The 72,089-nt window shown below is 35.9% G+C and overlaps 1 non-coding gene across 1 annotated transcript; it reads right to left on the bottom strand.

Annotated features, from left to right (window-relative positions):
* Positions 1 to 47,468: 47,468 nt before the first annotated feature.
* On the bottom strand, positions 47,469 to 47,575 carry LOC141709278 (small nucleolar RNA R71). The gene has a single exon (XR_012569864.1). It is a non-coding gene; the product is annotated as a small nucleolar RNA R71 (small nucleolar RNA).
* Between the last annotated feature and the right edge of the window lie 24,514 nt (positions 47,576 to 72,089).

The raw sequence follows: 72,089 nt of genomic DNA, 5'->3' as shown, positions 1-72,089 counted from the left end.
TTTACGAAGTTATAGAACTTCCTCATGTATAGATACAGTCACTTTAAAGTTCTTTAAAATTCATTGATAATGAATATAAATGTATGATTTTCAGATCGGGAAGCAACTTTTTCTGCATTGGTGATGTTCTGTTAGGATTAGTCCATGACTTTTCCCCCTTCGCTAAGATATACCAGGGACTGCGCTTGTAGCTATAGCAATAAAGATAACATTAGGATACAGATTTGCTATATGACACTTGTGTTTAGTTCTAAAAAGAAGGATAATTTTACCCTATTCAAAAGACTATGATGCTAGAGAAAAGTGAAACTTCACAACTAACTTGTAGTCTTGTACTATACAGTATCAAGTTTTAATGAAAAATGGTCTTTAAAGGATGACAGATTGATTTGAATACGTTTGATAAGATTGGTATTGGAAACAGAAACACGATTCTATGAAGAATGTTCACTGACGTCAATCTATTCAGGCAACTATTTATTTGAAAAGATAGACCAGTACAACCAACAAGGGGATATATCCATACTACAATTTCCCACATCCATGAACCAAGACTTACTTAGGGACGACATAGAAGCTCTTGCGGGAGACTGCAGCTGCAGAAGAGGCAAGACAGTAGCAGGTAGACCACCTAGTTCCTGTAGAATCCAACCAAATCTTTGAAACATAATTTCAGGGGGGGTAAAGGTTTAATGAAGAATGAACTTTGATGTAAACACGAAGAAATGTGTGCAATCTTTCTTCTTTTGGCAAGTCAAATTGCTCTTCTTAGGAAGAGATTAAAAGAAATATGTAAAAATTATCAGGACTCAGCACAGATTCTACTGCAGAGTGGAGTAAAGACATCAGTTAGGAACAAGAGCAAGTAGACACTTGCTATCTGTTATATCAGGGGTTCGAAGATTGGAACCTCTAATGAAAAACAAGGGTAATCTGTGTATGCACTCTGCAGTGAGAACATATCAAAGTAATAAAGAAGAACAATACAGGCGAGCTTCACATACCTCAAACACTTAAAAAGATCTTCTCATCCTCATTGTCCAACTGCATCAATTTAGGCAACTCCTCAACAACATAGCATATCAGGTCCAACAATCAACGATGCTCATCTCCTGCAACAAATTTCTCCGCTCTACTTTTAACATTAATTAAACTATTGCCAGCCTCTACCTTAACTTGGCACTCATTCACCAACAATCTCACTGCATATGCACTGCGAATTCTTTAGTTTTATTTTAAGTGCTTGAAAACAGCTTGAATATTAGACAATATAAATCCTTCCTTGTTACGTAGACAATCAAGTACATGCTCTCATCCTCCAACTATTATTTTGAGCAATGATAACTCTGTTTTTCCCGATCTTCTCCTCTCTCGCTCGAGCTTGAGCCCAGTCCACATGGCATAACAAAACCGGAGGGAGGTTGTGTCCCCGCGGCAACTCTGGTGTGAGAATAAGAATGGGGTTTCTTGAAGAAGAAGAAGAGGGAAGAATGAACTATTCAAAAATATATGTAATGGTGTGTATATCTGTGTGTATAGCAGACAATATTTTCTACACCTAAAACCCTAATCTTGTGGCCTTTTATAGACCCCCAAATTTAGGATTTTAGGGGTTTGTACCTCTTCATCCTAACCCTTGATGATTTTGATTGGTGAGTGATTGGATGGTTCAGATGGCAAGTGGGGTCCGACTGTCCTTTTGTAACTAGGGTGACCTGAGATTTATCCACATGGACGGTTGGGATGTAGTTGTTCTATTTCTGGTAATATGAGACAGTTGACATTTTTGTCAATTGTCACGTGTCCCGGGGACCACCCCGTTTAGGCCTGGGGTGTCCCTTACTTGGGCTTTGTAACATTTCCTTTGGGCCTGATTACTTGTGGCCTATCATTTTCCTCCCAATCCCTTATGTGGGTTTACCCGGATGGGGAGAAGTGCTATTTTCCGGAGTTGTGCTTTGATTTATGGCTCTTGACCCCGGGGTGTTGTTGGGTGCAAGTCCTCGGGGTTGTGTTTGGGAAGGCCCTTTGATTTTTGTAACTTGGAAAAAAATTTACATTTTTTTCTTTGATTTCGGGGTGTTGTTGGGTACAAGTCCAAGGGGTTGTGTTTGGGTAGGCCCTTTAATTTTTGTAACTTGGATTTTTTTCATTTTTTCTTTGATTTATGGCCCCTAACCCCGGGGTGTTGTTGGGTACAAGTCCCCGGGATTGTGTTTGGGTAGGTGATAGGGAATAAAATAAGGCCTGAGTATGTAATTAATGTCGCATTAATTACATCAGAATTGGGCTGAAAGTTTGGCCCATTTGAGAGGGCCCAAAACCCTAAATATTAATTAATTTCGTAATTAATAAGGGATAAGTCAGCTGATAAGATGAGTCTTAGTGGGGAAATAAATCATTGTAGATTGGCCTCCAAGGAACCTCGTGGGATAATGAATCAATTTCCTACCTCTTAGGAATCCAAAGTTCATTCTAATTCTGATACTTGCCCACCAAGTCTCCTAACCCAAGTCCAATTCAAGGACTCCCAACATCTATATAGGGATCTCACCCCCACCAATCAGAACTACATTTTTGACTTGATCCTTGGCAATCAGCAAGGTACGTAGGCATCTTGTTAAGGCAGATCGAGTCACGAAACACAAGAGCAGTCAAATCGAGCCTCGAAGCTCATGTTCCTTAGTAATAAATACAACAATTATTATACCTCAGTTTTGATCCATAATATTTGGCGCCGTCTGTGGGAAAGCAACAACAACCATGGCGAGAACACGGAGAGGAAGCAGCGCCCTTGAAGGAGGAACACCAGCGGGGATGACCCAAATAATTTCGTCAACAGTGGAGGTACCTCCGTATTCAACCTATGCCGCCACCCAAGGAGGAGCCCATGTAGGGGCAACTGAACATCAACCTTAAGGGATGATTCCCCCGGCTCCTCAAGGGACGAATCCCCAACTTCAACAGCTACATACACCTGTGAATTCTCGACCCGTTGGGTATGTATTCAACTATTGTGATCACTAACCCTCCTTATGGGATGCCCCTTCAACCCGAGGTTGGAGGAAGTGGACATGCTGGACGGAGTGAAGCACGGGGGAAAACACCCCCTACATACAAGGTTTGGCTCCTATCCCGGAGGATCAGGAATTTTCTGGTCCTTATACTGAGAGAGACTCCGAATCTTCGGATGATGAAGTGGCCCCAAGGAGGAGGTATGCTGGCAAAGAGCCGATGCCTGATGGTAACCAACGTCCCAGGAGCACCCGATGGACGAATTCCCAAGGCCCACTACCACCTAGGGGGAGAAATCCTCCTTCAAGCATAAACCTGGATGGTCCGTCACAAAGAAGGACTGTAGTCCCAAGAGCTGATCCAAGCAATCTTCTTCCCCTTGGAGATCCCGATGATCCTACTCCACCATTCACTGAAGAGATAATGAGTGCCCATATCTCAAGGAAGTTCAAGATGCCCACTATCAAAGCTTATGATGATACTGGAGATCCCGCTAATCATGTCAGGACATTCTCTAATACACTGTTGTTGCAGCCCGTGAATGACGTTATTAAGTGTCGGGCCTTTCCTCAAACCCTGTCGGGAATGGCTCAAAGATGGTATAGTCGTTTCCCCCCGAACTCTATTGGGTCCTTCAGAGAATTAAGTCAGACTTTTATTAAGCAATTCATCAGCGGGAGAGTGCATAAGAAAAGTTCAGCATCCCTCATGAGCATTGTGCAGGGAGCGAAGGAATCCTTGAGATACTACCTGAATCGAATCACAAAGGAAGCTTTAAAAGTCCCGGACCTTGATGACAAGGTAGCTATGATAGTACTGCAACAGGGAACTAGGGACGAGTTCTTCAAGATGTCCTTGGCCAAGCACCCCCCCTGAAAGTATGTTGCAGCTCCAAGATAGGGCCGGAAAGTACATCAAAGTGGAGGAGAGCATGAGGAAGACAGTAATAAGTAACGAGCCCGTTGGAGGCAAGAAGCGGAAAACTGATTTGGAATATATTGCTAAGGACAAGTATCCTATAACTGAGCAAAATCCTGATTCAACCCCGAAGAAGGGAGGACCTGGGCAAAAGTTCACTGAATATGCTAAGCTGAATGCTCCTAGAAGCCAGATTTTGATGGAAATCGAGAAAGATCGAGATATTCGTTGGCCTAAACCCTTGAAGGTTGATCCTACCAAGCTAGATAGAGCAAATATTGCAGATTTCACAAGGATGTTGGTCATGATACCGATGAGTGTAGGCAATTGAAAGATGAAATAGAGTTCCTCATTCGAAAAGGAAGGTTGAGCAAGTACACTGGAGACGGAGGAGATAGGAATAACAATGGGAGAAAGAACTTTGAAGATCGTAGGAGGGACCAAGATGATCAGGGGCGGAATCCCCAACCTAGGGGACCGGTGATAAATACAATCTTTGGAGGGCCGCGACCCCGAGGGCCTGTGATAAACACAATGTTTGGAGGACCAACTGCTGCTGGATTATCCAGGAACTCCAGTAAAGCATATACTATAGAGGTTATGCATATTATTGGGGAAGCCCCGAAGAGGGCCAGGAAAAGGGTGACAATGACATTCGATGATTCTGACTTGGAGGGTATGAAATTTCCTCATGATGACCCGCTGGTCATAACACCTATAATAGGGAATAACCCGATGAAGAGGGTCCTTGTAGATAATTGTGCTTTAGTGGATATCTTGCCTCATGATACCTTTTTAAGAATGGGTTATAATGATTCTCAATTGACCTCAACCGATATGCCGATATATGGATTTGCAGGAGTGGAATGCCCCGTGGAAGGGATAATTAAGTTGCCAACGACCATAGGTCAAGAACCAAGGCAAGCAACATAAATGTTGGACTTTGTGGTGGTTAAGGCTAATTCAACTTATAACGAGATCATCAGAAGAACAGGGATACATACCTTCAAGGCAGTCCCTTCTTCCTACCATTCAGTTATGAAATTTCCCACCCGGAATGGGATTGGAGAAGAGAGAGGAGATCGAAAAATGGCAAGAAGTTGTTATATGGCCTCTCTTAGGGCAGATGGAGTTGGGGGCAAGTTCTCCCTATTGAAGATCTGGATATCCGAGAGAATGATGAGAAAAGAGGGAAGCTAGCAGAAGACTTGGTTTCGATTCCTTTGGCTCCCGAGGATCCTGAGAAAGTGACTTTCGTTGGAGCCACACTAGAGGAGCCCCTTAAAGGGAAGTTGGTGAAATTTTTGCAAGAAAATAGTGATGTGTTTGCATGGTCAGCAGCTAATATGCCAGGCATAGACCTGGAACTGATTACTCACAAACTGAATATGGATCCGAATCGAAAGACAGTGAAGCAAAAGAAAAGAAGTTTTGATCCGGAGAGGCAAGAAGATATAAAACAGGAAGTAGAGAAGGTCTTAGAGACTGGTTTCATCTAGGAAATACAATTTCCAGAATGGTTAGCAAACCTGTGATGGTAAAGAAGGCTAATAAAAAATGGAGGATGTGTGTGGATTTTACCGATTTGAATGACGCATGCCCCAAGGACTGTTTTCCATTACCAAGGATAAATACATTAATAGATGCTACTGCTGAACATGAGATGCTGAGCTTCATGGATGGATTCGGTGGATACAATCAAATCAAGTTGCACAAGGACGACATCTCAAAGATATCATTCATCACTGACTTTGGTGTTTATTGTTATCTTGTTATGGCATTTGGTTTTGTTAGGTCCCAATTTGTTTGTAGAAGGGGGGGTTGAATGCAAACAATACCATTTCGTCGAATAAAATGCGGAATAAAATTGTGAAACAAAATTCAAGTTAAATAAAAATATTATTAAACTTGAAAGGTGTTACAACTACGGTATCGATTACAAGGGGTTTAATCTCAAATCAATTATTACAAATTTAGAATAAATTCGACATGAACTTTTTCTATTTTTGTAATTAAAAGATCAAATGCTAAAAGCGATTTGAGATTAAGTTCTAGGGATTTTAATCCGCTAGATTGATATACAAGAACAAGATAAGTAATTCTAGTGGTTTGGATTTAACATTAACAAGCTAGAATATTTGATCTTGAATAAGCAGATGGAAGATGAAATATTTTGTCTTTGTTCTCTGCTTTTTCTGTTCTGTGTTTTTGGCTGCTCTGTTTTTGCTGTGTTCTTTTGAGATGATGTCTTCTGCTTCTATTTATCAAAAACAGTCGAAGTTGTTGAACTGCAGTGACAATCTTTTTAAGCTTGAATGACTTCGGTGAGACAATCTTATTAGAGCTAGGAAGGACAATTAAAATGAACTAGCAAGACTTTCGGTATGACTATTGATTGTCCATACCGATTGTCATATTAGTTCAAACGAAATTGTTTTTCTGAATACTTAATTGATTTTATTCTAATTGAAAATTCTATCAATTCAATTAACTGAATTAGCAAGACATTCGGTATGACTATCAATTGTCATACCGATTGTCATGCTAGTTCAATCAGTTGTCTTTTTAGAATTATCACAGATTTTAATCAATTAATATTCTGAAAATCCTTAATATTAATTCTAAATTAATTAATCATTTAATTCAATTAATCAATAAATTAATCCTTGCAGATAGAATTTATTTTCTTAATTAAATTATATGACTTAATTAAATTAATAGAGAATTAATACTATCTCTGAGCAGCATCCATTCTTCAGACAATCTTCGAGACTTATGAATCAATTCCGTCACTTCAATGCTGACACTCGATGTACTGTCTGGTTCATGAGTGACTAACTTTCGTGACGTTTCTTCATGTCTTGACTTGTTGTTCTGATTGAATCCTTGTAATAAATGATACCTTGACGAGATCTCTGTCACTTGATTAATTCCACGATCTTGATTTATATCACTGAGGCATGATCAACTTCTTGAACTTCTTCCAGTGAATCTTCAAGACTGCAGATGAACAATGTTTCTTTATTCTTTGACAGATGTTACTTTGTGAGATCTCTCTGATGCTTGATCCACTATTTACTTATTACATTCTTATTTGAGTTGAGTTAAATACTCGAATAAACGAGTAGGCTATGACATATGCCTTTCAATCTCCCCCTATTTGCTTGTTAGACAATAACAACAAATACCTAGAGGATAACTCAACTAACAAATAAGAAAAAGATATGAACAGTAATGTAAAGTAAATAGCAGAAAAGTTCTGGATTATATTTAACATTTTCCAGATTCCAAATGAAATTTACAAGTGAATACAAGATAGATGTTCCTCTAGCCTGAACATATAACTACATTAGACTATCTTGATTCATAACGCTCTAATCATATTACATTGAGTTTTGAGCTAATTGACTTTAGTTGTCTTCTCTTCTGACTTCACCTTCTTCTAAATCTTGAAGCAATTCCTTGTCAAAAACACGATCCTTTTCTGAAGTGAAGCTTGCAGGTCTAACTGGTTGAACTCCAACTGTCTTCAACTTATTCTTGAGTTGATTGTACCTTTTAACATTCTTCTCACAATAAGCTTGAATCAAGTCAGCAGCTTGAGTCTTCAACATGGATGAATATCCAGCTGTTCTCAAATGATGTTCCATCCAGACCAGATGCTTAGCTGAGTAGTCTTTAAGAGATTGTACATCTAGCTGACAGATTTGAAGACAATCAGACTTAAAGAATCTCACTTGATGAGGATTGTTGACCACTTGAGGACTAGCCCTGCTGGCAAACTCTTTAAGTCTTTCCCGAAGAACTTCATTCAACTCTGAGCTTCTTTTCACTTTGTTTAAAAGAACCCAAATCTCTGACAACGAACGATTCTCGAATAGATGAAGTGACACCTTGAATGATCCTTCACTCTGACAATATACAAAAATGCTCATCTCATTTAGGGATCTATCAAAAGCAGCTGTGATCCTTGAGACTTCAGTCTTGATAGCATTCATGTACATGTCATTGTTAGGATTTGAGATTTCCAGCTTGTCCAGAAGATGTAAGAACTGCCTATCATTGTTAGTGCATAGCTGAGGCATATCGAGTACTCTCCTAGCTTCATCCCACTTTTCACCAATCTTCAGTTTGACATCTCTTCTCCTTTCTTGAGCTTTAATGTCATGAAGACGTTGCTTTTGAAGAGTTTCTGTTCTTTGAATGTCTTTTCTCCTGTCAATGATCTGTGAGACCTTCTTAAGTTCAGCTTCTTTTCTTGCATCTCTGACTTTTCTTTCTGAAATTCTTTCTCAAACCTAGGATCCACTGTATCTTCTTCTTCCCAATCTTCAAAATCACTTTCTTCTTCAGCTTCAAATAACCCATCTTTATCTTCCTGAGCTGGTTCAGTGGGAATGTCAAAAATATCGAAGTCATCCTGTTCTCCACTGTAGTAGGCATCATCAGCCTTTCCTTTATCTCCAGCAGAAGTATCTTTTTCTTTCCCTTTGGAACTCCCTCCTTTCTTCTCCCCCTTAGTTGAGGGATCCTCTACAGACTTTCCTTTGAAACCTCCACCACTTCCAGAGCCTGATCCTCCACCAGACGGTCCTTCAAAATAAGCTCTTTGTTCTTCATTAGGGCAATGAGAATTCTTGATCATGTAATATAAGTGCTTCATGCCTTCATTCAGATGTTCCATGCCCGTCTCGATCTTTAGAAATCTTGAGTTGTCTAGTGAATGATTCATCTCAACGAGGTCTTCAAGAGAAGTCATTCTTGTATGTAGGGAGCAGAAGTTGGATATGTCATCAGCTGATAAGTTTGGAGTGTCCTGAATAGAATTGAGCTTTGGTATTACAGCAGTCTTTAAATCTGAGATGTCATTCTTTATGATCGCAAGCTGATTGTCGACAGAGGTGGAAGAAGAAGACCGTTCAACCACTTGTGCTTTGAATGCTTGAGCTTCAGCTTGACTTTTGGCAAGTTCTTCTTTCAGGGCAGCAATCTGAGCTAACAGGTTGACAGTATCAGTGTCTGTGTGTGCTCTCACCTGAATTTCACTCATATTTGGTTCACTCATCTCACGTGCATGTGTTTCTCTCAATATGATTGCTCGTGAGGAGTCTTCCAATTGCTGTTCTTGTGTACCTGCATAAAAATCACCCTAGCCTCTTCAAGAGAGGTCAGTGGTGGTGCAATGGGAATTCGCGAGTCCCGATCCTCAGTCAATGCTATCAAATCTTTTGGAATAGATGTCTGAATTGCTTCAGGGATAGATTGACCGAGTTGCCCTCCACTTTCTCCAGATAAATCTGCGAGTGGAGAATCCCATAAGGGAGCCAGAGGTGTTTGATCTGGGAGGGGAGAAAATGACTCTATTAAAGATGGCGGAGAGTCAGATTTTCCCTCTGAAGCATGTGAATGCTCTTCTGCCGTAACTATGGCAGGCACTGTAACCGACTCGACGTGCACTCCTCGCTGGGTGTCCTGAGTATTATCTGGGGAAGTGTATGGTTCCATTGTGAGTAATGGAATTGTGCTTGACTCAGTACAGGATGCCATGGCCCGATGGCGAATTTCAATAGATGCATCCTGTTGAGAGGATGCCTCTAGTAACTGTTCATTGGCCATTTCAAAGTCCATGTCCTGTTGGGAGGACAAGGATGGGCTTTCAGATGCCTCAGAATAGGTTTTTCTTTTCTTAGGAGGAGGCAGAGCTGAGGGTTCACTCAAATTTGACATTTTACTACTTCCTAATAATCTTCTGGGTAACATTTTTGACAGTGGGGGAGAGGGTGAGATAGAATGAGACTCTGTGTTTGGCTCTATGACCTGGGATTGAAGCTGTGGTTCTACAACTTCATGGTCAGCCCTATCAACCACTGAGGGTCTGTTAACAGAAGTAGGAAGAGAGTGAGAGAGAGGAATTACTACCTGTAATGGAAGAGTCTGGGTGGCTTGTACCACTGGAGGTTGAGGTTGCTGTTCATGGCCGGGTAGATTAAAAATAGGTAATGGAATATAATTGGCCATGAAAGCAGATACAAGTACTGGTACTTGCATAAATTTGAAGGTTGTGTCTTGGCGAGTGTAAATCTTTTTGCTAACTGGTGGGGGTTCAGTTACAGCAGAGTTAGCAAAAAGTGATTTGTGTTCAGGGGTGAGTAGATGATCTGCTATGAGCATAAGAAAACGAGCATAGTAACATGATACCCTACGATTTGTAGAATGATCACGTAAAGCAGAAGTTAGACGTCTCAGGAGAATGGGAAAAAGTAGTTTGCCAAAATTGATCCTTTGATTGAAAACAACCGCAAGACCAATATACTGCAGGGTGGAAGTAATGTTATGAAAATTAGATTTTGTGCAGTTGGCAAACACTTTGGAAAGTGTATCGAAGAAAATATCCCATTCAGACACCAAATTTGATTTAGAAAGTTTGGTTAAATTGATCACCCCCTGATAGTGAATGGCATTGAAAAAATTTGTGATATCATTTTCAGAGGGTAAATTACAGAAATTGTCTAGTGGAAAATTTAAAGCACGATTGACGACTGTTTCATCAACTACATACTGTGTGTTTGCGATGGTGAATGAAAAAGATTTTGAATCATCGGCCACAGTAGAAGTTGTGCAAATCAGTCTAAGAAGATCGACGTTTAAAATCACATTTGATTTAATAGCAGAGCTAACAATCGAATGATCATTTAAAAATCTAATCCACGGCTTAAATTTTTCAACATCACATTTTTCCGGATTAAAATAACCAACTTGATTATGCGCGACAATTTGGAAATTGAGAGCCATTTTTTTAAAAGAAAAATAATAAGACACAAGCTTTTCAGAATTTTAAGAATAATATTAAGAAAATTCGAATTAATTAAATTAATTTAATAATTCGAATTAAATTAATTATAATCGAAAAATTTAGACCGAAATGTATCTCGTTAAAATTCTTAACTCACAAGCACAATTTTGATACACCAAAAGACACAAGTAAGAAATTAAAATTAAAATGGAATTTGAAGGGGCAACTTGATTTTAATTTGATTTTTGCGTTTTTTTTTTTTTTTTTTTTTATAATAATTTTTATTTTTTTAAGAAAATTTCAGCAGCACTTCTTTATGTATATACTTGTATGTATATATCACAAAGTGATGATTAAGTGTGCTGAGTAAAAACTCGAGCAAAGAAATGAATCAGATTTTTTTTGATTTGGTTTGTCTTGTTCGAGGAGAGAGAAGAGAGTAAAAGAGGAGAGAAAACTGTTAGAATTTTTAAGAAATGAACTGCTAGGTTGAAAGTGATTCAAAACAATACAGCAACACCCTTATATAACAGCTGGTATGACAATCCGGGATTGTCATACCGATTGTCATACCAGGCAAAAGAAGAAAAATAAAACAAATAAAAAGAGTATTAAAAATATAACTGGTATGACAATCTGATAGTCATACCGATTGTCATACCAGTACAAAATAATTCTGATATTAATTTTATTACTGGCATGACAATCAATAGTCCTACCGATTGTCTTGCCAGTTATAAAATTAATCTGATATTTTAAAATAAGCAATCATTATATACTAAAATGATTTTCAGCAAGACAATTTCAATTGTCTTGCCGATAGTCTTTCTAGTATTAATATAAAATAACTATTAACATATTTATATTTACATGAATACTGAAATGATTTTCAGCAAGACAATTTTAATTGTCTTGCCGATAGTCTTTGCAGTATTAAAATAAAATGAATATGTACAGACATCTAATTAAGTACTGAACCTTCATTTCAAAAATAGTAAAACTGAAATAGTAAAACTGAAATAGTAAAACTTATAATTTTTACAGAAACAAAGATAATATATCAGAATTAATTATTTTTATTCCAAAAAATAGATTTCTGTTGAATTTTAGCAAATAAAATTCATAGAAAAATATTTTTAGAGGAAATAAAATATTCTGAGATATTTTCAATTAACAAGTAGAGTAAATAACCATAGATAAGATAATATATATTACATAGAAATAAGCAAGAAATATGATAAAATGATAAAATAAATTTGCAAATGAATTTTTCATTTATGAAAAATTTATTTGTAAATTCATTCAAGAACAGATTCCAGATATTAATTAAGTTAATCACTAAAACTATTTAACATGCCCAATTTACCAACTAATCTGGTAAATGTGGATTCGTCAAGTGGTTTAGTGAAAATATCTGCTATTTGTTCTTCTGTTGGAACAAAAAATAGTTCAACAGTACCATTCATGACGTGCTCTCTAATAAAATGATACCTGATGTCAATGTGCTTTGTCCTCGAGTGCTGCACAGGGTTGTTGGTGATGGCTATTGCACTTGTATTGTCACATAAAATAGGAATCTTGTTCAATACAGAGCCATAGTCTCGTAGTTGATTCCTAATCCACAAGATCTGAGCACAGCAGCTTCCAGCAGCAATATATTCAGCCTCGGCCGTTGAGTTGGAAACTGTTTGCTGTTTCTTGCTGTACCATGAGACTAGCCTGCTTCCTAGGAATTGACAACTTCCTGAGGTGCTTTTCCTATCAACAACACTTCCTGCGTAATCTGAATCTGTATATCCAACAAGGTTAAAACCAGATTCTTTAGGGTACCAAATACCTAGATTTGGTGTTCCCTTAAGATATCTTAAGATTCGTTTAACAGCAACGAGATGAATATCTCTAGGATCCGCTTGGAACCTTGCACATAGGCATGTAGCATACATAATATCTGGTCTACTTGCAGTAAGATAGAGTAACGAGCCAATCATACCTCTGTAGCTTGTGACATCTACCTTAATGGAGTTTTCACATGGTCCAAGCTTGACAGCTGTAGTTGATGGAGTCCTTGCTGATGCAGAATCCTCTAGATTGTACTTTTTGAGGAGTTCCTTGAGATACTTGGATTGACAAATAAATGTTCCATCTAACCTTTGATTTACTTGTAATCCAAGAAAGAACTTCAGCTCTCCCATCATGCTCATTTCAAACTTGCTGTGCATTAACTTAGCAAATCTCTTACAGAGATTATCATTAGTAGACCCAAATATTATATCATCCACATAGACTTGGACTAATATAGTATCATTCTTATGTTTTTTAGAAAAGAGAGTTTTGTCTATGACACCTCTAATAAAGCTATTTTCAATAAGAAATTCAGAGAGAGTGTCATACCATTTTCTTGGTGACTGTTTTAGCCCATAGATAGCCTTGAAAAGAAAGAAGACAAAATCCATATGATCTGGATCTTCAAAACCAGGAGGTTGCTCTACATATACCTCTTCATCCAACTTTCCATTCAGAAAGGCGCTCTTGACATCCATTTGATAAACTTTAAAGTTTGAAAATGCTGCGAATGCCAGAAATATCCTTATGGCCTCAAGTCTAGCCACTGGAGCATAGGTTTCATCATAATCAATACCTTCAGCTTGAGAATACCCTTTAGCTACCAGTCTTGCCTTGTTTCTTGTAACCACACCATCTTCATCTAGTTTATTCCTGAATACCCACCTTGTACCAACAGCTTTCTTGTGTACAGGCCTAGGTACCAGTTTCCAGACTTGTTGACTTTCAAACTGATTGAGTTCATCTTGCATAGCAATCACCCAATCTGGATCAGTTAGTGCTTCTTCAATTTTCTTAGGTTCTATCTCAGAAAGAAATCCTGAGAACAGACACTCATTTTGAGTAGCACGTCTAGTTCTGACTCCAACATCTGGATCACCAATAATCAACTCAAAAGGGTGAGCTTTATTCCAGACTGTCTGTCTTGGAAGATTTGATCTTGATGATTCGCCTTGAAATTCATTGTGATGTTGTGTCCTACTAGATGATCCTTCAGCATCTCCCCCTGAGTTGTTGCCATGTTGACTTGAAGATTCTCCGTCAGTAGCAGTGGTATCTCCATTGTTTCCAGAGTTTCCATCACTATTACCTTGAGTATTATCAGGATTAACAGGTTCTTCAACAGCAACAACCTCAGGTTCTTGACCATGTTCTGACTCTGAATCTGACATATCATCAAACTTCAGTTTCTCAGAAGGATCTTCAGTTTGGATACTAGGGAGTTTAGTGTCATCAAAAGTAACATTGACACTTTCAGTTACTTTGTGTTGATCAATGATATACACTCTATATGATCTTCTTCCATATCCAACAAAAATACCCTCATATGCCTTTGCCTCGAACTTACCACGACGATCATCTCCATCCTTGAGCACGAAGCATCTGGCACCAAATACATGAAAGTATTTGATAGAAGGTTTCTGTTCATTCAAAATCTCATAAGGAGTTTTCATGAAGTCTTTGTTGATTAGAGTTCGATTCTGAGTATAACATGCAGTATTGACAGCTTCAGCCCAAAAGTACATTGGAAGACCTGATTCATTTAACATCGTTCTTGAAGCTTCAATCAATGTACGATTCTTCCTTTCTACCACTCCATTTTGCTGAGGGGTTCTAGGAGCTGAAAATTGTCTGGTAATCCCTTTGTCTGTACAGAATCCATTTAGAAGTGCATTCTTGAATTCTGTTCCATTATCTGACCTTATTGCTCTAACAGGGACGTTAGAATCTAACTCAATCATCTTGATATGATCAATCACAACTTGTGGTGTTTCATCCTTAGAGTGAAGAAATAAAACCCACGTATACTTGGAATAGTCATCAACTATCACAAGACAGTAACACTTCTTTGACATAGAAAGGATATTAACTGGTCCAAATAAATCCATGTGCAATAATTGCAGAACACCAGTTATGGAAGATGTGTCAGTGCCTTTGTGACTTGCTTTCTTTGACTTTCCTTTCTGGCAAGCCTCACATAGTCCTTCTGGAGAGAATTCCAGCTGAGGCAGACCTCTTACCAGTTCTCTTTTGACAAGAGAATTCATTGTCTTGAAATTGAGATGGGAAAGTCTCTTGTGCCATAGCCAACTCTCATTTGACGATGCTTTTGCATAGAAACAATTGACTTCAAGATTGCTTCCAGAGTTCATGTCAGCTACGAACAGATTTCCTTTCCGTATTCCCATTAAAGAGGGTTTTTCACTTTTCTTGTGCAGAATCTGACACTTCAGCTTGTCGAATAAAACATTGTAGCCGTTGTCACAGAACTGACTAATGCTAAGCAGATTGTGTTCAAGTCCTTGCACAAGATATACATTTTCAATGATAACATTTCCAGCTTGCAAACAGCCATATCCCTCCGTTAAACCTTTGCTGTTATCTCCAAAGGTAACCACTGGGCCAGCTTTCTCAACCACATTTGATAGCAGGGCTCTATCTCCGGTCATATGTCTTGACGATCCACTGTCAAGAATCCACACTACCGGTTGTACCTGTTTAATGCCCTGCAATACAAATGGATTAGAACTTCTTCGGAACCCAAGCTTGGCTGGGTCCGGCATACTTGTAAAATTGGCCTTTATCAGGCAAAACAACATTCTTAATTTCACTATTCTCAACATTCTCAATGACTGAACATTTGACCTTTAAAACAGCCTTATCAGATTTATGTTTAGGCTTAGGCACAAATGTCTCCTTTCTAACTTTAGGAGGACTAGCAGTCTTAGACCTATCATGCTTTCTATTATTCACATGCTGACGAGGAGTAGTCTTATCATTAGAAGCATGCTTACCATTAAAATAAGCAAACAACAGATTAAAAGCACAAGACATACAATCAGGAACACCACATGCTTTATGAGAAGGATTAACAATAGGCAACTTATGCATGGTAGACATGGCATTTGTGCTATCCAACTCATGTGTGTCTGAGTTAGTCTCAGTTGCTTTCACAACCTTGACTGGAACTTTTGACACACTTGACTTGGAGACAGTTTTCCCATTAGCATTATCTTCAGCACGAATTTCTTCTTGAATAATAAAAGAGGTCTCATCAAATGGTTCAGCAATTGATTCCTTATAGAGGGGTTCATCAACACCCTTAAGCACATGTGGTACTTCCCTGCCTTTAGCACATACATGAGGAGGGGAGTTTATGCCTAATTTTCCAATAGCAGCATTGTAATCATAACCTATTCCATGTGTTTGATTAACAGCTTGCTTATTGTAAAACTCTTTGGACTTCGAACAAGAATTAAAGTAAGCTTTAACCTTAGCCTCAAGACCAGTGATCTTGTCTTTGAGAATAGTTTCGAGTTGTCTATAACAGTCAACTCTATTCTCTAGAAAAGATACTTGGTCTTTAAGTTTATCTTGACTAATGTGCACAAGTCTTAATTCATTGACCTCTTTCTCAAGGTCTTTGATTTGTTGATTTAACAATTCATTATCACGACGAGCACAATCTAAGTTACCTCTTAGATGATAAACCATTTCAGCATCAGAAAGTTTTACCTCTTTTCTTGACGATGAGGTGCTTGCATCACTAGCCATGAGAGCAAGATTCCCAACTTCTTCATCTTCACTGTCAGTATCATCCCAACTTCTTCCCTTTGCCAGGTACGCCCTTTCAGATTTACTCTTCTGATTAGAATCATAAGAGTTCTTCCTTGCCTGTTTTGGCTTTCTGCATTCTGTGGCAAAGTGTCCCAACTCATTACAGTTGAAGCATCGGATGGTGCTTCGATCAACCATCCCTGTTTTATACCCACCACTGCTGGTGTTAGAGGATGAAGATCCACCTTTCTGGAATCTGTTGTAGTTGGACTTGTACTTGAACTTGGGATTCCTTTTGAATCTGATATTTGAGAATCTCTTGACAATCAGGGCCATTGACTCATCCTCCAATTGCTCCAGTTCTTCCAAGGAATAATAATCATCTCCTGATTGATTGGTAGTAGGAGAATCAAATTCTGCTACTATAACATTGTCTTCAACCTTGGAAGACTGTACCATTCTGTCTGACTGTTGAGATTGTTGTTGATATAGTGGTTGTTGTTGTTGTTGTTCATCAGCTACCAGAGCAGTAGACGTGCTGACCACCCTTCCTTTCCCGTAAACCTCCTTCTGCTGAATCTGCTCCAACTCATAAGTCTTTAACACACCATAGAGCCTTTCCAAAGAAATCTCACTCAGATCTCTTGCTTCTCTTATGGCAGTGATTCTATGTTCGAGATGAGTTGGCAGTGTCAAAAGGAACTTTTTGTTGACCTCCCTGATGGAATAGTATTTACCATTAATATTCAGGTTATTGATCAATGCATTGTACCTCTCAAACACTTCAGTGATTCCTTCTCCTGGATTGGATTTAAAGTATTCATACTCAGAGGTTAGGATTTCTAGTTTGTTCTCCCTAACTTCCTCTGTGCCTTCATTAATAATCTCAATAGTTTCCCAGATATGTTTGGAATCTTTACAATTCATCACATGTCTATTCATTAGGGGATTAAGGGAATCTACTAAGATTAATTGAAGGCTAGCATCCAGGGAAGATTCTTCTATTTCAGCAGGAGAGAAGTCCTCAGGATCCTTCACATAAGTTCTCGCTTGGGTGATCACCACATCATTCTCTATTACCTCTGGTTCAATAACCATAGGTATTTTTGGACCCTTCTTCAACACTTGCAAATATTTGGGATTAGCAACCTGTAAAAACAGTAGCATCTTCTTCTTCCACATCACATAATTTTCTTTATCGAAAAGTGGAATTTTAACGGTTCCAACTTTTTGTGTAGTCATTATGAATTTTTGAGTGAATAAAAATTCAAGAAGTGAAAGAAACACAAAAGTCTAGGATCTAGATTTGTACGTTAATCAGAAGGCTCTGATACCAATTGTTAGGTCCCAATTTGTTTGTAGAAGGGGGGTTGAATGCAAACAATACCGTTTCGTCGAATAAAATGCGGAATAAAATTGTGAAACAAAATTCAAGTTAAATAAAAATATTATTAAACTTGAAAGGTGTTACAACTACGGTATCGATTACAAGGGTTTAATCTCAAATCAATTATTACAAATTTAGAATAAATTCGACATGAACTTTTTCTATTTTTGTAATTAAAAGATCAAATGCTAAAAGCGATTTGAGATTAAGTTCTAGGGATTTTAATCCGCTAGATTGATATACAAGAACAAGATAAGTAATTCTAGTGGTTTGGATTTAACATTAACAAGCTAGAATATTTGATCTTGAATAAGCAGATGGAAGATGAAATATTTTGTCTTTGTTCTCTGCTTTTTCTTGTTCTGTGTTTTTGGCTGCTCTGTTTTTGCTGTGTTCTTTTGAGATGATGTCTTCTGCTTCTATTTATCAAAACAGTCGAAGTTGTTGAACTGCAGTGACAATCTTTTTAAGCTTGAATGACTTTCGGTGAGACAATCTTATTAGAGCTAGGAAGACAATTAAAATGAACTAGCAAGACTTTCGGTATGACTATTGATTGTCATACCGATTGTCATATTAGTTCAAACGAAATTGTTTTTCTGAATACTTAATTGATTTTATTCTAATTGAAAATTCTATCAATTCAATTAACTGAATTAGCAAGACATTCGGTATGACTATCAATTGTCATACCGATTGTCATGCTAGTTCAATCAGTTGTCTTTTTAGAATTATCACAGATTTTAATCAATTAATATTCTGAAAATCCTTAATATTAATTCTAAATTAATTAATCACTTTAATTCAATTAATCAATAAATTAATCCTTGCAGATAGAATTTATTTTCTTAATTAAATTATATGACTTAATTAAATTAATAGAGAATTAATACTATCTCTGAGCAGCATCCATTCTTCAGACAATCTTCGAGACTTATGAATCAATTCCGTCACTTCAATGCTGACACTCGATGTACTGTCTGGTTCATGAGTGACTAACTTTCGTGACGTTTCTTCATGTCTTGACTTTGTTGTTCTGATTGAATCCTTGTAATAAATGATACCTTGACGAGATCTCTGTCACTTGATTAATTCCACGATCTTGATTTATATCACTGAGGCATGATCAACTTCTTGAACTTCTTCCAGTGAATCTTCAAGACTGCAGATGAACAATGTTTCTTTATTCTTTGACAGATGTTACTTTGTGAGATCTCTCTGATGCTTGATCCACTATTTACTTATTACATTCTTATTTGAGTTGAGTTAAATACTCGAATAAACGAGTAGGCTATGACATATGCCTTTCAGAAGCGTAGTTCGTTATCGTATATGGTAGCGGGACTCCGGACCCTGAGGTTGAGGAGCAACAGCGCGATGATGTTTTATTACTAATTGGAGATCGGATTGCGGATCCGATAGAGTGTCCTAATGCAGGACCGGATGATGTTGATAGTGAGGATGTAGCGGTTGATGATGTTGTCTTAGAAGGGATAGTTATTGAGGAGGATCCCATGGAGGATCCTGACAAGAATGAATAAAGGACCACTGAGGAATTGATGACCATGGTTAGGGAAACTACCAGAGGTAGGATTGGCCGGTCACTACCGGAGGTTCGTTCAAGTTGTAAAGATAGTAGCCCCTTTAACGCGGCTTACTCGTAAGACTGAGAAGTTCGAATGGACAGAGAAATACGAGAAAAGATTTTAACAACTGAAGCAAAGGTTGGTGGCGGCCCATATGTTGGCGTTGCCGGATGAAAAATGAGATTTTGTGATTTGTAAGTGACGCTTCGCATAAGGAATTAGGGTGCTTCTTATATAGCACAGCAAGATAATCGCGTCTGCGTCAAGACAATTAAGGAAGTATAAAATTCGATATCCCCACCCATGAGCTTGGGCTCGTGGCAATAGTTTTTCCCTAAAGATTTGAGGCACTACTTGTATGGAGAGAAGTACAAGATTTACACAAACCATAGGAGCTCTAGTACATTTTTGCGTAGAAAGAGCTCAACATACGCCAGAGGAGGCGGTTAGAGCTAATCAAGGATTACGATTATGAGATTCTTTATCATTCGGGGGAAAGCCAATGTGGTGGCTGATGCCCTTAGTAAAAAGGAGAGACTCAAGATGATAATGTCTTTTGGGGAGTTTATAAGAGATTTTGAGGAAATGGAAATAGAAGGGAAGGTAACCGGAGCCGGTACCGAAAAGCTGTTTGAGATTGCAATACAGCCCGAATTATTGGAAAAGAAAATATTGTGCCAGTAAAAGTGATGAATGAAGGCAGAGAGCCAACAAATAAATATGAGATTAATACTGAGAAAGATGATAAGGGAATAATGAGGTATTCCTATAGAATTTGGGTTCCGAAAGTTCAAGAGCTTAAGGATGAGAACTTAGATGAGAGCCATAGTTTGAGGAATAGGATTTAGGGCAAACCCAGAGTGTGATAGTCAGGGAGGTTGCCATCAAGAAAGAAAGAACCCATAACATAATAGAGTGGAAAACAAGGTTTTTAATGTATAAGATAACCCCGATTATGGGAGAAGGTTGAAACATTTCATACTAAGGAAACAGAAAGTCGAGTAAGGAAAGGAGACCCGAGACGGTACTCCTATATGGCAATTTATGGACCTGTCTAGACATAACTTAGACTATTATCCCCAACCAACACCCTGAGGGGACAATGCGGCAGGAAATTCTTTCATGACCTTTAAATCGTTAAGCTCTCAGAGTTTCAAGGAACATGTTGACCTAGTCGAGGCAAGAGCCTGGCTAAAGGAAATATAGGAATTATTTGAGATTCTAAATGATTGACGAATCACAAAAGACTGTTTTTATCACTCACCCTCCTAAGAGAGAGACCACCTGCTGGTGAAAGGCCAAGGAAGGCACGGAGCCAGAGGTTAGAATAAACTGATTAAAGTTCAGTCAATTGTTTTCAGGAAAGTACTTCCCAAGGTTATGGAGATAGTGTAAAAGCTTTAGAGCCAGAATAAAAGCGGACGAGTATGATGAATTATGAATCTAAGTTGTAAAAGTTATCAAGATTTGTTCTGAGGACAAGAATCCCAGAATGACGTGATGTTTGAAAACAATGTTTATGTTGTGTTGGTTCATGAAATAATGATAAGAGAAAGGAATATAAAGGCAAGAGAGTTTGAGGAATGATAAAGGAGTTGGGTATGAGGAAACCCTAAAGACTCGTAGAAATAGAAATAGAAAAGTATGTAATCGTCCGGATGAGAGTGATTCACCATGAGTTAAATTGATGGTTGAAGGTATAAGAGATACATATATTTTATCCCCTGTAAGTTGGAAAGATTCGAGGAAACCTTGAGATAATTCGAAGGATAGACAATGAGACGCGAATAGACTGAGGAGACAAGAAAGTAAGAAACTAGGAAATTGGATGAAGGAAGTGACCTTCAAGAATGTGAAGTGTAAGAGCGGTGGCTTGATACCCAGAAAGGGAGACGCCAGATATGAGAGATATCCCAACATTGAGGTGACTGTTGAGAAACAACAAAAGTAAATAAGGAATTATTAAGAAGAAGTTCACGTTGAACACGACCAATATCTTCCAGAACATCCTTGTTATCGTTACCAAATTAGGCAAGACAAGCGGATGACCATTGTTATCTTTTGGAGGCCATATGGATTGACCTCGATTTGAATAAGGATGCTATTATGAAGTGAGGTATAGACTATCGAGATGGGGAATGTTGAATAAGATACCCTTATCAGGGATATATGACTTTATTTATCCATGGATGGATGCATGTACCTTTTCAAAGGTGGAATTAAGGATAGAACATCGGTAACTTAAAACGAATCCTAGGGGAATGCATAAAGGTTGGCATTTCACCCTTAATAGGGATAGTATGAGTTTTGACAGTATGAATTGGAAAGGATTAAGGTAATAATAACCTTTAAGGATCAGTGGAGAAATTTTTCAGAAGTAAATAGACAATGGTTCTAGTAATAGTAAATGGTATTTTGATATGCCCTGTATCTAGGGAATACAGGAGGAACGATTGAAGGATAACCTTAGAGGTTTTACAAGGAGAAAGGTAATATTCAAAATTCTCAAGAATAGAAATGTTGATAAAGGAAATATGACGTAATTATAATGATGCCAAGTGGGGCACGTGTTAAACCACGAGAAAGTATGGATCGAACCAGTAAAGGTCGAAATTGTTCCAGGCAATTAAGACTTAAGATAAAAGATGTTCTAAGTATAATTGAGAGTCAGTCGTGACAGTGATTAACCTCTAAAGACTGAGGCAATAACTTATGGAAAAATGGTGATTTTTTTTTTACTCAGCAGATTTTAAGGAAAGCAATTTCACATAAGTTGTGATTGAAATAAGGTAGAAATTTATTTGGAGGTGGTTAATGTGACATTGACTGTAAGGAAATTTTACTATCAGGAAAGGCCAAAGAGGTGGCCGACACTTTAAAGGTAAGAGGATAATTATAGGCGCTCGTGCGAGAGGAATACAGTGATGATGGTTAAAGCTGTGAAGGTTGTATTATGGTTTGGAAGATTGACATTCCTTCTGATGACTGTGCAATACCCAACCGTAATAGTAGTTGGTAAAGGTTTAATTCATGTAATCGCCATGAACGGGCTATCTATCTTAGAAGGTCCTATCTTAGGATAAGCCAGGACCATGTTTCCAAAAGGACTAGACGAACCTTTGAGTTAAGTCTCCTATTAAAGGCATATGATTAAGAATGGTATTAACCTGCTATCGTTGCTTTGAGCGAAACTCTTCTGCAATTTTATCTGCTTCATGTCATGTATGTATGTTAGGATCAGGAGTGTTCTTCATGAATCAGGAATGGTGATTATGTTACCTCCTTAGAATGATTTGATACGACATGTATGGACTCCGTATGGTTAGATATTAAGACTTCATGGAAAATGAATGACTACAGTAGGTCAGTGGTGGACCATAGTAAGGCAGCAATGATTCTGCGAGTGGTGAGCTGATTACAACCGTGAGAGTTGTATTTGAATGGTTGTTGAGACTGAGTACCACTAATCGGGTCGTGGTAATGTATAAGTTATCATTGATAGACTAATTAAGTAGAGTGTCTACCTAGTGAATTATTATTCTTTCTTATCAATAGGGAGTCGTATTATTATACGAGGAAGGTTGCGGTGCAAGCATAGAATTCTAGTAACGATGATGTCTAGAATGAGATCCCAGATTCGATTTTCGATGTCGAGGGAGTTTCAAAGGTAATTGTGTATGAGCTCGAGGAAGAGTATGGGTCCATAGAATGATGGACGGGATAGCGAAAATATTTAGGCACGTGAAATGCGATGCTATAATACTTGATGTTGATATAAATACATAAATGTTTTGTTCTTCTATGACAAACCTCTATAGTTCAGAGGTAAGTTCCAAGCCAGATATTTTGTGGCAGTATATTTTTTTCATATATACAATTCTCTTCAGTTCGTTCTTTTCTCTTCTTTTCATTTCATGTAAGCTGAGAAGAACAACCCTTCCAGAAGGGGAGGTATTGCCGAATGACTATCTATCTTTGTGATAGAAGCCTAGTAGGATACCACATGTTGTTTAATTGCTTGTCAAGTACTAAAGGCTGGCCACCTTCTGTACTAACTATGCAATATAACAAGTGTTCATGATCATAGTGATCTCTCAACAAATTCCTTTACTTCTATTTGATTGATCAAATTTTGGAAAATAGAAACAACTGAAAAAGGAGTAATAAAGTGGTGGTAGTATGCGGAATGGGAACACATTCGTGATACTGAGGTTGACGTGGTTATTAAAAGGTTATAGAATGCTAGCGAGCAAAAGTATAACCCGTATAATATTAGGAACGGAAGGTGATAGCGATTACGAACTGGAAAAGAATGGGTATTGAAAAGCAAAAGCTTTAATGTTAAAAGCTATGATGAGAGTCTGTGCAATAGACTTGAAAGAATTTGGAATGATCACTTAATTCGGATTGAGTTATCTTACGACAATAGATCATATGTCATTATCGAGATGTCGCCTTATGAGATCCTTGAGGGAAGACAATGTCGATCTCCCTTATGTTAGGATGAAGTTGTAGAGCGCAAGATGCTCGGACCCGCAGTAGTCCAAAAGACCAAGGATATGATAGATCTAATCAGAGGACGGCTGGTAGTAGCCCAAGATGGACATGATAAGTATGTTGATTTGACACGGAAGGATAAAGAGTATGAAATAGGGGACCTAGTAATGTTATAGGTATCCCTTGGAAAGGATTGATGAGGTTCGGAAAGAAAGGAAAGCTAAGACTACAATTTGTTGGACCCTTGGATATATTAAGACGTTTGGGAAGTTAGCATATGAGCTAGCCCTAACCCCGAATACGTAACAAGTTCGTAACGTGTTTCACGTATCAATGTTAAGGAAGTGTTATTCAGATGCCAGATAAATAGAGGCGTATGAGCGCATAGATATGCAACCCGACGTAACCTATACGGAGCAACCAGGAAGGGTTATAGAGTGAAAAGGAACAAGTGCTTAGGAGAAGGAGAAGGATTATCAAACTAGGCAGAGTTTGGTGGTAGAACCACAATGTGGGAAAATTGACTCGAGAGTTAGAAAGTGTAATGCTAAGAAAGTATCCCTATTCATTTCTATCTGATTCCGGGACGGAATCCTTTTAAGGAGGGGAGACTGTAATAACCCCAATTTTTGAGAAAATTTGAAACCCTTATGAATAGTGTTTTTGCTGAACGAGAAAACTTTTCATGCCACGCTATGTAGGGGTTCTGTTATTGATCTTATGGGATATTATTAGTACTCTATGTGGTATATAAGTGTATGTAAAGATCGTCAGAATCCAATTCCGAACATTTTGATTTTTCCCGGAAATCCACTAGATACGGAAAGAATTGAGAAAAAGGTAACAGGATAAAAAGGATTTAAATTAAAGGATTATAATAGAGGATCATAAAAAGGAATATAATGTATTGAGAAAGGTTAAGGGAACCTAAGTAATAAGATCCCGGGTATGATCCTTCAAACGATAAACGAGAACGAAAGTTAAGCGAACCGTATAGCAGATCAGCGGTCATTAGGCAAACGATTAGGAAGTTAATCAAAGGGATTAATGGGAATGATGTCATCCAACCAATAGAAAGAAGACAAGGAAGGAAGGATGACATCATATGGATGAGATAAGCATGACATGGGAAGGAGGAGGTGTGGTGGCTTTGTAACCACACAAATCCAAGGGCAAAAAGGTAAATTACTAAATCAAAAACAAAAACCAAATCAACCAACCAAAAAAATCAAAACAAGGCAAAACACAAAATTCTCTCTTCTTCTTTCTCCATGGAAGCTCACGGGTCCTTTTCTTAATTTTTGAAGATCCAAGCTCCTCCACTTACTATTTAGCAAGGTAATTATCCTAGCTTCTCCTAGTTAAGTTACATACTTCCTATAAGTTTAAGCTTCTAAATCCAAGCCAATCTTTTTCTATAAATCATCAAAGAAGATGGTGAATAGTGTTTTCAAGAACTAAAATTTGTGTTCTTGAAGTTTTGTTTAGATTAAGCTTGGATAAGGGCTTTAAAGATGATTCCAAGCCATCCCCTTGATTCTCCACTCTCCAAGGAAGGTATAATCTCTTAACCAAGCTTTGTTATTGAAAGTTAAGAGCATAAAATGAGTATTAGAGTTCATGAGAGGCTTGATGATTGTGTATGTAGAGATTAATGGGTTTTGGGTTGTTTTTGAAGTTGTAAATCTTGGTTGTTGATTAATGAACTTAAGTGTAGTTTAAATTCATGATAAAGAATAGTATAAATGGTTAATGTGGATTTGTTGGGATTGTTATGATGTGATAAGGATGGATGTTTGTTGTATGATGGATTTGAGGTTGGATTTGGGGTTGATTTGGGATGGGTTTGAATGGTTTAAAAATATTGGAAATCGCGTAAACATAGCCGTCGTAACGTCCGATTTTCTTTGGACTGTTTTTGTGCATAGCATTAGGACCCGAGAACCCCCTGCTAGATTATGACCACTGCCATGTTTAGATAGCTCATGTTACGAGCTTCGTTTTGATATGTAGTTCGTTCGATTCCGATTTACGGTTTAGGAGAAACGACCGTTTCAAGTAACGGCGTTTCGCGAACGAAACTTTTTCCCCTCGCCTTACTTTGAAATGTAGGTTAAAGACCAAAAAGGGTTAATTAATGCATGAAACATTTATGGTAAGTGTTTTAGGCAGTTGGTAAGTCACTCGCGAAGGAATCGCTTTAAAACTCGTAAAGGTTAAATTATTAAAAATGGTGGAGCCGAGGGTACCCGAGTGACTTAAGCGAATCAGTGAGCGCAAAACAAGCGTTAGAGTCTAAGTTAGTTAAAGTATAGATTCACAAGTGACTTTGGTTTAATTCCAACTTACTTGTTGTTTATAGGTTACCAGACTCGTCCCGAGCCATTCGTAACCCCCAGTCGCTCAGGCAAGTTTTCTACCCGTTATACTGTTGCTGTGATGTAAATATATGTATATGCATTATCTTGTGATATTGCATGATTGTTATTAGCAAATTTTGCGATATATTGGAGCATGCTAATATGGTATATATGCATGTCTGTTTCGTAATCTGGTTATCTATCTGTTGATTTCAGTGCTTATAGTTGCATAATACCTATGCTAGAAATAAGCAAGTAGTTGCGTATACCCTTAGTATAGGGGATAAAAGGTGAACATATTTCTAAACCGGGAGTCGATGTTCCCGAGTATATTATATATATATATTTATATATATATATATATATATATATGGATATAGTTTTTAAAACTATGGATCGAATAAGGTTTATTCGATACCTTTATTCTATTATTTGAATATTATTTGAATATTCATTCGAGGGCTTATGACTCAGTTTATTTTATTATTTGAATATTATTTGAATATTCATTCGAGGGCTTATGACTCAGTTTATTTTATTATTTGAATATTATTTGAATATTCATTCGAGGGCTTATGACTCAGTTTATTTTATTATTTGAATATTATTTGAATATTCATTCGAGGGCTTATGACTCAGTTTATTTTATTATTTGAATATTATTTGAATATTCATTTGAGGGCTTATGACTCCTTTTATATTATTTATTGAATATTATTTGAATATTCATTCGGGGGTTTATGACTCAGTTTATATTATTTATTGAATATTATTTGAATATTCATTTGAGGATCTATGACTCCGATTATGTACTGAATTATATTCTTTATTCTATTAAAGAATAAGGTGTTAATAATCAAACTTATTTTCGATTATTCAAATAAAGATAATACTTTCATATAAGTATATCTTTGGTTATTTAATGTTTATTTCAAGTATAAGTTAATACTTCTACTTCAATTATTTTTATAAAGATTATTCTTTATGGGAATATTATTTAAAATAATAATATTCAGTCATTTTCTAAAATATTCTGGGGACTGATTTACTTCATTAAATCAGCCTTACTCCAAACACTCTTTAAAGTGTTTTCGAGTCTTCAAAATGATTTTTAAAAGTCAGAGCGGATCCCAAAAACTCATTTTTATATTTAAGATCTTCCTTTTAAGGGGATTTAAATACTCGCTCAAAACCTGGGGAATCCGGCTCTGTGGTGTATTTTATATTCGCAACAAGGTTGCAGATTTGGTAAATGAATTGATTACTTGCCCAACGTTCGGGAAGTAAGCCCCTCTCATTGAGTCGGCATAAGCGACAGGCCGAGGTACGGTCTATTATTGTGTAAGTGGCTCAGTGGGAGTCCATCAAATGCATAGGTGGCTGAGTGGCAGTCCAGCATAGGTCTTAATTATGACCAGGGTGATGACCAGTGGGGAATTCGTCCATCTACTAGTAGAAAAGGTTACTTATTGGTATCTTTGCCTGATCAGCAAGATATCGGGTTTATGCCAAAATTCTTTTCCTTTCCAAAATTCATTGGATGTTTCAAACTCTGTTCATACTTCACATAACAGAGGTTCCAGGAAATGTTTAAAGGGATATATATATGTGGTTATATATATATCGGGACTAAATAAAGTATCTCATAACTTTTTCATTCAATAATCTTTCAAAGATTGAATCTATTCAAGTCTTATCTTGTGGTCTCATCAGTGGGATGAACTTTTGAAATTGATTATAACTTGAACGGTGGTAGTTCAAGTAGTATTGGGAATGATATAAATGTAGCGAAGTATTTGGTAACTTCATCTTTTAAACTTATATCTAATTAATAATTGTCTTATGAATGACAAAGATTTTCAGAAAAACGTTGAGACAAGGTTAGATATATGAGATCACCTTGCAACGATATTTTTTTTTTATACAGTTATACACTGGGACTTTGTGTATATTATGCATGGAAGAGGACTTCCAATATTTTGAAAAGTATATATGTATATATATATATATACTGAATATTTTGCGACTTCATCGCATTAAGTTATCAACTTGGTTCATTTCTTTTGACCAAGACTTTCATGAGTATTATGAGTAGACTCATATACTGTAAATAATTATGCATATTATTTTGGTGGGCTTGCTGCTCACCCTTGCTTTCTTCTTTCATCACACAACAACAGTTAGGAAAGATGACCAGACTCCAGCAGACCCAGCGCAAGCGCGTGGAAAGCGTTCCGCGTCTTCCCGTTGATGTCGAAGCTGCTATAGCTGCAGAGGTAGATCTATTGTAGATTAGACCATCTGCTTTTGAGAATCAATTATGTATAATTATAACTTGTGGCAGATAATGGCAATTAACTGTAAATTTATCAAGTAATCGTTTTGGGTTGTAATAACTTTTAAATTGTGGATTCAAAGACTTGTACTTATTTGAATTTCATCTCTGAGACTATAACGGGTTGTGGTGTATGTTAGTGTGGGGTCACAGCATAAGGTTGGTTATTATTAATTAAGTGAAGTGATATTGTGGAAAAAAAAAAGACCGTGACGACCCGGATCCCCGACCCCGGAATCCCCACCTTCAAAGAGATACAAGAAACAGAGAGCTAAAAGGCCAATTTCAGATGATGAGGAAGCAACAGCTAAGGAAGGAGATTAGGAATCTCTGATCTCACAAGAACCAGAATTTGCTGAAGTCACTGCTTCTCCATTGACTCCAACTCATGAAGCTGCTACAGAAAAGGCCAACACACCATCCGTGTCTCCTGTTCATAAGACTGTATCTCCTGTTGATCCAGGCACAAGTGCTGAAATTGATATTTAGAACCTGGTTGTGCCTGAGGTACTTTACTTAGACGCTCCAACAGCAATTCATCCATCAACAACACCTGTTACTGATGCTACTCAAACTCCAGAATTATCTAATACACCTTCTCTGCATCTAGATGTTGATGATCAGAACATAGGTTAGCATCAAGATATGGCTGTTGATCAGAACTTGGAACCAGATCAGCACTTAAAAGATGATGCTGAAGCCTTAATTGCTTCTCATACTGTTGTTTTATCAGAAGATGCTGATTATGTAAGTTCTGATGCTGCAAATTCTGATGATACCGGTGATGCCGCTCCACATACAGATGTTGATGAAGCAGGTCCTTCAGGACATGCACCTCATCCAACTGTTCACAAAAGTGAATTAGTTAAGAAATTTGTTACAAGAGAAGCACCAATGCCTTGGAGTGAAACTCCTGCAGGACATGAGTGGACTAAGGAATGGAACTCAGTTACCTGTGTTCCATCTGCAAAGAATCTTGTTGAGCACTTGACAAAAGCTGATGAGATGTTAATTACTGATGATTTCAAAACACAGCTTCGAGTCACTGCATTGAGTACTAAACATATACAAGGTCTCCATTCCACTACTCATGCAGAGTTACATAAAATTCGGGAAGAATTCATCAAGCAAGAACAAGTTCAGAAAATTGACAAGAAAAAATTCTTCCAACCTACCTTTGACAGAGTTGCTTATATTGAGAAGACTCAAGAGAAACAACAATCTCAGATTGATGAAATTTTGAAAAATCAAGCTTCTCAGCAATCTCAACTTGATGAAATCCAAGCTTCAGTGGAATTGCTTGTCTCTCTTCTCTTACCTGCTGATGCCAAAAAGGGGGAGAAAGTAATTAAGTCCAAATACAAAACTGATAAGACACTGAAGGGTAAGGATAATGAAAAAGATGACCAAGGAAACTCTGGAATGGGTGGAGGTCATAGTCAAGGTAGAGGTTTCTCATCAAGAAAAGCTAAAATCACAAGTCACAGGACAAGTTCTGATGCTGGAAAAAGAAATACTTCTGCTACCGGTAAAAGGATAAGTTCTGATGAACTTTTAGACCTTAATGAAGAAATGTCAAGACAGTTATTTCTTCAGGAAAATCCAGGAATGGACTTGGAGAGTCTAATGGGAGAAGAAGCCAGACTTAAATCAGAAAAAGTCAAATCTAAATCTGAAGCTTCTGATAAAAAGACACTTCCAAAACTCAAAGTTATTGTGATAAAAGAAAGGATAAATCCTGAAGCAACCATGGCTAAATCACAACTGCAGATAGATCCAAGGTCCAAGGGCAAAGAGAAAGTTGGTGAACCTATCAAGGTTTTTGTGCCTCCTGTGAATGAAGAAATTACTGATGAAAATGCTGATCTTGCTCTGACTTCAAGAAAAGTTTCTAAGACAACCTCTGACATGGCTCAAGTTGTTCAGAGTAAAGAGATAGTTAGTTCTGATATCTCAAAGAAGCAAGTAACCTCTGACATAGCTCAAGTTAACTTGATATCATAAGATAAATCAAAGGAAACCTCTGACATTGCTCATGTTAAACCTTCAAAGAAACTCCTACCAGGATTCACTAAAGCCAAACAGACTCAATCTTTGAAGACTGCTGCAAGTGGTTTTGAAGCAAGAGTAGTTACTGGAAAGGAAGCAAGAGATAAAACTGGATTGGGAAGTGCTGATGAAAGAAGAATACAGAACACTACCAATGATCCAACTTCCTTAAGTGAACCATGTATTGGAGCAACTCCTGAGAGATTGAATCAACTAGAATCTGTACAAATGGTTTACCATACCTACTTGAAAGAACATATCTTGTTGTACTTTATGACAGATGGTAGGGTTTATCATATAAGGGAAAATGCCATTCCACTGAAGTATTTTGAAGAGCTGGAACATGTATTATTCTTACTTCACGTGAATGACAAAATAACAGAAAGTGCTGCAAACTTTTTGAAGAGTCAAATTTAGAAACAGAAAAAGCTTTATTCTGTTAAGTCTGACATCACATATCTTCCAAAGTACAGAGATCACAAGGGTGATATAGTTGAGATGAAGCCCAACACTGCCAAGATTACAACTACCTTTCTAGGTTATAGGGTTGTGGAATTCAATCTTAAGTCTGACAAGGCATATTTGATCAGACTGGATTTGGATATAAGAAAAGCTAGAATTAATGATCTCAGGGCTGCAATCTTTCAAATTGGTGAAGATACTGCAGAACTTAAAGATGCTAAAAGGAGGATGATTGATGAACTCAGATATGCTGAGAGATGTTTGTTGAAGAACTATCTCAGAACAACTCCTGACATCAGAGAGATCAGAAGATGAAGCCAAGTCAAGATCTACAACTGCTTAAATTCTGATATGAATACAGACTGAAGTTGTTATCAGAAGTTAAAGATTGGTAAAGCTTTAAGGACTGTAAGTTGTAGTTATCTAGTCAAATTTTCATGCATTTGTACTTAATATTTTTGACATCATCAAATATCTGTTAAACTTGTATATTATGCTAATTTACAAGTTGGGGGAGATTGTTAGATATATTTGATAATGCCATGGCTAATGTGATTTATGTTTAGTTTTCAGATCTTACTTAAACAGGATAAATCAGTACTTACTGGAGGTCAGGACTTAAGGATATCAGTACTTATATTATCAGGAGATAATCATCAGAAGATGGATATCAGAACTTAAGTACTGAAGGACGTTCAGATAAGGAAGGTAGCTGGTTAAAGGAAAGAAGATCGAGACAAACGTAAGAAGAGATATGCATAAAGAAGGAATTCTATGAAGAATAGAATACTTGGAAGAAAAGATATCTGATTGATATATTTTAGGAAGCAGAATTATATTCCATATCAATTAGCGATTATCTTGTAACTGTATAGTATATAAACACAGACATAGGGTTTACACTATAAGTGTTATCACAATCGAGAAGATTATTCATTGTAACCCTAGCAGCTCTCGTGATATTTGTTCATCACTGAGAGAGAACAGTTCCATACTGTAACAGAGTTTATTGTTTCAATAAAGTTTGTTTTCTGTTACTTAAGTTATTAAAGTTCGATTTGATTGTACTATACACTGTATTCACCCCCTCTACAGTGTGTGTGTGACCTAACAAAGTCTCCCGAGCACCTTTCAATATTCAAAAAATTCTTTTAGTGAACTAATGATGTCGTGCTACAAATTACTTATGTCGAAGACTCGAAAGCTCCTATTGACGCCATATGCACAACTAGCTAACAATATGCTAGTTATTGATTATGTTACCTAACATAGTTTATTAGTTTGTGCTTCCTACTCAATTTGGTGTTACCTGGATTATAGTAAGTTAGTGACTGATATATGGTAAATTAAGTAAGCTCCATGTTCTAGAAGCAGCATACATTGTGAACATTTCTGCAGAACACTTCGGATCGTAAAACATATTTCTTTTAAGTTAAAAATAATAAATAATCACTGATGTTTGTTTAGTTAGCTAATACCGGATCAAAAGTTTGAATTCACATATTCAATTTTCATTCTGTAAGATAATTCCAAACACAAGAACAAGAATCGGTAATATACAAGAAACCGTCATAGATCCCAAGGTCATTTTCTCTCCTACGTTATTGCAATTAATTTATACTAACCAGTAACCAGCGTTTGTACTCCAAGACTATGGAATAAGTGCGTCCATTTCTCAAAGAAAGGAAATACATGCAATGCACCATTCAGTATCATAACTCATAGCTTAAATTGTGTGACATGGAACAATCACATATACGAGCAACCAAAGACAACCTATGATACTTAAAAAAGTTCAATGGCGATGATAATTTTTTTCGAAACAAATGTAGATACTAGATATTCTACTTGCCATATAAATAACTAAATAATCACATGCAAATAAGCAGCAGAAAGCATACCTGACTATTTTCAGAAAGTAACAAATTCTTAAAAAGGAATGCCAAGCCTTGCACAACACATTGATGTTTGTTCTGAAGCCTATTCCCAAGGGCTAAGTTAATCAAGGCAGAACCTGTAGAATAGAGGATGAGAAATTCTCTCTACTTTTGCTATACTGAGTATTAAGCAATAAATGCAACATGTCAAAACACAATTAGATCCCATGCAAATTAATCTTTACTACTCAAAGTACCAAAAGAACAAGAATCTAGAAATTCAAATACAAGGAGTTCACACGAGCTAAGTATCTACTCTAAGTACACTACAAAAACATAAATCTAAAGATCTCAATTTCGGTGAAAGTATATTGTTGTACAAACACAAGCCAAGATTCAGTCCAATGTTTAAAGGAAGTTGGCACCATATCGAAATTGTTAAATAATAGTCTGTATCAAATGAGCAGCTTTCTTACTTTTGCTCATCTTACTTGAACCCTCAAATGCGCTTTCTTCGAGTATTGATCAACAATGAAGGCCCTGATCAGGATATACAATACTACTGCAGCATTTCAACAAACAAGTGACGTTAGCTTGATCACAAAAAAGAAATCAAAATAATCAACTATAAAAACAGCAAGAAAAATTTTCTTCCATGATTTAAGAGGTAATTCAAGTATAGAAGTTGTAACTCGGAGTTGATACCAATCGAGTTATTGCTTATTGAGCCAGTGATCGAGCTTTCCCAAACCAAGTTCAGGCTTTGAGATATACATTAGCCGATCAAACCAAGTTTACCACATCAAATTCAAGTCGAACTTAAAAATCTAATCAAATAAAATTTATTGTTTAAACTCGATAAATTAATGACCTTCTATATCGTTGAGCCTGTCTTCACGAGATAAGCTTGCAAACAACTTGACTTGAATTTCAACTCGACTGATTTGCAATAGAAAAATCTCCTTAGTAATTATATAAGAGAACTTTTTAAACAGTCACTGGTGATACATTTAACCTCAATTTTGAAACTAAGCTGAGCTTGTGGTTTTCTGGATGATAACAGAGGAGAAGATGATAAACTTGACATTACCGGCTAGCAAAAAAATTTGAACTTTATGCCTACATTATATATCTCTATCAAACCAATTCAATTGCTACAAAAAAATTGTTTAGTTTTGAAAGGTCATCTAGCATTATATATCTTATGATATTAAGGGTTCATTGTATAATAGTAGTCAAACTATACATCAAAAGCAAAGATGTCTATACATCAAATAACTAATAATCCCCTATATGCTTTACTTGTGCAATTGATTCTTTTACCCTTCCTTCTCCAGTCCCTAGGTTTATTTACGTTCATATAACTTATTATTATTGCAATTTATGTATTTTTTTTAATTAAATACTATATTTAAATTTTTAGTACAAAATTATCCGGACAGAACCCTTTACATCCATTAATTTACTTGTAAATTTCCCCCTTTAACTGTAATATGAGAAACTCACAATTCCTAGGTATAAAAACTGACATTCATAGATTATAAGTGGGAAAAAGAAATCGTATGAATTGAGTAACATCTTAGGTGAAGAAATGTATATCTCACACGGAGTAAGCAACAATTTTCACAAATCAGAAAAATAATTTGAAGATAATTTTGACTCTTAAACGTAAAAAACCATTAACTGCTTGTATATGTTGGGAGTGACATCTGTACTGCAATCGCGTTTGCAGTGATACTCGAGGCAAACTCATACCGTATCTTCAGAATCACCTTAGCCTTTAACCATTAAACAAAATCATATTGTATGGAAAAGACCTTCACTGTGATTAAAAAGTTCACAGATACCCATAAAAGTTCTTCTGAATAGCTTAATACTATTCCATCATGTCAGACAATCCATTGGTATATGCTGGATTTAATATTTAGAATAACTGAACCAGCAAACATTCCAAATAATTTTTTTCTCGAATAGCTCAAACTAATTAAATACATAAATTTGGCAATTTGTGTTGCACCAGCCAAAAAACATATGATACCACATATACATATTATATCTAAGTGTAACCCGTAAAATATAACTTCTGGGCTTCAAGCCCTAGGACTAAAGGTCAGATTCATTCTTCAGATGTTTGTACTTGGTATACGTGGAGAAGACAAGTGAATAATGTCACAGACTTTTAAAAATGAATTAGTACCGAGTACTAACTAGTGAGTGAGAAACTACTTGCTTGCATACTTTTTTTTTACCTCGAGGTCATGAAGCTTTGTTTCAAGTTTTAACTGATTCTCCAGCATTCTTTGTTTGATTCTGGCTTCCACTGTCATACTAGCCCTTGGAGCTCTAATTTCAGTTTACAATCTGCTCCATGTGTGGAGGTATTTTAATGTTACTGAAGCTTGTTTTTTGGAAGAAGAACCTAGAGTCATCGCTCGTAGTTTGGCAGTCCCTTTTAAATTAGCATTATCATTTGCTACTTCAGATTGAGTTGGTACTTCTGGAGCTTTAGATGAAGGAGTAGCTGACGTTTCATTTTCATTGGACACAGATTCCATTATACACCTTGTAGTTCTCAATACTAAAACAAAATAACATAAGTTGTTGTGTGAGCATGACATGTGTATTTATTACTCCCTGCAACAAAAAGCTATACAAGCAATAATAATAGCTCAAAAAAGGGAAGGAGCAGAAGAAGGGCTAGTCATTATGTACTTTAAGAAACTCTTCATTGCAAACCATATAAAATCCATTATATAATTACACGTAAATCCCCTAATAACTATGAATATGAAACATATCATATATACTAACAAAGTACTCCCACTTGCATTTTTTAGTAAAAAGTTCACAAGCTCCTATATATAAACAGCGTATATATTTACAACTCCTAGCCTTCAACAAATTTACAATCACTTATTGCAATTTGAGAAATTAAATACTAATATAAAATTATAAAGCTTCAGTACAAATAATTATACATAGAGATGGACAGGTGACAATTCCTTAAAAGATAAACACTGATAAAGTAATTAATGAAATTAGAAAATCACAAGTAAACCGAAATACCTAAAACCAAAATTGAAATACCCAAAATCAAAACTTCAATGCTCCAAAACTTCAAAATGACCTGAACCTAATTAGTTGAAGGGAGCACGTAAACTCCAAGTCAATTATGCAAAAAAAGTTAAATAAAAACTTAAGAGAAGAGAGAAGATGAGAGAAGAGGAAAGAAGAGAGAAGACACAGAGAGTCTTAGATTCAGAGGGGGAGAGTTTAGAGCGTTAGTTCAGCAAGTAATGAGAAAGAGATGAGTGTGTTGGAAATTTGGGCGGCCGGATATGGAACCAGAGAGAGATTGTTGGAGTCTGAGAGAGAGGAGTCTGTGAGTTAAGGGTTAATGGGAGATACATCAGAGGTTACTAAAAATTTGGGCGGCCTTTTACCCAAAATTTGGGCGGCCCTTTTAGTTAAAATATTTCCCACTTTTCTCAAAATTCTATTTTCCAAAAAGTTTCATAAAATATTTTACGCTTCATTTTTTGAATAAATAAAATTTTAGTTATTACTTAAGAAAAAAATTAATTACTTATTTCTATTTGTTTACTTTTAAAAATTCATATATATATATATATACTTTTTATTTTTCAGACTTTTATATATCTTATAATATTAAGGGTTCATAGTATAATAGTAGTCAAACTATACATCAAAAGCAAAGATGTCTATACATCAAACAACTAATAATCCCCTATATGCTTTACTTGTGCAATTGATTCTTTTACCCTTCCGTTCTCCAATCCCTAGGTTTATTTAAGTTCCTATAACTTATTATTATTGCAATTGCTGTATTTTTTATTTAATACTGTATTTAAATATTTGGTACAAAATTATCCGGACATAGCCCTTTACATCCATTAATTTACTTGTAAATTTCCCCTTTTAACTGTAATATGAGAAACTCACAATTCCTAGGTACAAAAACTGAAATTCATAGATTATAAGTGGGAAAAAGAAATCGTATGAATTGAGTAACATCTTAGGTGAAAAAAATATATCTCACACGGAGTAAGTAACAATTTTCACAAATCGGAAAAATAACTTGAAGATAATTTTGTCTCTAAAACGTAAAAAAACCATTACTTGCTTATATAAGTTGGGAGTGACATCTGTACTGCAATCGCGTTTGCGGATACTCGAGGCAAACTCATCTCGTATCTTCAGAATCACCTCAGCCTTTGACCATTAAATAAAATCACATTGTATGGAAAAGACCTTCACTGTGATTAAAAGTTCTCAAATACCCATAAAAGTTCTTCTGAATAGCTTAATACTATTCTATCATGATAGACAATCCATTGGTATATGCTAGATTTAATATTTAGAATAATTGAACCAGCAAAAATTCCAACTGATTTTTTTTCTCGAATAGCTCAAACTAATTAAATACATAAACTTGGCAATTTGTGTCCCACCAGCCAAAAAATATATGATACCACATACACATATTATATCTCATTGTAACCCGTAAAATATAACTTCTGGGCTTCTAGCCCTAGGACTAAAGGTCATGTTCATTCTTCAGATGTTTGTACTTGGTATACATGGAGAAGATAAGTGAATAATGTCACAGACGTTTAAAATTGAATTAGAATTGAGTACTGACTAGTGAGTGAAAAACTATTTGCATGCATGAATTTTTTTTACCTCGAGGCCATGAAGCTTTGTTTCAAGTTTTAACTGATTCTCTAGCATCCTTTGTTTGATTCTGGCTTCCCATGACATACTAGCCCTGGGAGCTCAAATTTTAGTTTGCAATCTGCTCCATGTGTTGAGGTATTTTAATGTTACTGAAGCTTTCTTTTTGGAAGAAGAACCTAGAGTCACCGCTCGTAGTTTGACAGTCCCTTTCAAATTATCATTATATGCTTCTACTTCATACTGAGTTGGTACTTCTGGAGCTTTAGATGAACGAGTAGCTGACGATTCATTTTCATTGGACACAGATTCCATTATACCCCCTTGTAGTTCTCAATACTAAAATAAAATAACATAAGTTGTTGTGGAAGCATGACGTGTGTATTTATTACTCCCTGCAACAAAAAGCTATACAAGCAATAATAATAGCTCAAAAAAGGGAAGGGGCGGAAGAAGGGCTAGTCATTATGTACTTTAAGAAACTCTTCATTGTAAACCAGATAAAATACATTATATAATTATACGTAAATCCCCTAATAACTATGAAGATGAAACATATCATATATACTAACAAAGTACTCCCACTTGCATTTTTTAGTAAAAAGTTCACAAGCTCCTATATATAAACAGAGTATAAATTTACAACTTCTAGCCTTCAACAAATTTACAATCACTTATTGCAATTTGCAATTTCTTATTGAAATTTGAGCAATTAAATACTAATATAAAATAATTTAACTTCAGTACAAATAATTAAACATAGAGAGGGACAAGTGACGGTTCCTTAAAAGATAAACACCGATAAAGTAATTAATGAAATTAGAAAACCACAAGTAAACCAAAATACCTAAAACCAAAATCGAAATACCCAAAATCGAAACTTCAATGCTCCAAAGCTCCAAAACTTCAAAATGACATGAACCTAATTAGTTGAAGGGAGCACGTAAACTCCAAGTCAATTATGCAAAAAAAGTTAAACAAACACTTAAGAGAAGAGAGAAGATGAGAGAAGAGGAAAGAAGAGAGAAGACACAGAGAGTCTTATATTCGGAGGGGGATAGTTTAGAGCGTGAGTTCAGCAAGTAATGAGAAAGAGATGAGTGTATCGGAAATTTGGGCGGCCAGATATGGAACCAAAAAGAGATGGTTAGAGTATGAGAGAGAGGAGTATGTGAATTTAGGGTTAATGGGAGATACATCAGAGGTTACTGAAAATTTGGGCGGCCTTTTACCCAAAATTTGGGCGGCCCTTTTAGTTAAAATTTTTCCCGCTTTTCTCAAAATTCTATTGTCGAAAAAGTTTCATAAAATATTTTACGTTTCACTTTTTGAATAAATAAAATTTTAGTTATTACTTTAGAAAAAATTAATTACTTATTTATATTTGTTTACTTTTAAAAATTCATATATATATATATCTAATTTTTATTTTTATGACTTGTATATTAGTGCTCATCTTCAAACAAGATGAATTTAAACTATTTTTAATTTTTATTACTTTTAAAATTCAAATTTTAAGTTTTTTAAATTTATTAGTTTTGAAGACAAGTTAGGGGTAACTTTCTATTTATTTCTTAAGTTGAGAACTATTTGTTTTTTGCTTGAACTATGCATCGACCAGTATGCAACTTGTTTGCTTTTCATTTTTTATTTTTACAATACTTTCTTTGTGAGCTATTTTTTCATTTAAGTCAACGTATTTGATTATCTATGTGACAACTATAGTTTATGCGTAGTTTCTTTAATTGAACATATGTCCTTGGTTGTATAATAACGCTTGTAAATTATGAACGACATACGTGCGTTTACTTTTCATGACAATATTATCTTTTTTATTTACAAATTGTGTGTCTGCGTGTGAATTATTGAAATATAATGCATGCATAACGGTTTTTACGAGTACTACAATAGACGAGGGGCATAGTATCCCGACTCTATTACTTTGAGAGGACTGATCATCCTATGACGTGACAAGGGCTTGCCTTATTTCTACAAATTAAATATATACACGAAGGACAAGGGGCATAGTATCCCAAGTTCGTCAACATAAGATTCATAATAATAAGTTCGTTTCAAGAGGGAAAGGCCTTTTAACGACTTACTATAGTGCATGCACCTACGTAAAATAATGAAAATTACATATGACAAATAATGTTTGTCGACAATAATACACACTTACATAAATGTCAAGGGGTAACACCCAGTGACATTTATGAACCTCGTTGTTACATTGCGAAAATAACATCATACTAATTTTGTTTCAAGAGGGGAAGATCTTTTAACAAGTTAATGCAGTGTTGACACTTACAAAAAATATGTATACAAAAGATATCTGACATGCGACACATTACTTGACAAAAGTATGTGATAAAAGATAACAGGAAAATGACAACGTATACAAGTATGTAAGCATCAATGACAAGATTATGCATAACATCTTTTATATATGAGGTATAATTTACAAAGGGCACAATGCCATGCTGCGATGACTGAAGATATAATGTAACAAACTGAACAACTTTACATGTCATTGATACGCAACAAATTCTTGACGAGTTACAAAATTACAATTAGATCACAAACTATCTTCAACAAAAAATTTGAACATGCCATTTATAGCAGAATGGTTCGTATGACCGCCGGTAAAAATGTATTTAGGAAAATGAGTGCTCACATGAAAAGTGTGTGTTGTTCATTTAACTACAACCTACTCAATGTACTTATCACGATGCCCATCAAGAGTTTATGGAAGAAAATATTCATTTGGAGATTCAACTAATTTAGAAGGCTTAGTAGACGCGTTATGCCTGCAAGCAGAGGTCAATGACATAAGTACGGAAGATCAGCTAAGAAAAATAACTCAATTATTGAGCAGATGTCTCATACTCTTGTAGAAAAAATTGACTTGACACATGGCTACTTTGGATAAGTTCATCTCTTGGTCGGATGAAAAATATGAAAACTTTACATGTCAACCGGAAGACAAATTCATCTCATACATGCGATGTTTGGCATCCCAGTAAGACAAGAAATAAATATACAATTATAGTAGTTAAAGTACACGTGCGATCAAGTTATCAATTGAAGATGGTGTAAGGAAAGTCTTGATCAACATGAACATGGAATGAAGATAACTTCATTGAATGTTGAGTACTCTCAATAAAATTAGGGCCAATTATTGTGGACAGATTTTCACCCGTCATGACATGAAGATTTGTAGACTTGATGACTACATAATTAACATGAAGAGTTGCTGCTGACACAAGGGACACATACGCGAATACTCTACATCAACTTGAGTGGACATGACATAAGTAGAGCTCGTGGACGTGAACGTAACAACTTCAAAAATTGGTCATCAAATGTCTTAAAAAAGGATGTAATAACAATTTTATCCTTAAAAGATTAGATCATGGAGAATATGACTCCTACAATTAAGGCACGTGCTTATGAAAGTTAGGGGAGTTATATATCATCAAATTACAAGCTAATTAATCATTCTCCACATGATATATATAAGCTACACACAAAGCTGATTATCGACGCCTTGGTTAAGACATGACGTGAAGGTACTCGACGGGAACGGAACTGCATGAAGAACTAGTCTTAAAACGTTCCTAAAAGCTAGGAGGGGGTTATTCCTTATCCCTAAACTATAGGAATGAGCGAAGAAGGTGATGGAATAACCTAGAAACGTGCATGAGTGGTAGAGATGAAATAAAACACTATTAATTTATTATTTACAATTTCACTACACACTTCTACTTAGACTACAATTCTTCAACTTCATCTTTTACTATTATTCTCTTCATTTCTCATCTAGACACGGTACTTCATATATTATTAAGCATTATTCATACATTTGAGACAACTATACACAATCTTACATCACCTACACAAGCTACAACACCACTAATAATTAATCTCTACAACTATACACAAGAACTTGGCGTCGGGGATATATTTTCCATAATTCTTGTATTGCATCTTCTTGTAATCTCTTGTAATCATCATTATAGTGGAATTATTTTGGTTGGGTAGCGTCCCACCCGCGGTTTTTACCCTTTCACGGGGGTTTTCTGCTTCACCATTTGCTTGTGTCGATTACTTTTATCATTATTATTCTTACTTTATTGCTTTAATTACTTAAACATTGAAGCATATTAGACATAGTGTAATATATAATTGATGATGTCAAAGATCACTGAAGATAACAATATCATTAGTGTCCCTGATCAAAGTATGAAGCAAGCCAAATGGATATCTGATCTAAGGAGATTAATGAACTGTTATTTTTGGTAATCAGCTAAGCTTGGGGCCAACCCTAAGTAAGTTGTATTGTTATCTTAACTGTATTTTGTACTTGTCACACGTAAAATCTGTAAAAATGCAAGGAGCGGACTAGAGTCTTTTTCTTGAAACAGTGTCAAGCCTAAGGATTCTATCTGGAAGAAGATCAAGAAGATCATGCCTCATAAGAATTTTGAAGAAGCTTGGAGTTGAATAAATCTGTTTGAAGAAAAATACTCTAAGTCAAGATCTCTATAAGTCACAAATTTAATGTTATAAAGAAGTCATTCGAGAACTCCAGAATGGCTTATCGAGAAGTCAGGAAAGCTACTAGAGAACTCAGAAAGATATCGACAAGCCAAATTGAAGACATGAAGGCTGGAGATATCGAAAAGTCATTTATTCACTAGAGAACTCAGAGTTCTCGACAAGTCTACATTCATTAGAGAACTCTGAGTTATCGATAAGTCAAGTTCCACTAGAGAACTCAGAGATATCGATAAGTCAAAATTCACTAGAGAACTCAGAGATATCGACAAGTTAAAATTCTCTAGAGGACTCTGAGATATCGACAAGTAAAATATGACTAGAGAACTCTGAGATATCGACAAGTCAAGAAGCTACTAGAGAACTAAGAGTTATCGATAAGTCAAAGTGAAGATGTGAAGACTAGAGATCTCGACAAACCAAAAATTCTCTTATAGAGAACTGAAGACCTCTACAAGCTAAAATAAATATAGAGTACTAGAGATCTCGATAATACAATATACTTATCGAGATGTCAAGTGTTCTATAGACCTAAACTGGAGATCTCGAGGTACAATCTCAAAGTACAAAGTTGCAGATCAGTTTAATATCCAAGATAAACAATCAACAAACAATCCAACAGCTGGATTGACAAGTCTACAAAAGCAGCTTGAAGAATGTGCAAGATCAATGGTAAAGATTAACTGACAGAGGAAGATCAAAGTAAACACGGGATGCTAAGATATGCTAAGCCAGAAATGGAAGATCTACTTTTCTATAAATAGAAATGACAAGTGACAGTTCAGAAAAGCTAATAGCATGTCTTATTATAGCCTGTGTAAACCAGCAGTTAACTGAGTTATAAAGTTAACACTGGTCCTTAGTCAGTTGTAACAATTTGGATAAAAAATCTTGTAACACTCTCAAGAGAGAAGCTAAGCTCTTTAACATCAAAGAGCTTAGAAATTTTGTAGCAAAATATTCTTAATTTTAATACAAAATTAAGTGAGTTTTGAAAAGGTCTGTGTTCCTTATTCCTGCATGTTTAAATTCCCGTAGTAACACATTTCTACAAGATTAAATTTACTTTGTTCAACCAAGCCAAAAACTTTCAAGAAAAGCCTAAAAACTAGTAAAACACATTCAACCCCCTCTGTGTGTTATTCATTTCCTAACAGTTAGCTATTAACCCGTAAATTTTGGTAAAAACAATTGGCGTCGTTTGTGGAAAATTAGCTAAGAGTCTATATTATTTTCAACATGGATAAAAATTCTACAGATTAAGGTACGATGACAAATCAACGTGATGACGTGGATATAAATTGGGACATGGTTTCATATATTGAATTGATTCAATATGACATGGAATTTATTTATTCAGAAAAGGAGGCACTCAAAACGAAGCTTGGCTCCATGAAATCATCAAAAATTAAAAGGTTGATAATATAAAGTGTGGTACGGTGACTGGACGTTGATGACATCTACGATGACGAAAACAAACCATAAGGAGGAAACTTTTATCATCGACCTTGAGGTTTCTAAGTTACAAAAAATGAGATTACAAAAAAGGAATTATAACAATGAAAGATATGCAAGCCATTGTTATTGTACAAACCTGATTTGAAAAAGACGAACATGAAGATTCTGAAAATTACTATCATTTTAGTAAGAAGTCGACGACACACAATTCAAAAGGCTGTTGTCTTTCATGAGTATGGGCGTGAGGCTACTTTAGTGAAAAACGATAAGAGGAAATCATCAATTTTATGTCTTTATACAAAGATATATATATTTTTATGACATGTCCACAAACCGACATGATGTACACCCGATGATGGTGTCCGACTTCATCAGCTTGACAGAATTACATATTGACATGAAGATCAATACGACGACTGTGTATAAGTTGGTGACATTTATAGAAATGTCCAACGGATCTAACTCGAGTCTAATACAAACATCACACAAAAAAACAAAAAAAACACGATGACAAGAGTCAAAACACCCACTAGTCATGACGACGATTCTAAAAAACTTGGCAAAATTTAGCTTGGTGATTGGGGACATGAATGTTGTTATTGGACAGGACGTGACACCAAAGATAGAGTTCAATTTAGATGATTTTCTGACAAAAATGGTGGACGTCTTCGCTTGGGAACATGATGTAATGATGGATACCAACCCTAACGTGATTACAGATAATTTGAATGACAACCCATATGATGTACATATCAAATATAAACTGAACATAAATAAGTTAATCAATGACATGATGATCAACATGGCAGCATGATATGAACTCTAAACATGTTGATCGACATGACGGTTATACATGAACTCTTAACATGACTGATCGATGTGATGACATGATACAAATTCTGGACATTTCTGGATGCATAAATGGTCATAACTAGATTCAAGTCCATCCTCCAAATAGAGAGGAGATGAATTTTTATAATGGACAGGGGCATCTATTTCTACTTGACCTTACTATTTGATCTAACAAGTTTTGATACGAGATTTTAATATCTTATCAACAAGATATTTAAAACTCAAATTGGACGTATGATGGGGCAACTCCAAGAGATTTGTAGAGTGGACACATTCAAGAATACTATGACGTCTTACTCATTTTGATCGATGATATCATTGAATGAGAAGCCTACATGTCCATAATTGACGGCAAACAGATTCCACTGAGTTGGACAATTCTCTATTTAAAAGCATATTACAAGTAATATTTTTTCATACTTCTCTCTCATTTATTTGTTATTCAAGTTACTATCGTATAAATCATTAGAACATTATGCAAGCTGGTTATAATTTCCTAAACTTGCTCTTGGTTTTTATCTTTTACATTGAACTAAATAAAATAGATTTGATACCTATAATATCATCATGTTGCTGTGTTGATGAATTTCATTAGATGTTTGGTTGACGTTTGCCATGATACATTGAGTCATATTTCACTAGTGTAAAGTGGGGAACTCATTACTCTCTTTTGGCATGATATCATTTACGTACTTATTAATTATATTTAGATCTTTCATTTGTGCATGTTATTCACATATCATGATGTCATGTTGATTCTTGTTATTTTTTCATTCAAACTTCACAAACATGTATTAAACTCTTAGATTAAGCATGAGATAATGAGACATAAATAAGTATATCTAATATGCATCAATTTTACCTTATATTCACAAGTAGTTGTTATACTGTCATGGCTTCGTCATATAATAATAATTTCTTTTCATCACGTCATAACTATTGAATGTTGTCGTATTAATCAATCAATACCTTGGGGCCAAACATAAATTAGTTTGTGCGTGTGATAAGGGGAATTTATATCCACTTGGAATGCTTCTTATTGGCTTAAATTGGTGTTTTGGACTCAAGTATTTGATATTTTTGATGTGTTTTGTGTTTAGATGTTACAGGGAATTAGTCGGCAGTGGAAATAAGCTTTTCATATGATAATATGATGATACGAGGTCAGGATTGAAGTCGAGAATGATCGCATGAAGAAAGGAGCACAAAACAAGAAAAATTCAGAATTTCAACAGAAGGTCAGCGCGCCGACGCTTGGTCAGGTGCGCACGCGCCATATTTTCCAGAGAAGGAGAGCGCCCGCACCCCAGTGCCGTGCGGCCGTGCCAGTGCAAAGCTGCAGAATCTCGATTTTGTTATAATATAAAGATTTGGAGAGTCCAGGTGATCCAGGGGCTTATATATAAAGATAAGAAGACATTTTTAAAAACAAGGAAGCTAGAGAGAACATAGAGAAGACTAAAAGCACACAAGCGGCTAAGGAGAAGAAGATTTATTTTTCACTTTTATATTTTTCAATTTAGGCGATACTTTTGGATGTTTGTTTTTTATTTGTTTTAAACCCTAGTACTTTTATATTATCTCATAGTATTCTGAACTTATTTATTACCATATTTTCATTGGAACCCGTGGTGATGATGTGTTCGATCATAAACTAATCGTTGTCATGGGGTTCTAGCGGATTTATTTATGGATTACAATAGTTTATTATTTTAAATCTTTAGTATATGGTGATTTATGATTTCCTAGTTATGTTGTGCTTATTCATCTTTGATGCGTAACTAAAATCTAAGATTGTTTGTTAATCTTTATTGAAGCGACATTGAATATATAGGTTTAGAACTTGCCATGCTAGCATAGGTTTATGTATGAATTGATATGCATAATTCGTGGAGTAATTTTAACCATCTTACACACCCTATGTAATCATAATAGATATCTTGTTCTTAAACCGTTATGTTTTCAAATCCCTAAGCATAATTGGTACCTACTCAACAGTTATCTTGATTGTGGATGCTTAGTAGTAGGGTATACGTATATTAAAAGATAGCGTATACAAATTTTGTGTTATCTGATTAGTTATCATCACCATCGCATACTATTGATAAAGATATAAACTTTGAATGAAGTATTTAATGAAGTTAGAATCTCATGTTTTATTCTCATATAAGTAATTCACTTTTAATCCTTAGTTAATGCATGCTAGTATAATCTCTTAAGTAGTTAATCAACTTAAATTTGTTACTTGTCTTAGTTGGGAACGATAATCATACATTGTTGCATAAGTGCATAATCTAAACTTAACCTAAACCAGTCTCTATGGGAATAAACTTGACTTAAATCTTATACTACTTGTGATCGCGTACGCTGGCGTGTATTTTTATGTATATTTTATTGCGAACAAGTTTTTGGCACCGCTGCCGAGGACTCGGTCTTAAATTTTAGTTTATGTGCTTGACATCAGCATCAGTGGTCGTTAAAGTTCACTGACTCGTATTATTTTACTTTTAAGGTTACTTTGTTGTATTTCAGGTACTCTAGAGAGTGTGTATGCGAACACGTTCTCAGTCTCGTAAGGAAAAAATTGAAGAAGATAAGGAAGTTGAAGAATTGGAAGAAGAAGTTCTTGAAGAAGTTAAAGAAGTTGAAGAAGAAGTGATAATTACAATGGGAGAACCAGCAGCAGCAATGAAAGCGTTGATGGATTATTCTCAACCAAAGATCAATGACATTCAATCTAGCATTGTCAGGCCAGCTATCGCAGCTAATACCTTTGAGATCAAGCTTGACACAATTCAGATGGTGCATAATTCAGTCCAGTTTGGGGGTGCTCCAACGGAAGATCCCAATATGCACATTAGGGATTTCATCAAGATCCGCGACACCTTCAAGTTCAATAATATTTCTGAAGATGCTGTAAAACTGAGACTTTTCCCATTCTCTTTGAGGGATAAAACTAAGAGCTGGTTACACTCTCTACTAAATTCTTCCCTATGGAAAAGACAGTTGCAATCATGAATGCTCTTACTCAATTGGCACAACAATCGGGTGAATCTTTATGTGAAGCTTGGGAGCGCTATAAGGAGATTCTTAGGAAGTGTCCTTATTATGGAATACCTGACTGAATGGTGATCAATTACTTTTATAATGGTTTGGGAGCACAGTCAAGACCTATGCTCGATGCAGCATCAGGTGGAGCCTTATGGGCTAAGAGCTATGAGGAAGCTTATGAGCTAATTGAGATTATGGTTGCGAATGAATATCAGAATCCAACTCAAAGGCCACCACAAGGTAAGGTAGCAGGAATTCTGGAGGTGTATATAACTACGGCTATCACTGCGTAGCTAAAGGCGTTGACTATGAAGGTTGATTCTCTAACCAACTATGGTGTTCAATAGATAATGAGTGGTTGTGAGCTTTGTGCAGGATCACATGCGACAGAGCAATATGCTATATCTAGTGAATTAGCTCAGTTTGTGAGCAACTTTCAGAGGTTGCAGCAACCTATTCCTGCTACCATCCTAACTTCAGCTGGAGCAATAATCAGGGTGGTATGTAACAGCCACAACATCCATACCAGTAGTTTGGAAATAAGCAATTCAATCCTCCTGGTTTTCAACAATATTTTGCACCAAGGTAGCAATTTCAGCCACAAGGGATGCAACTGCAATCTCAAGGAGGTGTCGGTCCATCCTCGAATGAAAAATTTGGATTGGAGGAGTTGAGGCTTATGTGCAAAAGCTAAGCATTTTCGATCAAGACTCTGGAGAATCAAATAGGGCAAATTACTAACGCCTTATTAAACCGACCACAAGGAACTCTTCCGAGTGATACGTAAGCAAATCCAGACAAGAGGAAAGTCAAAGAACAACTTAGGTCAATCACCTTGAGGTCTGGAAAGGTCGCTAACTCTAAAAATCATTAAAATAAAGAAGCTGAAAATTTTCTCCAGAAGGGCAGCGCGCCCGCGCCCATAAGGAGCGTGCCCGCGCCCTCTCAAATTCCAGAAATTAATAATTTTGCTGATTTTGCTGAGAAAAAAGATGTCGAAGCAGAGCCAAAGAAGAATGCTGTTGAAAAAACTACTCCTAAGGATAATACAGGGGATAAACAAGTCTATCCGCCTCCTCCATATCCTAAAAGGTCGCAGAAGCAGAAGTTCGACAAGCAGTTTGCCAAGTTTTTGGAGGTTTTCAAGAAGTTGCACATTAACATACCTTTTGCGGAAGCTCTAGAATAAATACCAAGCTATGCTAAGTTCATGAAGGGTATTCAATCTCGAAAGCTAAAATTTGAGGAGTTGGAAATCGTTGCTCTAACAGAAGAGTGCAGTGCTGTACTGTAACAGAAACTTCCTCCTAAGCTTAAAGATCCGGGAAGCTTCAAGATACCGTGTATCATTGGTAATCTATCTTTCGACAATTGTTTATGTGTCTTGGGAGCTAGCATTAATCTGATGCCCTTGTCCATTTTCAAGAAACTTGGTCTGCCTGATCCAAAACCGGTAAACATGTCCATGCAACTGGCTGACCGTTCCATCACTTATCCGTGAGCAGTAGTGGGGGATGTTTTGGTTAAGGTGGATAAACTCATCTTCCCTGTTGATTTTGTCATTCTGGAATTTGAGGAAGATAAGAAGATTCCCATTATCTTGGGGATACCATTCTTAGCTACTAGCCGAACTCTGATCGATGTGTAGAAGGGTGAGCTTACTATGAGGGTCCAGGATCAGGACGTTACTGTAACGCCCCCAAATCCGGGGTCAGGGGATTTGGTCGTCACAATGAAACCTCAATCCAAATTAACATTTTTAATCAATAAATAAATTCTAGCAACTCAAATATAGCATATGTGACCCCAAACTACACCAAGATCTTTTTCAGGTTACAGTTCTAGAAACAAAAATTCCAAATTTTATAAATAAATTTTCACTTTCTTTTCAAACTCTTTTCACAAATTCCCAAATTCAAAACTTAAGCCACTAGTATAACTTCGAAAAGAAGTATACTAGACCAACGATTTAATAACATAACTAATATATATATAAACACAACTTTATACAATAGACTTACTCTAATTCCGCAAACCCTGGACCAACCATCTTCCAAAAGCTTCTTCTTTGCTTTCTTGAATTATGCCGCTAAACAACGCAAACTAATCCTCACTGGAGGTTAAATTTAAAAACATGCAATTATGAGCGAAAGAAATGTTGAGCAAGTTCAATATAATATATAGATGGTCTTTTTGATATAAAACTTACATTTGCAATAGAGCAGAACATTTAAAATCATAATTGCTGAATCAGAAAATTTAGTTAAGGAATCTCAAAATTGATTCCTAATTTATATTCAAAACCCTTTCGATATTTTTGAGCGAAATGCTTCAGCAATACTTCGAATCTTGACGAGAATAAAACTCGCAAAATAGTGTTTACGAAAATATCGTAAACCACAATATGAAACAGTGACCCTGGACTGAATCATAAAATTTATTCAAAACCGAACTCGTGATATTAATACCCACTTTGATGTCATATCAAATTAGATATCAATACGAACTTTGATGCTCACAACATCCCATACTGAAGTCAACATCAATCATCTCTATTAATACCACCTTTGATATTTAACAACAAAGTAAGTATCAACATGAATCAGAAACTGAATCAAAACTGCATTTCACCTTTTATCCAAAACCAAAATACTTAATAAAACATTTATTATATGATTATCAAAAATGATATAATAATTTAGATTGGAATCTTTCTTCGACGGACGTACTATCACATGTTGATCAACCCGTGTGATAGCACTGGGTCATGATTCGTAGAAACATATCCCAAAATACGAGTACTCAAACAAAAGGCAATATATCTGCCTGTGGCATAGTTTGTATTATAAATATTTCATATAATACATGGCCCTCCGCTGGACCGTCAGCCACGGTCACTTACGTATTCATCCAATCTTAAAACCTATTATTGGAAGGGGTCATAATAATCGACACCCGAAATAATTTTATTCCCCCATTCACTTGGGCAGGAATACTCACAACCAAATTATTTTTCTCAAAATCTAAAACATTTATAAATCCATTAATTTGATAAGTAAAAACACTTAACTATTCTGAATATAGAATAACAGAAGAGTACTTGCATGAACAGAATCATTTAATTCAGCGATTTGTAAAACAATTATCTACTGAACTGAGAATATAAAAGCAATATTTGTATAAACATAAGTAATTGGATATGTAAAATATGGAACTATTCTGGAATTAGAATAGCGTAGAAAATTGCACAATAGGATTCAAAATAAATATCACTTGAACGATAAGTGGAGATAGGGATACTTGTCTTTGGTTTTTAGCACTTAGTCACACTCGTAATAACACAATCCCTCATTCTGACATCTTATGGCATCACCATCTTTTATTTCAACAATTCACTGATACGCCGCTTCTGCGATTGCTAGAAGCCAGATATCCAATACCATTCCATTTCATTCTTTTTAATGCTGGTCCTGATCAACTTGAGCAATCCGCATCTATAATTAAAAGATACAGCTTTAATCGTCTAAACGATAATTACTCGACGAACTGTGTGTCAAAATCCTATTGTCTACCCATACGATACCCCACACAGAGGAAAATATTCAAACACAAGACTCTTGACCCACGTATGAACATAATTCACATAGCACGTAATCACATAACTCATGTATCACATAATTCATATCACACATGCCTCGGTTTGTCAAAAGGTTCGACTCGGTACGTTTAAAACTGAAATCGGGTCAAAAATATGATTTATCGATCAATAATTGACTCAGAATGACTGGTAAAACAAGCAACCTTTTGAAACAAAATAATTTGGGCCTTGAAAGTATTTTTAATGAAAGCGGAATATTTTTCTGAATCTAGACGCGTTCGTCTCGTATTAAACGGACAAACGGTCTATTTTCCATGAATAAAATAAGAATAAATCAATTAATAATATTATTAATTGTTTTTTAAATACTCATATATATTTTTAAAAGATCAAAATAATTTTTAGGAATTATTTGGATTAATCATAAATAATTATACTTTATTTAATTATTTATAAATAAAATTAATTGATTAAATGACTTAATCAATCAATTAAATCCATAAATAATTAAGTAAAATAAATTATAAATAATTAAATCAAATTTGGATTTTTGAAAATAATAAAAAAAAATAATTTTTGGAAATTAAAATAATTTAGTTAATTATTAAAATAATTAACCAAATTAATTTTTAAAATTAAAATGATTTTTAGAATTTAAAACTGAATTTTGATTTATTTTTTAAAAAAATCTGCACAAACAGATTTCTGAAAATCAAATTGGGGAAAACAGATTGAAACCGGGTTTTAAACTGGGTCAATGTCGGGTCACCAAGAAACAAGCGGGGTTGCCAAGAACAACCCGCCGGAATCTAGGTTTTCTAGAGGCCGGCCGGCGAGCTTGGTTTCCCGGCCAAGCTCCAATCGTGGCAAAAACAGGATCGTTCCGATTGATTCCTGCACCAAAATTATCTTATGCACTTCCAGGAACATAAATCAATCAGTACTAATGTTAGGTCACACAACACTATAAAAGGGGGTTGAATATAGTGTTTATACAATCAAATCGATTTCGAACACAAGTATGTAACAGTAATCAAGTATATTCAATAAACTCTGTTACAATAGAACAATTTTTCTCTCTCAGTGATGAACAATATCACTAAGAGCTGCTAGGTTACAATATATAATCTTCCTCGTGAATGATAACACATGTAGTGTAAACCCTAAGTTGTATTTATATAGTACACAGTTACAAGATATCTTCTAATTGATATGAAATATAATTCTGTCTCCTAAAATATATCAATCAGATATTATCTTCTACAAGTCTTCTAGTCTTCTAACTCTTCATGCATATCTTCTATTATTTTAGTCATGATCCTTTCCTATAAATCAGTTGCTTTCCTTATCTGAAGTATCCGCACTTAAGTCCTGATATAAATTCTGACAGCCTTAAGTTCTGATATAAGTTCTGACTTTAGTAAGTTCTGATTTCCAGTAAGTCCTGATATTAAGTTCTGAAACTAAACAAAACAGATTAGACATGACATCTCAAATATATCTAACAATCTCTCCCAACTTGTAAATTATGAAAAATATACAAGTTAATAGATTTGATGATGTCAAAAACATTTAAGTACAAATGTAATGAGAGTTTAATTAGACAACTAACTACAACTTACAGTCCTTGTAGCTTTTACCAATCTTACTGAGTCAATCTGAATCCAAAGTGATTCTTGACAAAGTTTGATATCAGCTTCTCTTCTGCATTCCTCAGGACTTGAGCTAGTGTAGCTTTGACTTGCTTCAATTCTTCACCCTAACTTCCAATCTGGTAGATTGCAGTCCTTAGTGCTGAGATGTGATTTCTTTCTAAACCATCACCAAGTCTGATTACTCTTGGATGAGATGAGTCTTCATTATAGCACAGACATTTCTCTTTCAGACTAACCCCAAGTTTAGCAGAATTCTTCTTCATTGGAATTTCACTTCCATCATCTTCAACAATGTTTGAAATGAATTCTGTAACCCTTGATCCAGAAATCTTGCTTTATCCCTTATGGTCTTCATGATGAAATTTGACCATCTCCTAGTAATCTCAGACTTTATCTCCAAAAGATAATGAAAGAATTGAAGTTCTTTCAGAGATTTGTCCAGCACATCTGATTCTAAAATCCTGTATGTTCTTCCATCTTCAAGAAACATAATAAGCTTTTCTTTGACATTACATTTATCATGAGCATCCAGTACCACTTGAACAGATATAACCTTATCAAGATATTTCTGTGTAACTTCTTCAAGAGGTTTGTTAGTCAATAAGAATGGATCTCTAGTAAGTACTTCAACTCCTGCCTTGATTTTGGCTTCTTCAGAACCTAATCCAGCTCTGTCTCTTGCTTCTCTGGCTTTCAATCCAACAGTCATGAAATCAGATAACAGTTGACTTTTCTTAGGATCTGATAGATTAATATTCTTCCATACGATTTTTCTCTTATTAGTAACTGTCAATTTGTTCAAATCAACTTGAGCACTGTCAGAGGTTGATGTCTTGATGACTTGATCAGAATTTGCTGTTTCTTCTGTAGCTTGCTATTCTTCACTCTGAACAACTTGAGCTATGTCAGAGGTTGTTTTAGATTCTTCAGTTATCTTCCTTCTTTTCAGAGATTCAACAGTTTCATCTTCAGCAACTGTATCATCAAAAACTTGAACCATTTTGCACACTGGTTTCATCAGGATTTGAGGAATCTTCATCTCCTGTGGCTTTGTTGGTTCATCAATCTTTCCTTTCCCTTTTACCTTGGGATCAATTTCAACTTGTGATCTTGTCTTGGGCTTTGAAGCCTTAGAGCTTTCCTTGATCACAATGCCTTTTGCCTTAGGCCTTGGAGGTTTCTTTGCATCAGAAGCTTTAGACTTAAGATTTGTCTTCTCAACTGCAAATCTAGCTTTTTCCTCCTTTAAAGTCTCTAAATCCATTCCAGGATTATTCTTGAGAAATAGTCTTCTAGCAATTTCTTCATCAAGTGTCTGAATCTTGGGATCATTATAATAGACTGTAGTCTCCCTTCCCTTGAGCTTCAGAGTTTGCAAAAACTTCTGAGAGTCTTTACTCCCTCCTTGAATGAGAATATTAGAACTTGATATCAGACTTTGATCATCAGAATTTGCTTTCAGAGTTTGAGCATCTACAACTTTAGAACTTGTCTTCTTCTGTGTAGAAGATTTGCTAGAATCAGAAATTAGTTTCCTTGAAGAAACTTTGCTGCTTTGCCCTTGACCTTGACCCTTGCCCTTACTAGGGTTTCCCTGGTCATCTTCCTTATCATCCTTCTTCTTCAGTACTTGACTAGTTGAGCATTTGGACTTCATTACCTTCTCCGCCTTTTTGGCATCATCTGGTAGGAGTAAAGATAGAAGAAGTTCTACTGAAGATTAAATTTCATTCAGTTGAGCTTGTTGAGAGGCTTGATTCTGCATGACCTCAGTCAGTTGGGCCTATTGCTTTTCTTGAACCTTCTCAATAGCCTCTACTTTCTCATGAATAGGTCTGATAAACCTGTTCTTGTCCAGCTTGATCATTAGGTCCAGCTTATCAGCATTTTCCTGTAGCTTATCAACCTTAGCATGAGTAATGGAGTGTTGACCTTGAATACTTTTAGTACTGAGAGCTGTGACTTTAAGTTGAGCTTTAAAGTTAGAGTTTGTCATCAACTCATCAGCTTTAGCAATATGTTTTGATAGAACTTTGGAGCTTGGAACAAGATCAGATTCATTCCACTTCTTAGTCCACTCAACTCCTCTGTGAGTTTCTTCCCAAGGAATATGAGCTTCTTTTTCAACATATTTCAATAATGCCTCCTTTCCAAGAATTGGAGCTGGAGCATTTACTGGAGCTGACTCTCCAGAACTTACAAGAAACTCATCATCTTCTGACAACACAAGTGTGTGTGTTGCTGTTGGAGATTCTGGTACAACTTCATCTGTTTCCACATCCAGAATTGGAGTATTTGGAACTTCGGCATTTAGTGGAGAAACAGGTGGAGTTGTCACTTGTCCTTGTGGTGCTTCCAGAAATAGGACAGATGGAATGATCAGCCTATGAAGGTCAATTTCAGGACTTAATCCTGAATCTTCAACTTGAACAGTTTCTAGGATAGGAGAGACATGGGGTGTGATCACTGTGTCAGGAACAATGTCTTCAGCTAGAGATGGAGGTGGCAGAGCTTTAATTACTATTGGTTGTGATGAGATCAGAGATTCCTGATCCCCTTCCTCAGCTTTATTAGCATCCTCAGAGTGAGGTTGTGCCATATACCTTCTATAACACCCTCCAAATCCGGGGTATAGATTTGGGGCATTATTAACAACAATTACCAACTAAACCTGCACAAGAGGAATATAAATATAATAATTACCCCGAACTATCACTACTCAGGATCTTTTAAGGTCTGAGTTGAAAACAAGAACCACATACTACACTTTATTACAAACCCAAATAAATAAAACCTGTCTCAAGAACTCTCTTTGCTACAAAACTTTATTCTATCTACAATCTCACCACACAACTTTTATTCAAACTACACAAGACTTCTATTCAACCCAACATTACTACTAATCCTGCTACACCTGATATGGTAATTCAAAGCTCTCTTCGGGAATGGGAAGGAACACTCTTGGTATAAGAGGGTCCCGCTGCTTGACTCGCTTCTTGACTATGCGGGTCCTGATGGGTTTCATTCTCTACCTTAACTGTAAAACAATATGAATAACAATAAAAGAGGATGAGCCAAAATTGCTCAACAAGCCTGCAACAATATATATAGTATAAAGAAAGAGAAATAAGTGAACCAATAAGCTGCTGGTTGGAACAACCATCTGAATCTGTATAAGATAGTAATTTGCCAATGCTGACGAGTACCAAATGAACAAGACTGGAAACAAGAACCAACATATGCACTATAACCTGCTGATCAGTCATAATATAGTGCGGATCTATACCCAACTGCATAGACCCAACCAACATAAAGAGTACTCAGGCCACTATGGCCTATTAAATAATGGTCTGGGTAAAACCCAGCCCGTATAGTAACCATCCAGTCCAAGGCTTAGCATCCAGAACAATCGGAATGCTTTTGATATATCCCAACACCAGGATATACCAGAGTATATGTAACAGGGGTAAAAAGGATTGAAATATGAACAGAGAATTCAATAAATTGGGTGAAATCAAGAATCGAAATGAAATTGAAACAAGCAATAATAAATGGGTAATAGTGTATATGAACAATGATTATCAAAGGTAACTGATATGATAAAAAGGAAATATAAATCACTATTCTGAATTTAGAATAAGGGAAAAACTTGCCTTGCGCGTACTTAGCCTGGTTTAACTCACCGCCTTCTGTCCCTAACTTGCTCTGCCTTGCTAACACTGAACCAATCATGGAAAGATAGTCGTTTATATAACTTACTATATACGTGTATCTTGAATTGATATCACGCAACCTTATCAGTCTACCCATGCATTTCTATCTGACTCGCATATATACACATACATTTATATAGCACATCTATTCACATAATCACGTAAAGCACGTAGCACATAAAGCACATAATCAATTTTTAGACTTATAATTATTTTTAGAATCAATTCTAGACTCATACCTGCATTACTAGTCTTATCTGATTTTATTATAATTTTTCGGGATTTATTCGACTCAATTATACCCCTATTAGGACCTATACACTATTAATTATCACCAAACCACTCTCTTTCGGAAGAAATTATAACTTACAACTATTTTTATTGGATTCGTCTCATTTTTCTGAGTCTAGGGGTCTTCGTTTCGCTCAAATCGGACTAACGGTTGAATTATTATGAATTAAACAAGATTTAATTAATTAATAATTAATTATAAATAATTAATTATAATTAAACAATCCTTAATTATATTTTTAAATAATTAATTAATAATTATTGTATTAAAAAATAATTAATCTCTAATTATTAGGAATTATTACTATTTATTACAAATTATTATTACTTATTCGATTAGATCGATTATTTACAAATAATCAATCGATTTAATTAACTGATACGCTATTTATCGAATAACTACGAATTACTCGAATTACAGACCAACTTAACGATTAATCACTCGTATAACTACGAGCTACTCGCAATTCTCGCATAATTATCGAACTATTATATTATTATTGAAACTCATACGATTCGCTAATCAAATAATTACCGATATTTAATTATACGATATAAATAATTACCGCAATATTATTCGAATAACCATCACTCGAATACTAATTCTAATTAGTGAATCACTATTCGTATTATTAACTAATTATTAGATTATTAATCACATTACTTAATTATTTCTAATTCTTATTTATTAATTAATTACCTAATTATTAATTAATTACCCACTTATTAATTAATTAGATAATTAATACATAATTAATTAAATAATTAAAAAAATAATTAAATAAATAAATTCGAATTTATAATTTAATAAAATAATTTAGAAATTAATAATACTATTTTTCAGAATTTAAAACTAATTTTTAATTAATTTTTAGAATTATTAAAAACTAATTTTAATATACTAAAATATAGATAAATAATTAATTTCCCAAAAACAAAATCAGGGAACTGGATTTGAGTTCTGAAGGATCAAACCCGGGTCGTTTCCGGGTTGCAAACCGGGTCGACTTCGGGTTAACGGGTCACGAAGAACGAACCCGAGCTGCCCAGCAAACTCCGACGCCGGCGGCCTCGTTTTCCGGCGAACCAAAATGAAGAGCAACCACACGATTCCAGGCTCGTTCGGCTGCGTTTTTGTTTGATAATCATGTCCAACATCTCCCCTCGTCCACCTCCTTCTTCGTTTCATCGTCCCGACGCCGCAATCACAAGAACAACCGCCATCGACAGCGGTTTTCCGGTGAACACAAACCCGGAACCAAAGAACACGAAACCGGTGCCAATCGACAGGAAAAACGATGATCTAAACGTTCGTAATCATCAAAACATCAAACAACAACCAGAAAATCAAACCCGAATTCGCTATTAAAACCCGAAAATAACAACTTTCAATTCGATCAATCAAACGTTAAAAAACAATCACATAATTGAAAACTACAGATCATAAGCTTTAAAACGAGTACTCACATGACTGATTTGGACTCCGGAATCACGATGAAATTCGACCTTGATCCTCCTGCTCTGTTCTTCACAAACCCTAACCCTAATTCCCTTTTTCTTTTTCTTTTTATTTTCTGATTTTTAATTATAATTAACTGATTTAATTAATAGTAATTTAGGTATTTATATTTATGAAAATAATACCCCTAAGTAAAATTAAGGGTCTAATTACACTCCTAATAAAAATATTTGGCCCCAATTTTTATAAATTTTGGGTATTAATATTGAATTTTTTAAATATCCAATAAATACAAAATAAATGCTAAAAATGTCCAAAAATTGTGATTATTACAAAAATACAAAGAAAAATGATATATGATAATTTCATGATCATATAAAAATAAAAATGTAATTTTTTTGGGGTTTTTGGTACCCGAAGGGGTCCGGAAAAGTCGTTTTTCGCGAAAAAGGTCAATTTGTAAAACGTCTAGGGGTTCAGAATAGTGATATGGTATATGGCATTTTTAATAAAATAGGGCCAATGATTTTGTTTGAAATACGGGCTTTTAAAACATAGTTTTGAGCTGTACGGGTTTTGATATAAAATATATAACTGACGATAAAATGCTCAATAAATATCCAAAACACGTTTGGATCAAAACGGCCAACACATAACACACAACAGTTAAGGTTTAATGACTTAACACATTTAATCACATAATAATACACATAATTTATCATTATTATAATATAATACAAACGAAATTTCTCGGTCGTTACATTCTCCCCCCTTAACAGGATTCTGTCCTCAGAATCACACTATGCAAATAACTGAGGATACTTTTCTAACATTTCACTCTCAAGCTCCCAGGTTGATTCTTCAACCACTGGGTTTCTCCTCAAGACTCTCACTAATGACACAGACTTATTTCTTATTACCCTCTCTTGCCGATCTAAAATCCTTATCGGCTGCTCTATATACGACAAATCTGCCTGAAGTTCTACTGGTTCATATTCTATTACATGCCTTGTATCAGGATTGTACTTCTTAAGCATGGATACATGAAATATGTTGTGAATGTGCTGCATATGGGATGGTAAAGCTAACTCGTACGCAACCTTCCCAATTTTCTTCAAAATCTCAAATGGTCCAACATATCGTGGCTTCAATTTCCCTTTATTGCCAAATCTGGTCAATCCTTTCCATGGTGATATCTTAAGCAATACGTGTTCTCCTTCCTGATAGTCCATATCCTTCCTTGCTTGGTCTGCATATTTGCTTTGCCTATTTTGCGCTGCCTCGATTCGTTTTCGAATAAGTTCAATCTTTTCTTTTGTCTGCCGAATTAATTCTGGACCCAAAATCTTGCGTTCTCCAACTTCATCCCAATGCACTGGTGATCTGCATTTTCTCCCATATAGTGCTTCATACAGTGGCATTCCAATACTTGCGTGATAGCTGTTATTATAAGAAAATTCCACTAGGGGTAAATGTTCATCCCAACTGCCTTCAAAATCGATCGTACAAACTCGTAGCATGTCTTCGATCGTTTGAATTGTCCTTTCACTTTGACCGTCAGTTTGCGGATGATAGGCTGTACTCATGTTCAACTTCGTTCCTAGACATTCTTGGAATTGTCTCCAAAATCTTGAATTGAAACGAGGATCTCGATCCGATACAATCGATACTGGCACTCCATGACGCATCACAATTTCTTTAAGATATAAGTGCACTAACTTGTCCAGTGAAAATCTTTCATTAATCGGAAGAAAATGTGCTGATTTCGTCAATCGATCAACAATAACCCAAATTGCATCGTGATTTGCTTTCGTCCTTGGAAGTCCCACTACGAAATCCATCGCCAGATGTTCCCATTTCCATTCTGGAATGTCTAACGGTTGCAATAACCCACTTGGACGTTGATGTTCTGCTTTAACTCGCTGGCATGTGTAGCATTTACTCACCCATTCTGCTATCTCCTTCTTCATATTTGGCCACCAAAAGTTTTCCTTCAAATCGCGATACATTTTCGTGCTTCCTGGATGAATGGAATACTTCGAATTGTGCGCATCTCGCATAATTTCTTCTTTTAATTCTGCCAAGTTAGGGATCCAGATTCTTGACGCAAAACGTAAAATTCCTTCATTATCTTTCTGAGTTGTAATCTCTTCTCCCGTTAAGTAGTCGTCTTGACTCATCACTTCATCTTGACAACGGCGAATCTTTTCTAGCAACCCTGGTTGGAAAGTCATAGCGTAGATAGTTCCTGCAGATTCATGGGGAATACGAATCTCGATTTCTAATTTGTCGAATTCCTTAACCAATTCTTCGCATGAAGTTAACCGATTCAAATTTTCTTTTCTGCTCAACGCATCCGCTACAACATTTGCTTTTCCTGGATGATAACTGATTGTAACATCATAATCTTTAATCAATTCCAGCCATCGACATTGTCGCATGTTCAGTTCCTTTTGCGTGAAGATATACTTTAGACTTTTATGATCCGTGTAGATTTCGCATTTTTCACCGTACAAATAATGTCTCCAAAGCTTCAATACAAATACAATTGCTGCCAATTCCAGATCATGCGTAGGATATTTCTGCTCATGAGGTTTAAGTTATCTCGAAGCATATGCAATGACGTTACCATGTTGCATCAACACACATCCTAGCCCGCGATACGAAGCTTCACTGTATATGACGAAATTTCCTTGCTCGTCTGGCAGTACTAATACTGGTGCGGTCACCAAACGATTCTTCAACTCTTGAAAACTTTCTTCACACTTACTATTCCATTCAAACTTTTCACTTTTTCGAGTTAACTTGGTCAGCGGAATTGCTATCTTCGCAAAATCTTTGACAAATCTTCAATAATATCCTGCCAATCCTAAGAAACTTCGAACCTATGTCGGCGTCCTTAGTCTTTCCCAATTCAACACAACTTCAATCTTTGCTGGATCAACTTGAATGCCTTCTCTACTGATGATATGCCCTAGAAACTGCACTTCTTTCAACCAAAATTTACATTTTGAAAATTTTGCATAAAGCTGCTCCTTTCGTAATATCTCCAATATCGTTCTTAAATGCGCTGCATGTTCTTCTTCTGTCTTTGAGTAGATCAAGATGTCATCAATTAATACAATGATAAACTTATCCAGATACTTCTTGAATACTCGAATCATCAAATCCATAAACACTGCAGGTGCATTCGTCAATCCAAAAGCCATTACAAGAAATTCATAGTGCCCGTACCTCGTTCTGAACGCTGTTTTTGGAATATTTTCGGCCTTGATCTTTAACAAAAGATAGCCTGATCGTAAGTCGATTTTCGAAAACCATGCTGCTCCTTTTAGTTGATCAAATAAATCATTGATGCGAGGTAAAGGATATTTATTCTTGATAGTTAACTTGTTCAGCTCACGATAATCAATACACAGTCACATACTACCATCCTTCTTTTTCACGAACAATACTGGTGCGCCCTATGGGGATACACTTGGCCTTATGATTCCTTTGTCGAGAAGTTCTTGTAACTGTTTTGCTAATTCCCTCATTTCAATAGGTGTCATTCGATATGGAGCTTTTGAAATTGGTTCAGTCCCTGGCGTCAAGTCAATAGTGAACTCGATTTCTCGATCTGGTGGAAGTCCTGGTAGTTCGTCTGGAAAAATATCAAGAAACTCACAAACTACAGGAATATCTTCAATCTTCGGATTACCCTTGTCAGCATCCCGTACATAGGCTAAATAAGCTTGACATCCTTGGTGTAGCAATCTTCTCGTCTGCATTATTGATAAGAATTTCTGCTTTTGCTTCTCACCTTTAAATATTACCGTTTCATTTTCTTCAGTTTGCAATTTCACTCTCTTATTCGCACAATCAATCTGAGCATTATTATTAGATAACCAATCCATTCCTAAAATAACATCAAACTCCCCTAGCCTAAAAGGTATCAAATCAACTGAAAAATGACATCTCTCTATCTTAATATCACAACTCGGGCATACTCGATCTACTGCAACCTGATCATCATTTGCTAATTTTATGACTAACACTTCATCTAACCACTGGATCTCACAATCTATCTTAGAGATAAAATCTTCAGAAATAAAAGATCTAGTAGCTCCTGAATCAATCAATACTAAAGCATTTACGAAATTTACAGGTTGTGTACCTGCAACCACATTCGGACTCTGTACCGCTTCCTTCATTGACATATTGAAAGTCCTTGCTCTGGGATGATTTTGTTGTGGTAGTGGAGGTGGAGGTAATGTTAAAACTCTTGGAATACTGGCGGCCATTGCAACTCCTCTGCAGTCTCTGATAATATGTCATTTTCTCCCACATTGGAAACAAGTAACTTCTGCTTTTCCCGTCGGACATTCTCCAGAATAGTGTCCCCTTTGCTTGCACTTAAAATACGTGACATTTGGCTTGTTGCAAATTCCCGTATGCTTTTTACCACACGTTCTGCAATCAGGTATAGGCGGTCGAATAAGCCTTTGCTGAGTTGGGGCAGGAAGTCGATTACCCATCCTCTGGCTGTTTTGTTCCGGTCTCCTAAAGTTTACTTTTCCTCGAGCTTGAAATCCCGGCCTTTTGTTGAAACGATTCTGAAAATTTCCTGGTCCTTTCTCTTTCTGAGCTGCTTCGCTTTCACCTTCAATAATCATAGCCTTCTGAACAACAGCCGTATAAGTTGTCAGTTCAAACACATCTACTCTGCTACGAATCCATGGTTTCAGTCCTTGCTGGAATCTCTTGGCCCGCTTCTCATCCGTATCCACTTGCTCTAGAACAAATCTTGCCAATTCAGTGAACTTAGTCTCGTAATCCGCCACTGATAAGTTGTCTTGCTTCAGCTCCAGGAACTTGATCTCCATTTGGTTCTTCATAAAATGAGGAAAATATTTCTCCAAGAAAAGATCAGTGAATCTATCTCAGGTCACCACACCTTCTCCTTCCAAAGCTTTCTTCGATTCCCACCAGTAATTGGCTTCGCCTTTCAGAAAGTAGCTAGCAAAATCCGTCTTCTGTTCTTCCTCAACTTTCACCAACGAAAAAGCCTTTTCCATCTCTTTCAGCCAAGCTCTCGCTTTTGTAGGATCCGTGGAACCCATAAATTCCGGAGGCTTTACCGACTGAAATTGCTTGAAAGTGACCGTAGGTGCTGCTGGTGGTACTTGATGTCCTGGATGAGCGACTTGCTGTAACATCTGTTGCTGGAACTGCTGCTGTTGCTGCTGCATTTGTTGTTGCATCATCAACATCTGCTGTTGAATGAGATTAAACATCTGATCCATCTGGTTATTATTTTTTGGCCCTCGATGTTTCCATTTGATGAGTCGGGTTGTGCTTTTCTTTTAGGTGCCATCTTTCTGGTAAATAAATAATGGGTCTTCTTTAATAACAGTATATTAAACATGTATTAAAACAGTTAATTTGGAAAAATAAAACAGCTTATTAAATAACTAAATAGATAAAACAGTATAATGTGTAAATAAATATATATATACTTTTTTTTATATATACTTTAAAATCTTTTTGAAAATATAAGGGTACAACATGATCGTAAATAAAACAACATTTGTAAATATGCAATGATACTGAAATAAATGTAAATGCTTAAACGACTGGAAATAAAATAAAGAAAACGTGCAAAAGACCATCTCATATATATATATATATATATATATATATATATATATAGGTAGAACACCAGCTGCAGGTGTCAGTGCTTGATACAAAAACCTATGATATATCAGTCGTACTGCTACTACTATCAGTCAAAGTCAGTAGCTACACTCATACAAACTAGTCATACAATACTATGCTGCCTCTATCTACAAAATGTACATGATACAACACTCCTCGATCTGCTAGTCTCAAAATCCTGGTGGCACGTGGCTCAACTCCTCTTACAATGCCTCTAGCACTGCCTCGGTAAGTCCCAATGCTCTGCGATATGCTGTCTCCGCACTAAGATCCTGCTGTCTCAAATCCATAAGCTGCTGAGAACTAATCCGGTGAATCTGATGTAGCCTCTCTCTCAGTATATAATCTGGTCGTAATGCTCTGACATGACCATCTGCCTGCGTCTCATACAATCCAAGGATCTCTCTGCACTGGTTCTGCCATCTAATCCTCTCCTCCCTCTCCACCTGAAAGCGCTGGTAAGTCACTGTATGATGCTCACGAAGATCAGTGCTAGAACCTCGAGAAGGTAATGGTCCATCTACCACTATCTCATCCATAAAATCTGGCTGAGGAAACTGATAAACTCCAGGAACAGGTGCATAAATGGCTAATGGGGCAGGGAATAAGACAGGCTGCTCCATAGGTGCATACACTGGCGGCTCTGCCTCTGGCTCCATCTGTGGCATCTCTGGAATCTCAACTGGTGGCATAGGAATCTGAGGCTCTAAATCCTCCCACTGCGGAAGATCAACCATGTCAGGAATATCGAACATCGGAAACTCTAATGGTGGAAAATCTGGTATTTCTGGCTCAAAATATGGAAAATAATCTGCAAAACCTGGTACCTCTGGGGGAGGTGGTATCTCTGGTGCTGGTCCAGGTGGCAATGGTGGAGGTGGTGGCAATGGAGGTACGATCTGCTCTGACACTGGGGCTAATACCGGTGCAACCACTGGATCTGTCTCGGTCTGCTCTGTAGACGATGATAAAGAAGCCATCTAATATACATAAAAATAATAACACAAAAACAATCAAATCACAATCCTAAAACTCATAACTTCTAATCACATAAACAGACAATCCTAACACTCTTACTTTTATCCTATCTCATTTTCCTATCTTATCTTAACCCTAACGTTCTTGTTTTTAAAGGCCAAACCTAAGCTCTGATGCCAACTATAACACCCTCCAAATCCGGGGTATAGATTTGGGGCATTATTAACAACAATTACCAACTAAACCTGCACAAGCGGAATATAAATATAATAATTACCCCGAACTATCACTACTCAGGATCTTTTAAGGTCTGAGTTGAAAATAAGAACCACATACTACACTTTATTACAAACCCAAATAAATAAAACCTGTCTCAAGAACTCTCTTTGCTACAAAACTTTATTCTATCTACAATCTCACCACACAACTTTTATTCAAACTACACAAGACATCTATTTAACCCCGTATTACTACTAATCCTACTACACCTGATCTGGCAATTCAAAGCTCTCTTCGGGAATGGGAAGGAACACTCTTGGTATAAGAGGGTCCCGCTGCTTGACTCGCTTCTTGACTATGCGGGTGCTGATGGGTTTCATTCTTTACCTTAACTGTAAAACAATAGGAATAACAATAAAATGGGATGAGCTAAAATTGCTCAACAAGCCTGCAACAATATATATAGTATAAAGAAAGAGAAATAAGTGAACCAATAAGCTGCTGGTTGGAACAACCATCTGAATCTGTATAGGATAGTAATTTGCCAATGCTGGCGAGTACCAAATGAACAAGACTGGAAACAAGAACCAACATATGCACTATAACCTGCTGATCAGTCAGAATATAGTGCGGATCTATACCCAACTGCATAGACCCAACCAACATAAAGAGTACTCAGGCAACTATGGCCTATTAAATAATGGTCTGGGTAAAACCCAGCCCGTATAGTAACCATCCAGTCCAAGTCTTAGCATTCGGAACAATCGGAATGCTTTTGATATATCCCAACACCAGGATATACCAAAGTATATGTAACAGGGGTAAAAAGGATTGAAATATGAACAGGGAATTCAATAAATTGGGTGAAATCAAGAATCGAAATGAAATTGAAACAAGCAATAATAAATGGGTAACGGTGTATATGAACAATGATTATCAAAGGTAACTGATATGATAAAAAGGAAATATAAATCACTATTTTGAATTTAGAATAGGGGAAAAACTTGCCTTGCGCGTACTTAACCTGGTTTAACTCACCGCCTTCTGTCCCTAGCTTGCTCTGCCTTGCTAACACTAAACCAATCATGGAAAGATAGTCGTTTAGATAACTTACTATATACGTGTATCTTGAATTGATATCACACAACCTTATCAGTCTACCCATGCGTTTCTATCTGACTCGCATATATACACATACATTTATACAACACATCTATTCACATAATCACGTAAAGCACATAGCACATAAAGCACATAATCAATTTTTAGACTTATAATTATTTTTAGAATCAATTCTAGACTCATACCTGCATTACTAGTCTTATCTGATTTTATTATAATTTTTCGGGATTTATTCGACTCAATTATACCCCTATTAGGACCTATAAACTATTAATTATCACTAAACCACTCTCTTTCGGAAGAAATTATAACTTACAACTATTTTTATTGGATTCGTCTCATTTTTCTGAGTCTAGGGGTCTTCGTTTCGCTCAAATCGGACTAACGGTTGAATTATTATTAATTAAACAAGATTTAATTAATAATTAATTATAAATAATTAATTATAATTAAACAATCCTTAATTATATTTTTAAATAATTAATTAATAATTATTGTATTTAAAAATAATTAATCTCTAATTATTAGGAATTATTACTATTTGTTACAAATTATTATTACTTATTCGATTATATCGATTATTTACAAATAATCAATCGATTTAATTAACTGATACGCTATTTATCGAATAACTACGAATTACTCGAATTATAGACCAACTTAACGATTAATCACTCGTATAAATACGAGCTACTCGCAATTCTCGCATAATTATCGAACTATTATATTATTATTGAAACTCATACGATTCGCTAATCAAATAATTACCGATATTTAATTATACGATATAAATAATTACCGCAATATTATTCGAATAACTATCACTCGAATACTAATTCTAATTAGTGAATCACTATTCGCATTATTAACTAATTATTAGATTATTAATCACATTACTTAATTATTTCTAATTCTTATTTATTAATTAATTACCTAATTATTAATTAATTACCCAATTATTAATTAATTAGATAATTAATAAATAATTAGATAAATAATTAAATAATTAATTAAATAAATAAATTCGAATTTATAATTTAATAAAATAATTTAGAAATTAATAATACTATTTTTCAGAATTTAAAACTAATTTTTAATTAATTTTTAGAATTATTAAAAACTAATTTTAATATACTAAAATATAGATAAATAATTAATTTCCCAAAAACACAATCAGGGAACTGGATTTGAGTTCTGAAGGATCAAACCCGGGTCGTTTCCGGGTTGCAAACTGGGTCGACCTCGGGTTAACGGGTCACGAAGAACGAACCCGAGCTGCCCAGCAAACTCCGACGCCGGCGGCCTCGTTTTCCGGTGAACCAAAACGAAGAGCAACCACACGATTCCAGGCTCGTTCGGCTGCGTTTTTGTTTGATAATCAAGTCCAACATCTCCCCTCGTCCACCTCCTTCTTCGTTTCATCGTCCCGACGCCGCAACCACAAGAACAACCGCCATCGACGGCGGTTTTCCGATGAACACAAACCCGGAACCAAAGAACACGAAACCGGTGCCAATCGACAGGAAAAACGATGATCTAAACGTTCGTAATCATCAAAACATCAAACAACAACCAGAAAATCAAACCCGAATTCGCGATTAAAACCCGAAAATAACAACTTTCAATTCGATCAATCAAACGTTAAAAACAATCACATAATTGAAAACTACAGATCATAAGCTTCAAAACGAGTACTCACATATCTGATTTGGACTCTGGAATCACGATGAAATTCGACCTTGATCCTCCTGCTCTGTTCTTCACAAACCCTAACCCTAATTCCCTTTTTCTTTTTCTTTTTATTTTTCGATTTTTAATTATAATTAACTGATTTAATTAATAGTAATTCAGGTATTTATATTTATGAAAATAATACCCCTAAGTAAAATTAAGGGTCTAATTACACTCCTAATAAAAATATTTGGCCCCAATTTTTATAATTTTTGGGTATTAATATTGAATTTTTTAAATATCCAATAAATATAAAATAAATGCTAAAAATTTCCAAAAATTGTGATTATTACAAAAATACAAAGAAAAATGATATATGATAATTTCATGATCATATAAAATAAAAATGTAATTTTTGTGGGGTTTTTGGTACCCGAAGGGGTCCGGAAAAGTCATTTTTCGCGAAAAAGGTCAATTTGTAAAACGTCTAGGGGTTCAAAATAGCAATATGGTATAGGGCATTTTTAATAAAATAGGACCAATGATTTTGTTTGAAATACGGACTTTTAAAACATAGTTTTGAGCTGTACGGGTTTTGATATAAAATATATAACTAACGATAAAACGCTCAATAAATATCCAAAACACGTTTGGATCAAAACAGCCAACACATAACACACAGCAGTTAGGGTTTAATGACTTAACACATTTAATCACATAATAATACACATAATTTATCATTATTATTATATAATACAAACGAAATTTCTCGGTCGTTACACCTTCCTGCTCTCATTTTCTTAGATCTCCTGGATGGTGGAGGAGTTGCTTTAGCAGCATCAGAACTTGAAGTTCTTTTCCTCTTTAAAATACCAGAATTCTCAGCTTCAGTTTCCTTCTGAGAAATCTCTTTTTCAGCTGCTACCTCCTTTTGGAAAATTTCTTTTTCAGCTTCTATTGTCACATGTATCGATGCATGAACCTGGACTTGCTCCTCTTCTTCATCAGATTCATCCCTTAGAATCATCCTTCTTCTCCTTGGTGGAGATTTAGGAACATATTTTGCCCTTGTAGGTTTGGGTCTTGATGTTGTAGCAGATGGTTGTGGGTGAGAGGATTGTGCAGGTTGAAAATAAGTTCCGATGGTAGGTTGTGGTTGTGGTTGAGAAGTTTGAGCTGGTTGAGTATTGGTTGTAAGTGCTGATAGAGGTTGAGATTGTGTTGGTGCTATATCAGGATATATGGTACTGTATGTGTGAGGATTAGCATTTACTAAGAATTGTTTAACAGACTGAGGAATTTGTAGGGGTCTTAGTACATTCTTCTTATTATCAATAGATAATAAGTCAGTGAAAGCCCTTTTGTGTAGCTTAAAGGGTTGAATTGTCTCACTAATGTTTTGTGGTGAATCAGGACAACAAAAATTATAATTAAGTTGACAAAATCTAGCAAAATAGACTATATTGCTATCTTCTTTCATCCTATCACCAATAAACCCTAAAACAACACTTGCATAATCAAAATGTGTTTGATTTAATAGGGCATACCCGATTTGCTGACTCATTATGGGTATATTATCAAAGTTTGAGCACTTGTTGGAAAAAGCTTTTGTAATACAGTCAAAGGAAAAACTCCACTCCCTCCTGATGTGGGGTCTCTTCAATTGTCCCGGCTTTGCCAAAGACTTTTCATAGCCTAGATTTGCCATCATTTGTTGAAGAGCTGGCTCCTCAACTGATGAATTGAAGGTGCAATCTTCTGGCAAATGTAGTGCTTGTCGAACAGTTGACAAGGTCACCACATGCTCATCCTCCCCTGTTGTAAAGATAATACTTGGGGACCCAGCTTTTCCACCATCATCATAAACACCAGTCCTCCAAAACTCCAGTATTTTCTTGCCTGAGAGAACCCGGGGATGGGTCAGTGCATAACCTATTTCACTTCGAGCAAGAAACTCTTGGATGAAATGAAGTTCTGAAGGAGCCTCGTCCTTAGAAAGAATAGCCATGTAGTTATTAGGAACAAACTTGGCTTCATCATAGAATAGATCTTTGGGTGCCATTTCTGAAACCATTCCAAGTTCATTTACCAGTCTTATAAAAGTAGCTTCACATAGTGGTTTTGTGAAGATATCTGCTAGTTGTTGATCTGTTGGAACAAAATGCAATTCCACTGTATCTTCCATCACATGTTCCCTTATGAAATGGTACCTAATGCTGATGTGCTTTGTCATTGAGTGTTGAACTGGATTACCTGTCATAGCAATAGCACTTTGATTATCACAGTAAATGGGTATTTTAGAAAATTCTAACCCATAGTCCAGTAACTGATTCTTCATCCAAAGAATCTGTGCACAACAGCTTCCTGCAGTAATATATTCTGCTTCTGCAGTTGATGTGGAAATTGATTTCTGTTTCTTGCTAAACCAAGAAACCAATCTGCCTCCAAGAAATTGGAAGCTTCCACTAGTGCTTTTCCTGTCAATTTTGCATCCTGCAAAATCTGCATCTGAGTAACCTATTAGCTTAAAATATGATTCTCTATGATACCACAATCCTAGATCAGCTGTACCCTTGAGGTACTTGAAAATTCTTTTCACAGTTATTAGATGAGGTTCTCTTGAATCAGCCTGAAATCTTGCACAAAGACATGTAGCATACATGATATCAGGTCTACTTGCAGTTAAATAGAGTAAAGAGCCAATCATACCTCTGTTGTTAGTAATATCTACTGATGCTCCAGTATCTTTATCTAACTTGGTTGCAGTGGCCATGGGAGTGGATGCAGTTGAACTGTCTTGCATTCCAAATTTCTTGAGTAAATTTCTGGTGTACTTGGATTGATTTATGAAAGTACCTTCTTCATTTTGCTTGACTTGAAGTCCCAGAAAATAGCTAAGTTCTCTCATCATACTCATTTGATATCTTGACTACATTAGCTTTGCAAACCTTTCTCAGAGTTTGGCATTTGTAGAACCAAAGATGATATCATCAACATATATCTGTACCAAAAGTAAGTCCTTTCCATGGTTAAGGTAGAACAGTGTTTTATCAATTGTGCCTCTGTTAAATCCACTTTCCAGAAGGAATTGAGCTAAAGTCTCATACCATGCTCTTGGAGCTTGCTTAAGGCCATAAAGTGCTTTGTCGAGCCTGTAGACATGATTTGGAAATTTTGGATCTACAAAGCCTGGAGGTTGTTCAACATATACCTCTTCTTCCAATTCTCTAATGAGAAAATCACTTTTTATATTCATTTGAAAGACTTTAAACTTCTTGTGAGCAACATAAGCCAAAAAGATTCTTATGGATTCCAATCTAGCAACTGGAGCAAATATTTCATCATAGTCAATACCCTCCTGTTGAGCGTAACCTTTAGCAACCAGCCTTGCTTTGTTTCTTGTAATTATGCCATCACTGTCAGTTTTATTTCTGAACACCCATTTTGTGCCAACAATTGATCTGTTCTTTGGTCTTGGCACTAGGGTCCAGACTTTATTTCTTTTAAATTCATTTAACTCTTTCTACATTGCTTGCACCCAATCGGCATCTTGAAGAGCTTCTTCCACTTTCTTTGGTTCAGTCTGAGATAGAAAGGAATGATAGAGACATTCATTTGTTGTTGCTGTTCTAGTTTCGACACCTGCTTCAGGATCTCCAATTATTAAGTCAAGTGTATGTGATTTAGTCCACTTCCTTGCAGATGGAAGTTGATCTCTAGAACTGGATCCTCCCCCATGATCCATGCTATCTCCATCAATATTTTCTGATGCTCCCCCTGAAGTTATGCTCTCTGAAATTTCAGAATTTGAGTTGGATCCTTCAGGAATTGAAGAATCAGAGTTTTCAGAATTATTAGAATTTGGCTCATCAGAACTTGATGAATCAGAACTTGAAGAACCAGTGACAGGTTCTGATGCTTCTTGAGAGTCTTGGGATGTGGTAGGATAATTAACTTGCTCCCCCTAAACAGGTGCATTTTCCTTTGGAGTAATTACCACAGTTTCAATGACATCAGAGTTTAACCCGTCAGAACTTACAGGATCAGGATTTAGGTCATCTTTTCAGAATCAGAATTTAAATCTTCATTTTCAAATCTCAGCTGATCATGATCATTGAAATCTTCAAGTCCAATAATCTTTTTATCATCAAAAGATACATTGATAGATTCCATGA

Source organism: Apium graveolens, chromosome 2 (genome assembly GCF_009905375.1).
Source record: "Apium graveolens cultivar Ventura chromosome 2, ASM990537v1, whole genome shotgun sequence".
NCBI lineage: Eukaryota > Viridiplantae > Streptophyta > Magnoliopsida > Apiales > Apiaceae > Apium > Apium graveolens.
This window is presented reverse-complemented; position numbering and strand designations above follow the sequence as displayed.